The following is a 72089-nucleotide window of genomic DNA, read 5'->3' as shown; positions in this document are numbered from 1 at the left end:
ATTCGCCGGGCGACCAAAGACTATCTCGTATGGGCTAAGTCCCTCACGAGAATGTACTGTCGTTCTTGTGGACAAGAGTGCCAGTGGTAAAGCGTCCGGCCATGCAAGGCCAGAGCTCGCTTGTATCTTGGCCAATTTAAGCTTAAGAGTGCCATTGTAGCATTCAACCAAACCAGCTGACTGGGGGTGATTCGCAGCATGAAATTTCCAATACCAGACCAGCAGACTGTCGGATAGAAACAGCCGCTGCCGCTGTAGCTCTCAAACAACTAGGCAACGCCTTAGCTACCGGATATAAAGTAGCTGAAAAATACGCACATGGGCGTTGCTTGTCTCCAAACTGTTGTGTCAACACTGACAACGCACAACCTTCTCTCTCGTGCACATAAAGTGTAAAAGGCTTACTGTAGTCGGGGGTACCCAACACTGGAGTAGAACACAATGCATCACGCAATTCAGAAAAACTTCTCTGACATTCGTCAGACCAAGGAAGAGGATTTAGTGTATCCTTAAGAGTAAGTGCCAACAAAGGTTTCGCTAGCAAAGAAAAATTCAGAATCCACTGTCTGCAATACGAGGTGATACCCAAGAAAGCACGCACTTCTCTCTGTGTGGATGGCAGAGTCATTTGAGCAATCGCTTGTATACGTTCTGGGGTCAATCGTCTTCCCTCCTTCGACAAGAGATGACCTAAGTAGGTCACTTCTTGTCGGCAATACTGCAACTTCGAAGGTGACACTTTATGATGAAGGTCAGACAAATGCCGTAACAAAGAAAGAGTAGCTTCTTTACAAATCTCTTCATCATCAGCAGCGACCAACAAATCATCCACGTACTGGATAAGAGTCGCACCAGAAGGCAAGACAAAAGTATCAAGCTGAGTTTTCAACACCTGACTATAGATGGAGGGACTTTCACAATAACCTTGAGGAGCGCGCTTGAACCGGAAACTTCGGCCTCCTAAAGGGAAGCAAAAAATATCTTTACTTTCTTCGGCAATTGGAATACTAAAGAAAGCATTCTTCAGATCGATAACAGAAAACCAAGCAGCTGAAGCAGGGATCATAGTCAGTAAGGCAGTGATGTCCGGTACAACAGGATACTGTGGCACAACAATCTTATTGACCTCTCGAAGATCGATCACAAACCGATACACAGGTGGCTGGGAAGAGTCAGTACGCTTAAGGACAGGCAGAAAAGGACTGTTACACACATTACCTCTCGTTTCTTCAACCACACCTTTCTCAACCAAATCATAGATAATCGTTAAAAGAGCTCTTTCGCCATCACTAGAAATTCGGTATTGGGGAATGCGAGGTAGCTTAGCATTCGATTTGAGGGTAACAACATATGGTGGAATCTGCAAAAGGCCAACATCATTTGGAACTGTAGCCCAGAGAGTATCAGGAAGAGAATGCAATTCCAGTGGAAGCCGATCTTTAGACAAATACATCGGAGAAATCACTTTCTTACCCAACATAAGATGTACTCCCGAAGGAGAACAATATAATGTTGCATGCAATCTTTTCAACAAGTCCAAACCCAACAAATTCTCACCACAACCTGTCGTTAGAATAAGAGATGCTTCCAAATCACAAGGCCCAATAGAAAGAGACAAAGGACAAGAAACCTGGTTACGAACTGGAGCGCCAGAAAATCCTACTGAGACATTCGTCAAGCCAGACAAAGGTGCGCCAGGGAGTTTAGAGTGCATGATAGAACTCTTTGCCGCACCAGTATCCAAAAGAAAAGGTTGAGCCACACCTGATGTAATTACTTCAACATAAGGTCCACTATGGTCTACTGGAACTGACACTACTCCCTCTCTTTGTCCTTGGCTGTGCTAGCTATCATTAAAATCAGCCCTCTCACTTTCAACATAGTAATCATCAGTGTAATATTGAGCAGACCGAACAGACGGAACATTCTGTTGATCAAAACAATTCATAGAATTCTGAGGGGGAAAGGAACGTTCATTCTGGGGAAACGCACCACGTCCCCTACCCCTAGGTACTTGCTGGACACCACGACCTCTCAAACCAGACACACCATTCGCACGCTGTAACAGAATCGGGCAAATATTCTTGAAGTGACCTTCCTCTCTATAATAAGCACACTGATTAGGGCCTAACGGGAGTCGCTGAGGAAAAAACTCAGGTTTCTGCAACAATCTCTGAAACTGTGGGGGTTGCTGAAACTGGGAAGGTTGCTGGAACTGACGCTGATTAGGGCGAGGCGGATAAGCCTGCTGTAAAAGAACCTTTGTCTATAATTCTTAAGTCTTCTTCTCTATTTTATCTTTCTCATCTTTATCTCTATTCTCATAATATTGTGCAGTAGCCAATATCTGGCCGAAGAAGACACAGCCCATGAACTCTCAGAGTCTTTTAACTTATTAGAAAGCTCTGGAAGCAAATTAAAGACAAACTTATCGACGAACAACCTTTGGCCACCTTCCGTACTCATATCCTGACCACTATGATCAATGAATGTTTCCTCAAACCAAGTGAAGAAGTCAGACACACTCTCATCTTTCTTTTGTTTGCATGATGATAACTTGTCCCAATTCACTCGCATAGGAGTCATTAAGGTTTTCATTAAATTAATAATCCTACCAGGTAGATTTGCAACTAAAGGCTCAGGTTTGGACCCTCCTACCTGCTGACCATCTGCAGCAACAATATTCGCCCATGTGTCTCCTAACTCTACAGCATGATCCTCGTGACGGATCTTCGCCCACAAAGGTTGAGAGATTACATTACCCAACAACATATCTATATCAGCTAAATTCATAATACACGCATCAACTGTCTGGGACAACTCCTTATAATACCCAGCAGGATTTTTACGGGGATCAGGCAAAATCTGCTTAAGAGCCAGGACCTCTGCTCTCTTCCAAGGAACATGTACCCACACGCGCTGAAAATGAGCCGGTGCAGCAGCAATACCTTGATTAACATCAGCCAAAACTGCTTCTCAGGAGGAACCTCTCTCATCGGGTACTGCTTCACTTTTCTCCTAACAGAAGGATCAGGTTCAAACAACGACTGAGAAGGAAGTCTACACCTAAATGCAAGAAGCGTCTCTACCGCTTTCTCAACATCGGGACCCACTATTGTCCCTTTAGCAAATTCAGACTGAACATTAAGGAGTTCCAATGGAATTGGACCCAAGTCATTATCTTCCCATTCTTCACGGAGGAAAGTACACATAACATCAAAAACATACCTTTGTGTAGGTGCCTCTGAGGTTCCGTGAATTTTTAACCCGTTTTATAAATGTCATGGTTTTGTTACGAATTTGATAGTAGCGAACCTTAACTAGTGAGTTCGGCAAGTACGAGTGATTTTGTCATGTTAGACCGATGGATTCACTATGTATTTGGGGATTTCGTTCCGAACCATGGGTTCCGGTTCTTCACCTCCCACTGTAGGAAGACATCCATAACTGTTCGTAGATTATACTTGGAGGCATTCGAAACCCATCTATGAGCAAGGAGATCTAACACTGTCCGCTCTTCGGAACTAGGGAGCTGACTACGCGTTTGTTTCCCTACAGAAACTGGGGTCCTATTCAGTGACCCAAAGAGAGGAGACAAAAGGCTAGTAACAATCTCAGTCATTCGTTGTTGAGCAGAAGGAGAAGAAGTCGACATGAGGACAGGAGACAAAGTGTTTTGAGGCGACAGAGACATAGGGTTAGTAGAAAAGGAAGTCGAAGGCAAAGGAGAAGAAGGCAAAGAAGTTTGAGGCAGAACTGTTGGCAAAGCTGGCAGCCCGTAAAGGAGGCTGCGCTGGAGGAGAAAGAACCAACTGTGGAAGAACAGGTGGCTGAACAACAGCAGGGGGTTGAACAACTGGGGGTTGCGGAGGTGCCGTAGCACTCTGCACATAAGGGGGTGGTAATCTCAACAAATGCGACATCAAAGGATACTTTTCAGGGTCATTAGTCACATTCGGAAGAAGAGGTGGCAAAGCTGGATAACATTTGTCAATGGCCATGCAATGTTGTCTATCTGACACCTCAATCGCATGATCTTCTTCGTTTTCTTTAAACTGCCTAGCAGCTTGCATTATCGATATATTCTTTTCATTCCTATCTCTCTTAGCTTTCTTAATTTCTCGCTGTTTGGCTTCCTTACGCCAGAGGCGGAAAGAGTCAAACATAGCCGGCCGGGCTTTCTTCTTAAATAGTGCAACTTCTAGATTGTCTAAAATATCTGATTTGAAACTACCATGTTGGGGCCATTGTATGACACCATCTTTCTTCGTATAGCGAATCCATACTTCATTATACGTAACGGGACCCACACCATGCTTTGAATAGAGCTCATAAGTCGGAGTTCCAACTGGAGGTATCGGACACGAGTCCTCCAATCGGGAATCCCTGTTACAACCACAACAAAACCATTTCCTAAATTTGCTAAGACCAGGCATCTTCACTCACTAATCTAGCTTCAAACTTCAAGAGGTTATCAAACACGATATACTCGCAAATATACGAGCCCCTCGGCTTTGGTATTTGCAAAAACCAAATCAAAGAACCCAAGAAACAAAACAAAGTTGTGGGAGCGACCCACTTATACTTAACCAAAATGTCTGTCACGCCACCAGAAGACCGTCTAACGTCTCGCTTTACAAATCATCACAAAAGGGTCCAAGACAGGGCGACAGTCAGAGCAGCAGTCCTTCGTAGCCGTCGGAAAGGGGAAGCCTTGCAGCAAAAACCTTCAGTCCACATTCGACATGCCGGGGTAGATGAAGTGGGGGCGCTCCTCCAGAATTTCCTCACGAAGCTCCTCACAATCTTCGGGCTTGGATCGGTACCGCGGAAGTCGCCCCACGTTGGGCGCTAACTGAAGAACCGGGTTTCTAAACCAAGGGGCACGCCCAAAGTCTTCGGATTCACCTGTCTTGGTATACAGAGACACAGAATACTTCTGGGTGGCGTCAAAGACCAAATTTATTAGCTGCAGCCAGTAACAGTGATCCTAGAAGTACAGCATGGCGTAATTCTCAGGAGACTGCTCAATTTTGTAAAACAAGACTTCTCCTTTTATACACAATATTCACTTTACAACGTACACCCATTGCGCAAAATTCTGAACAATAAGGTACATTCTCAAACAAAGTATCACATGATGAAAACCTCAGTTTGCAATAACCCAACCCAAAGTTAATTATTAGGAATGTCCCAAATCCAATCTCCACAAGCCGGACAAACCCATAATTGAAAGCACAATGCATGTAATAAAGGAGCATAGAAAAGGAAACAATGACAGATAGCGAGCAAGATAAAGCATGTGTAAGGAGACTAAAAGTTAACAATGTCCTGAACATTGATTGGCAATCTCAGACAATGATCAAACCAGGGAAATTGGCTTGGCACGGTCAGTCTCACTTGAAGGAGTCAGGTCCTTACAATTCACCTTAAAGTCAAGAAAGGACCTAGTTAATGTGTACCAGTACGAGAAGGTCAGGTCGCTCGTTCGTTCGACCTCGTTCATCGGCCTAACGTGATGGTAATACAAAATGGAGGCACAGACAAAATAGAACCCATATTCGAGACAAAGTCTCTGAATACGTAATGAACTCGCTAGTTAACGTGACGAATTCACTCCATATTAGCCAAACTCACTAAATACAGTATGACATCACCAAAATCGTGACGGAACCATAACCTCACGGGGCAAGATCAGTTTTCACGGAACCACAAAACTTCATGTGCACTGATACCAGTGTATACCACTCCTCCTGCAGCCAGTAATCCCCCATGGCGATGCCCCAAAGACTCAGCAAGAAAGGAAAAGTAAAACGATAATGGAATATGTTTATTATTTTTTTATTTTTCTGTTCCTGCCGTTTTGAGGCAGCTGGCTGGGGGGGAGTGCGACGCTCCTCCGCCATAGAGGAGGAGCCGCCGCTGGACACCAAGACACCACAAAAGCTTCTGACAGACCTGTGCTAGTTCACTATGCTCAGGTAGGCCTGGCTGAATGGCTCGTCTTACTTTTAGAATATATGCTGATGCCATTCATATGCAGACATTTGTGCTTGGAGATCAGTGGCAGGTCCATAAATATAAAAGTTGTGGGGGAGCACGCTTGCGGATATACACACATCCACAAGCACACACAGGTGCACATACTCACATCCCTCCATTTACAAGTGCAAACACCAACACCCATCCTTTAACAAACACATACACACACCCATTCACAAGCAGACATGCACAAGTACACTTACATTCTTACATATCCACACACACACATAAATTAAATGAAGCACTTGCCTGTGGGCAGTGAAAGGGATAAGCAGGACGGCCCTTAGACGCGTCACGCAGTCAGCCTCAACAGGAAGTTCCCCTAGCCTCCTCTGATTGGCTAACCTAGTCAAACATCAGCCAATGAGAGGAGAATGTTTTCTAACTTGTCACAGTGTGGGGTGGGATCAGTGAGACTTGCTGATACCATCCCACAGTGACGAGTTGGGAAAGGGCGGTGTGAGGCTTCTCGTATTGACAGTCAGCCCTGGGTACTTCAGGGCTGAAGCCTACAGCATTCAAGGCAGATTCTATCACTGATGCTCCACCTCTCATCAGCAGGAGGATCCTCACAGGGCTTTACCAGGCTGATGATATCACTGTCCGCATGGGTGAAGGGATCTTCAGCCTGGCAGACCTTGGCTGCCTGGCACCTATGCATTAGTGCATGTGAAGCAAATGGCTGATTGACTCTAACATGTTGTGTGTCTGTCAGGCTGACCTTTGCTCAGGAGCGGGTAGAGCCTCAACACCCATACTGACGGGTTGCCACTGGCATGCAATGGAGCCATCTTATTGAAGACAGCTGCATGTAGCTTTGGAACATACCCACTGGCCCATGCATTTTATTAATGTGGTGTATTTGCTTCATATTTTTATACTTTTATTCTGATAGAATCAAAATGAATTGTGAAACACTGGTAAAGGAGATTCACAATGGAGATGCTCTGAGTGTCAATTGAGCCAGCAGAACAAATATTGGATTTCTTCCAAAAAATAGCTCAGATTAAGAGCAGTGAAAGCATAAAAAAATTAACATTGACTTCTATTTTCATTTTTAAGATATGCTAGCCATAGGCATCCACTTTATGCTGCTTTGTCCTGCAGCACTAGGCCCCTGAAGGTTTTACCCCCATTCCTTATTATTTAAATTTCAGATGAGGAATCGCAAGGATGCCGTTACACTTTGTTATAGATCTGACTGGCTGGACATCTATCAGGCAGTAGCATCATAAATATATGTTGCGTGGAAGGAAGGAGAACTGGTCATTAGGTTGGGCAGCGAGAGCAACCTGCACAGCAAGTTAGGGAAATAAACGAGCTTGTTTGCTACTCTTGCCCGGTACATTTGGCTGATAATGGTTCAAGCTGCACTTGCACTTGTACTGTAACAGCACTGACTGGCACTTGCGAGATTACTTACGGGAAGCACTTTTACTACTTCTGCCTTTATAATGATAATGAGATGGACTAACAGTTTTAAAGTAAGCCAGTTATACTTAGCTCCTTACCTGGTATTCTTGTTCGGGTCACTTGAGGGCTTATTTACAAGCCCCTTGCGCCGTCTGTACGTCACTTTTTCCCATGTTGAAAGTGACGCACCGGTGGCGCAAGGGGCTGGTAAATAAACCCCATGTTGCTAAAGGTTTAACCTGCACTTGTATCTCAACAGCAGTAAAGGAGGCATTGCGTGATTATTTAAGCGAAACTGGTTATTACATCTGTTCATCTCTTGTGCCTGGTTGAGTAGCACTGACAGCTGCCTTGCATAGCTGCTCAAGGCAGTACGTCTCCACCTTTGGTATTGATTTATTTTATCTCAGGCTTAGTCCAACCTGGTTTTATTCTTACTACCTCCATGTTGATCAAGCCATTGGGAAACAGCCTTTACAATGAGGTTTTTACCACATTGTGCCTTTACCTCGCATTTTTTACCATGCATGTTTTTATGTTTATGCCTTTACAACGCATTCCTTTAACACGCATTTATGTTATGTTATGTTATAAAGTGCTTGTAGCGAGCACAAATACCCTGGATTGTCCTGGCGCAGGAGTTAACTGGGGTGGAGCAAGCAAGAGTCATTTAAAAGAGCTGAGTGAAAGGATGCGTCTTTAAGCGTTTTTTAAAAAGTCGGAAGTCTTGAATGTGCTGTAGATCTGAGGGGAGAGCATTCCAGGCCGCTGCTGTTTTTACAGAAAGAGACTGGCCTCCCAAACGTGATCTGCGGAATCGCGGAATGATCATCTGACGTGGAGAGGCAGACCGCAGAGATCGATTGGGCACATACAGAGCGAAGCGCCTCCTGAGATACACAGGACCTTGGCCGTGAAGTGCCCTGTGCGAAAGGGTAAGGGCTTTAAATTGCACCCGCTGGGCCACAGGCAGCCAGTGCAGATCCCGCAAATGCTGCCAAATACTAGATCTCCTAGAGATGTTGAACAGGAGTCTGGCTATGGCATTCTGAATAATTTGCAGTTTTATCAGCAAATACCCAGGCATGCCAATGAACAGAGCATTGGCATAGTCGAGGCGGGAGAGAATCAAGGCACGGGTTACCGTCTCTTTGGCCTCTCTGGGGAGCAAAGGAAAGAACCTTCAAAAGGCCTTAAGGGTGCCAAAGCAGACACTGGTAAGCTTTTTGACATGATCAGCGAACCGGAGATCCTCACTGAACCACACCCTTAAGTTTTTTGCCAGGCCTCCCTCAGAGTTGGGACAAGGGAATTCTGGAGGCCACAGAGATTGTCTGAAGGCCGGAGGGAATTGGCCATACAAGAGGACCTCTGACTTGTCCTCATTGCACTTCAAATGGGCCTGTGCAAGCCAGGACAATGTTAGTGTCCAGATCCGAGCCCCTCCAGGTAAATAGCAACTGGGTGTCGTCCGCATACGCTATAATTTTTGCTCCTAGCTCCTCTGCCAGATAAATCCAAGGGGTTAAATATTTCTTAAAAAGCAGAGGGCTCAATGTAGAGCCCTGGGGAACCCCCGTAGAGAGTTTTCTGACAGAGTAAGAAAAAGAAGCCATGCAGACCTGCTGCATACGACCATCCAGGAAAGATTTGACCCACTCCCATGCTGGACCGTCAATGCCGATAGCAGATAGCCAGGCAAGGAGCAGCTGGTGTGGCACTGTATCGAAGGCGGCAGAGAGGTCAAGTAAAATCAAGGCCGCCCTGCCGCCCCCATCCAGGCACTCCTTGATCGCTTCCGACATCTCCACCAGAGCAGTCTCCGTGCTATAGGCAGTTCTAAACCCAGATTGGGCCGGGTGTAAAGCACCCGATAATTCCACAAAGGACTCAAGCTGCCGGAAAACCACCTTCTCACACACTTTGGCCAGGGCTGGTAGGAGAGAAATAGGCAGATAATTAGCTGGAACCAACGGGTCCAGCGAAGGTTTCTTGAGAAGGGATAGCAGTTTAGCATGTTTCCATCACACGGGAACCGTGGCGGTCCGAAGGGAGAGATTAGCGATTGCCACTACTTCCAGGCAGACCTCCTCGGCCACCCCAGCTAATACTCGAGCCGGGCAGGGATCAGTGGGAGAGCCCGACTTGAGAGATCTAAGGATAGCCAGAATGTCGGGCTCAGCAGCGGGCATAAATAGTGTGAACCGAGGGGTAGGGGCACTGGAAATGGGGGGAGACACCGCTGGAGAAATCCCTAGATCCCTGAAGTGTGAGCCCACGCTGCCCTGAATCCTTGATATCTTTTCAAGAAAAAAGGAAGACAGCTCCCAGCACCATTGCTGGGAGACAGGAAGAGTCCTTTGTTCCGCACCAGGTGATAAAAAGCTCTTGACAATGGCAAAGATCTCCTTGCTGTTGTTACTAGCCATTGCAATCCTCCCAGCATAGTAATCGCTTTTAGCTTTCCTAATGGCCATGTAGTACTCCCTCTGCGCTATACAGAGGGTCGACTTGATAGAAGTACAATACTTCTGGCGCCAACAGAGCTCCAGTTTTTTACACCCCAATTTCATGTCCTTGAGAGCATTCGAAAACCAAGGCTTTGAGGGTGGAGAGCGCTGTTTACTGCAGTGGGCTGGTATGGAGCAGGAGCTAACCCCCCAACGTATCCAGCAGTCAAAGCTGTCCACCGCCCCTTCAAGATCAGGATCGGGGACCGGGCGTGCCTGAAGAAAAGCCTCCAAGAGTGCCGGTAGATTCATCTTTCCAGGGTGCAGGTCGGATGGCAGAACAGGAGTTTGAAAAAACTTTCCCACAGGCCAAGAGAACCTGATCAAGTAATGATCAGAACATGTAACGGGTTCTGGATCCCCCACCTCAACATCAAAATTAGTACACACCAAATCAATTAGATGACCACCTGAGTGCGATGGCATCTTGACTCATTGAATCAGCTGAGCCAAATTAAGTGAATCCAAAAGATCCCCAGAATCAGGTGCATCGGGAGCATCCAAATGAATATTAAAATCCGCCAGAAGTAGAAACTTAGAATAGCAAAGGGCACGAGGGATAATGACATTGTCAAGCGCCTTCAGAAAGGCTCAAGGAGGACCGGGCGGTCGGTAGACCAACGTGCCACCCAGCATAAAATGAGGGTAAAGGGTAAAAGTGAAATCCAAAGGCTTCACCTCCACCCATTCACCAGAGAACTCGCAGGTAAAAGAACACCAGTCCCTGAACTCCACTGCCGTTCCCCCCCTCTCCCAGTTCTACAGTTGCCACGGGCAATTTTATAGCCCATAGGGATAGCGAGCTCCACTACCGGAGCACAGGACTCCCTCAGCCAAGTCTCCGTTATAAAAAGAACATCCAATTTAGCATCCAACAGAAGCTCATATATGTCAGGTGCATGCTTGGCCATGGAGCGGGCATTAATGAGTGCTGCCAGAATCCTGGGCTCACTCGCAGCTGAAATAGGAGGGCTTAAAATGCTGGTGCGGAAGCAGAATTTACAGGAAGGGCACGTTCTAGATAAACTATGGAGGACTGCCCACTGCTTACCTCCCCTACAATTAGTACCTTCAAGCGCTAACAGTTCCTCGCGGGTGAAGACCCTCTTGCCACTGCGGGCATCAGGCTCAGCCAGGCCAGCATGGCTGGCGCTGGTCGCTTCCGGGACGGGCGCAGACAGGCTGGCCTTTGGCGTGCTTTCGGCGGGCAGGCATGTGCAATTTATGCTGAAACTCCTCCCCCAGCTAGACCGCTGCCTACGGTCCTGCCGGGATCCGGGCCTCGCACCAAGATGGCGCCCTGCCCTCCACTCAAGCAGCACAGAAAGCCGTGGTGGAACGGGGCAGGGGAAGCACACTTCCTCGTTGCTAAGGTACGTGGGCTAAAGTGAGCAGTGCAAAGCAAACAGTAAAACTTTAAAAATCAGGCGATAATATGCGGGGTTCTAAACAGTATTTTAAAAGCGGGGATAAACAGGGATTAATTGGTGCAGCAGTAGAGTAATCACGAAATGGCGAACCAACTCGCAGACTGCCCCAGAACACAAGCGGATTGCGTAGGAGCTGCCACCACCTACACTCGCTGCCAGTAAGTTTGAGGGTCTCCCTCACAAATACATTGTTCATATATATATAGTTGATCAAACGGTAAATGCAAATTTTGCCCCCATTAATGAGGACAATCTATCAGTGGCATCTTATAGTGGGTCAGATGAGAGTCTAACAACCATTGCAGCAGGTCCCCCTGACTTAACCAATTTCACATTGGCGGACAAACTAAATTTTGTCAGCGAGGACCGGAGGTACTCTCTGCGCTCACGGAACAATCCTCAACCAGCAGGCAAAGCGGCAGTCAAAAACGCCGCAGCAGGAGGCGCAGTACCAAAGCGCGGTGGCGGGCGAGGCAACACTCGCAGGAATTGGAACAAATAACCACTACTCAAGACAACACTGTAATTAATCTGACTGATTTGGTTCTTTCAAAGTCAGAGGAACAACTTCTTTCTCTAGGTCTTTCATACTGTCCTCCTAATGATTTTCATATACTCAGTCACGGATTGATGTTTTTAAATTTATTAGAAAAATAAAACTGATGAAGTATTTTCTGATTCATCCTGAAACATCAAATAAAGACACTGAAATGCCCGTTGTAACATCTGAGCAACAGTCATTGCGGGTTAAAAATCCAACAGGCCTTCAAACTTTGATTTCATTAGCTCATGAGGACAGCTCTCAACAATCTCTCACAGTCAGTCAAGTTATTACAGTGAATAAAACATCACCAAGTCCTTTTCGGGGAAAATCCACGTTTCTACCTCTAATGCCTAAGGACGCCCTGGATGTATTCAGTGATAGAGTTATCACTGAATTAAAAACTTTGAACAGAACTGTTTTAGGAAAGAAAAAACAAATGGACTTCAACAATTTACAATATACAATGCTTATTAAGAAAATACAATGTAACACCAATGTGATAGTCAAGAATGCGGACAAGGGGGGAAATACTGTTTTGTGGGCTAAAACTGATTACCTACAAGAGGCAGCTCGCCAGTTAGGAGACCCCCTCTGTTACACCAAAACTACCAAATTTGTCATGTTAAAAACTTTTGATAACACTAGAAAGAACATCAGCCATTGGCAAAGGCAGGGCCTTCTCACTAAAGAAGAAACCACATTTTTAAGTGTAACACATCCCATCACCCCTCTTTTCCATCTTTTACCCAAGATTCACAAATGTATCTTTCCGGTCCCAGGTCGTCCTATTATTTCTGCACAAGGTAGTATTAATGAAAATCTTTCTAAATACGTGGATTTTTTCCTGCAACCTCACATGACTTCACTTCCCTCTTACCTCAAAGACACTACTGATTTTTTAGTTAAAATTAGTCAAGTCACTTGGGGCCCGATGTAGGTGGCCAATACCGGTCGGAAACGGCCGAATTCGGCCGTTTCCGAACGGTATTTGGCCTTTTGAGATGTAGGGGACCATTTTTTGTACGATTCGGTATTTTACCAATTCGGTAAAATTACCGAATTTGAAAAATACAGAGTCGGTAAGTTTACCGAGTTTTAAAATTCGGGATGTAGGTGGGACTACTTTCAGTCCCACAGGCCCTTCAGATTCGGTATTTTAACACCCAATCCAATTGGGTGTTAAAATACCGAATCCAGGTGTGCATGCACATGTGTGCATGCACACCTATGCCATGTGACAGACAGACATGCCCTTAGGGCATGTCTGTGTGCCACATGGCACACAAGCCAGTATTGGGGGTGCTAGAGGGTGTCGAAGTGACACCCCCTGCACCCTTGCTGCAATCGGTAATTACCGAATCGGTAAATACCGATTCGGTAATGCACATTGATTCCTATGGGCTTCAAGGCCCATAGGAATCAATGGGGGATACCGATTCGGTATTTACAGAATCGGTAAATACCGAATCTTACAGATTCGGTATTTACCGATTCGGAAATACCCACATCTCCCCCCCTCCAATTTACCACTTCTTAAATACCAAATTGGTATGATTCGGTATTTAAGAAGTGGTAAATTGGAGTTTACCTACATCGGGCCCTTGGTGTTCTGATTTTTGTTTCCTGGTTATGGACATCGAGTCACTTTATACCAGCATTAATCACCTGCATGGTTTAGAAGCTGTCCAGTATTTCCTTGACACAAGAGAAGCAACTCTGAGGGAACACAATTTTATGTTGCTGGATATGATACGCATTTGTCTATTCAACAACTTTTTCCAATTTGACAGAGACATCTACCACCAAGAGCGTGGTGTTGCCATGGGTTCGTGCTTCTCCCCCAGTTATTCATGTCTTCATGTTGGCTGGTGGGAGGAGCACGTTCTTCGTGGAACCCATGGTCACTGGCTTCAACATCTTGCCTACTATTGGAGGTTCATAGATGATATTTTTATCATCTGGAAGGGAACGCACGAACAGGCAGCACTCTTTGTCAACGACATCAATAACAATAACAGGAACCTTACATTTACTGCCAATATAACATCTAACTCTGCAGATTTCTTAGATGTCCAAGTGTACATTGACCAGGGTCAGATTCACACTAAACTACACAGGAAAAGCACTGCGGGAAATTCCATCCTTCATGCCCGCAGTGCACACCCTCCACATACAATCAACAGTATTCCGCTAGGCGAGTTCATTCGCATTAAAAGAATCTGTAGCAATCCTGACACAATCAATCAATGTCTAGCTGACTCCATGCAAAGATTCTTGCCGCGCGGGTATAAACAAGACCTTTTAAACCGCGCCCTCTCAAAAGCATTAAGACGCCCGAGGGACGAACTTTTGACTCAGAAATCTAACATCATCTCAGACTGCTCTACTGAGGGGTCTGTTCGATTCATCACCACCTTTTGTTCCCAAGTACGCAAATTAAGAAAAATCATCATGACAGAGTGGCCGATTGTGTTAACGGATGTTATCTTAGGCCCCATGTTACCCAAGTCACCGGCCATCAATTTCAGGAGGGCTCCCTCCATGAAAGATGCTCTTGACAAAACACAACCTGAGCTCTCTCCTAAAACTTCCTGGCTTACCAAACCAGGTTTTTTTAGATGCACATCGTGCCGGGCGTGCACTTTTGCTGTTAATGGCACCCAATATACATTCAGCTTTTAGTGAAAGACCAATACAAATAAAAGAACATCTTACTTGTCGCAGTGAATTTTTGATATACCAACTTACCTGCACATGCTCACTTTCGTATATTGGAAGTACCAAGTTGCCAGCTAATCAGCGAATATTGCAGCATATACGGGCAATAGTGAACTCTGACATGAATTACCCGGTGGCTCGCCACTTTAAGGCAGTACATGATAAAAAACTAAAAGATCTGAGGTACACCTTATTGTGCTCAGTCCCCAATCCTGGACGAGGTGGCGACCGAGAAAAACTACTTAGGCAAAAGGAAGCATATTTTATTCTCTTACTCGACACAAGATCACCCAATGGTTTAAATGCTTTTGAAGAATTACACCATTTTCTATAAGTATTTTGATCCACTGAATTATCTGTTTTTTGAGGTTATATTGTCTGTTTCAACATGAATTGAATAATGATTTTGTAATCATGAGGTTACTTTTTGTAATTTAACAAATGCCATGTTATGGGCTCTAAATGGGTTTCCAACCGTCTGAATTTTAACTTATTGTTTATTTATAATATGATTTTTCTTTCACGTTTTTGCACTTGCACTTTATACAACCAGGCATTGATAAATAGGCATGATGTAGATGACCAAGAAAGATTTGAAATTGAATGAGACGGATACATTTCATCACAATCTTTTCATGCACTTGCAATTGATTTGATCACATTACTAACATGTGCAATATTATATGCGTCAGTGATCTAGCACTCTAGCACTTTATTGATAACAATGGTTCAATGCTTTTTTTAGCATTCCCAGGCAACACTATCAATAGATTCTATCACTTTGTTTATGATTGTATAAGATTTTTTTACTCATGTATTCTATAGCACTATGCTATAATTTCTTTTCTAGCGTCATCTCGCCTTTAGACTGATTTGAAATATTCACTTTCATGCTTGGTTTGTTTCATTGTTCACCCGTGCGTCCTGTTTCTTTAAGCGCATGGGCTTTTATTTCTCATAAAATTGCTCTGCCTACTCCTGACGCGTCATGTGACCAAGCTCCGCTTTGCGGAGCGAAACGCGTCAGGGAGGGCACTTGCTCTAACATCAACAGAATAAAACTTCTGCACTGCTGGCACTATAATGGTGTAATGGCGTTTTGATTTATTTGTGGAGAGGAGGTCTGCACCCGCTAATGACCGCAGCAAGAGGCGGTCGGGATTTTTTGTGATATATATAAATATATACATAAGCAATGCGTGGTAAAGGCATACGTTGTAAAAGCATATCCGTTCTAAAAATATGCGCGTAGAAAATGCGATGTAAAGGCATGCAAAGTATTTCCCTGCGTTGTTCCGTCATACAACTAAGCCATTGAGCTGGTCTAACATTCTAAAACTCACTAGCCATATATAGTATTTTACTTGCTCTCGGTGAGACTTTTCCATTATCACCTGTTGGTTTCAACTCTGAACAATCTTTGCACAACACGCTTTATTCATCGTAGCAGATACGCTTTCTTGCACTTTCTACACTAGAGTTGCATTTTTGCTTCAATCCATTTATGCTACTAATTGCTGGTGCGCGCCTCAAGTTTGGAACAGTGGGGTAATGATAGCCCCAGCAGCGCCCGCAGCCCACGCAGTGGAGGGAGGGCACAAGCTGCAGGGGGGCCCTTCTAGTACTGTGCACTGTGCAGGATCAGCAGGCTTTAATGGAACCGGAGCGTGGGGGGGGGGCCCTACATGTAACCTGAAGGGGGGCCCCTTTGTTACGCCATTGGTTTAGAAACGTATCATTTGAATAGCGTAATCTTTGCGTGACAAGTTTTATCATCTTAACAGATGCGCTTTCTTGCACCCTCTGCACTAGAGTTGCATTTTTATTTAAATCCATTTATGCTTTTTACTTGCTATTGCTCGTCTCCTGTTTAGAAACTCTGCATTCTAATAGCGTTATAAGGGAGGACGCCCCTTATACTAAATCTTCAGCTTAACCTTTTATGTTAGTCAGTGTGGACTAATTGCATTCTTATGGGTGTGTGATTTATATGGGCTGCAACCCCTATTCTAGGACCTGGGAGGGAGGCCTCGCGCTATTAAGGGAGCATACCTATGGGGACGCTTTTAAAATGTTGTATTATATGGTGAGTGTATTGTTTTATTGTGCTACGTGCTTTTAGGTAATGCTGTAGTTTGTAAACTTTATGTTCACTGATTGTATATCTTTATTGCAAAGCTGAAACAATAAATAAATATTGAAATATTGTCAGCTGACCCTTTAATCTGAAACACGGGCCAACAGAGCGCTTTCAAACTATCCAGTCAGTTCTAAATATTAACAATATGGTTATTTTCTGTTATTACCTAGACAATTAAATCTCGTTTGGCTTAAGAAACAGGCAATGGAATGTATGGAATACTATCTAGATCTTAGTTTCCTGAGGAAAGTCTTAATTGTATTAAAGACAAGGAGGCAAGTCTTATGTCTATCTTAGCTTGCTTCATTTCAATAGCAGCACTCAATACAAATGAAACAAGCATTGGCATAGCCAATAAGTTTCGATTTTGGGACCTTATAAGTAATTAGTTATGCAGCACAATAGCCTTGGGATGTCAAATTGTAGGCACAGTTAGTACTCGACCTCTGCAATTTTAAAATAAAAAGACATTTGATCAAACCTAAGCGGAGGTTTATACAAGTTTGGGGATATGAAAAAATGCATCCGTTGGTTGAGGGGAGGTGAACATTTAACAGAGTAATGGAGTGGGAATGAGGAATAACTATTATTTTTTTGTACCGCATCTACCTTGTTCTGTGTTTTTTTTTCTTCCCTTCCTGATTATTTTTGGTTTTTAATCTGAGGAGAAGCTGAAAAGAATGAAAGGAGACTAGTATGTGGAATGGACAAAGGAGGAAGTGCTTGCCGATTACTCACAGCCTCTTACTTTTGCATCAATTGCGGCACCGGCGCTTTACTTTTAACATGGTTAAAGGTAAAGCGACGGTGCTGCGATTATAGCAAAAGTAAAGAAATAGATGTTTTTTTCTATTCATTTACTTTTGCTATAATCGTGGCACCGGCGCTTTACCTTTAACCATGTTAAAATAAAGAGCTGGTGCCGCGATTGCTGTAAACCTAAAGAATTAGAAAAAAAAATCTATTTCTTTCCTTTTGCTACAACCACGGCACCGGCACTTTACTTTTAACATGGTTAAAGGTAAAGCGCCGGTGCCGTGATTATAGCAAATGTAAACAAATAGATTTTTTTTTCTAATTCTTTAGTTTTACAGCAATTGCGGCACCAGCACGCATAAAGCTGACAAGGAGAGAGTGGGAGAAGAGAGGGGGTAGGGGAGGGGATTCACTCTAGAAAGCCAGCTGTGCACATCACACATGCTTGTACGCAGCCAGCTGGTGGCCTGAAAAAGCCTGTGGGTGAGAGAAAGCTAGATGCCAGCTGTGCACGTCGCACGCGCTTGTGCGCGTAACAGACAGCTGGTGGCCTGAAAATGTCTGTGGCTGTAGGTAGCACTTTGAAAAGCCGATTACTAAATGTCTCGCCAGAGCAACACATGCGCTGGCTCAGGCGAGACCTAAACACTACTTGTTCCATGAGGCTTAGCAATAAAAGCCAATGGGAAGAGAACTATAGTCCAAGTAAAAGGCCAACCAGGGCAGAAGACCCTCTATAATACCTATCTTGATTGCGAACAGTACTCTTTGTTTTTGCGCAAAGTCATGTAGAAGTATGGAAAATTTAAATTTAGAAACATAAGAGAAACTGCTAAAACAAAAGTTAGCATATCCTGAGTAAAGTCCATTAATCTGGAGCTTGAAGCGAACCTGTCTGAAGAGTTGAATCCATGGTCATGAAGACACCCTGGTAAGGAGAAAGACGGCTCATGGCAGTCGAAGCACACCAATGGAATCTTAAGCTGTTGTACTTGTCATAGAGACAGGCACGGCCGGTTGCCTCCCATATCATTATATGTTGAGGTGGGATGATACTCGCCTCCATGTCTTTAAAAAAAATAAGACTTTCCTTCGTGAAACTAGAAAAATCTAGATTTTACAGCAAGTCATGGAGGCTCTTATGATGCTTGTTTAAAGCATGTTTATCACCACAGAAGAAGCAGTATGAACAGGTTTGCAATAACGAGTGCAAAATGTGTTATCATTTGACCAATCAGATGATCTCAGGATGTCCTCTAAACAGGAACCCACAAATAAGACTTTGGATGCCATGCCCCATCCTGGAGAAGTGAGCTCCAAAAATGGTCTTGTCAATCCCAGCTAAGGACATAACCCACCTAACCCAACGGGCAAGAGCAGGAGATGAAACTGGCTTGTGCGGTTTTTGGAAAGAAATGAGCAGCTGAGTGCCAGAGGATGTTCTGAGATGGTTAGTTTGTTGTTCATAAACTTTTAAACAACTACCCACACATAGCTGAGGATGGTCAGGAAAGAAAGGGTGAAACACCAAAGTTAGGTTTGTCTTTGTGTGTTTCCTAAGGTTAAAAACTCCACCTGAAGGAGTAAAATGACAAGAACAAATGCCCAAAGCTTAGATATCAGGAAGACGTTTGACAGAAATGAGACATAATAACATGAACAATTTTGCTAAGAACATTTTAAGGGAAAAAAGAAGCATTTTTCGGCCAATTTGTGAACATTTATAAAACCAAATTAACAGCCCAATATTGACTGTATTTTGGAAGAGGGAGGTTACAAAACCTAACTCCCTTTAAAAGACGACAAACCAGTGGGTGTTCCCCTACCGGTTTTCTGTTGAGCAGTCAGTGGTTTGCTGATGTTGCAGATCTGTAGACATTGATTGTTCGGTAAGTCTTGCCTCCACTAGCTAGGTAAGCTAACAAGCTGACTATGAGTATGACAGCTCCTGAAAAGAGATTAACAGATCTTCCCACACACCAGCTTGCTTATAGAAACCAGGAGATCTATAAGCCTTGGTATTTCCCAGAGCCTAGGATGTACTGATATATTCTGCAGCTTCTGCCTTAATGCCTGGATTAAGTTGGGGAGTCATGCTACGTTCCATGCAGATAGAAAACACAGTTTTGTTCAGAATGAGGTTGTGCCTGGTGTAGTTAGGGGTTAGAGAAGATTGGGCAAATTCTGAATATTGGATAATCTATTGCCAATTCCAAGAGGGGAGTCTACTATACCTGAGATTGCCAGAAGGGGACTACAAGGACAAGAACAGCGTGTTGTCACCTGACCTGGTTCAGGACTCTTTTGATTATGATGAAGGGAGGAAAAGCATAATTGGTGTTGAGGGACCGATCCTGGAGAAATGCATCTGCTGCCAAGGCTAATGGGTCCGGTCTCCAGCTGCAGAATTGAGGAAGTTGAGAAGTCAGTTTGGAAGCAAATGGTTCTACATAGAGGCAATCCCATTTCAGGTAAAGAAAGTGAAAATTAGTGGGATGCAGTTTACATTCACTGGCATTATAAATATACTGAGAATGCCAATCGGTGATGGAGTTGAGTGTGCCTGGAGGATATTCTGTACATACTAAGAATTTGTGATAGAGGCAGAACTCCCAAAAACTTTTTGCTAGTTCTGCAAGAGGTTTGGATCTTGTACCTCTGAGGTGGTTGATATACCTTACAGCTGTAAGATACTCTGTGTGGAGGAGAATAGAACACTTTAGTTTGTCTTTTGTAAAGCCCTGGATTGTAAAGGAGCTTGCCAGCATCTCTAAACAATTTATGTGCAGCTTTGACTCCATGACCGACCAGGTACCCCTGCTCAAGATTGGACCACACCGGGTGCCCCAGCCTGTCAGGATTGCATCAAATTCTAAGACAAGATCTGGGGCTGAGGCAAAAATCATTTTGCCATTCCAGGCATCTAAATTGTAGATTCACCATTGAAATTCCATGCTTGTCTCATGGTCTAGCTGAACTATATCGGAATAAGAAAGAGCCTGTCGTAGATGATGTACCTTGAGTCTCTGGAGAGTCCAATGATGAAGAGGACTTGGGAAAATGGCTGGAATATACGAGGAAAGAACCTCTACAATCCTGGCAAGAGACCTGAGAGAAATGGAGGATGTCTGAAGAGTATGAAAAATTTTGGATCTTATTGCTTTGAGCTTGGAGATGGGCAGATGAAGGATTGCAAACTCTGAGTTGACTAGAAAACATAAGAACTCCTATCTGCTTGGAAGGACAGATAATCAATGTTTCCTTGTTGATGAGAAAACCTAGTTCTTGTAAAAGAAAGCAGGTTGTATGAAGTTTAGATTGAAGTGTTGTTAGTCTCATTAAGAGAATAACGTCTAGATAATTGATTAAGTGAATACCCTTAGTCCTAAGGAGGGCTACAGCAGGCTTCATGATCTTTGTAAAGCACCAAGGTGCTGAAGACAGACCAAAGGTGAGAGAAGAAAATTGTTAAGTTTTCCCCTGCCATTGGAATTGAAGTTATTTTCTGGATGAGGGATGAATGTGTATAGTTAAGTATGTGTACAGTAGATTCAGATGGACCATCCAGTCATTTTGCAACAAAGAGTCTCTGAGATATACTACATGCATGCTGGTATACTACAAATTGATTGAACACTCTGAGATTTATTATGGGGCTAATTTTAGTTTTTCTTTCAGACAAAAAAGAGGCAACTGAGGCAACACTTAGGGTGAAGGTAAGTTTCTTGAACTGCTTGTTTCTGAAAAAGAGAAAGAATTTCTTCTGTCACCAATGCAGTCATGTCTTGTGAGAATATTAACACATTTTGAATTAGGGTTTGAAAAGGCATGAAATAGAGCTGTATGAATAACCCTGAACAGTGTTTAGCGCGCAGGAATCAGCTGTGATTGACTGCCATTTGTGAAGGAATAACTTTAAGCAACTACCGACTGAAACAGGAACTGAAATAAGATTTACCTCAAGCGATTGTTCCTCGGATGCTCCTTTGACCTATGTTCCAGAATCCCCTGCTCATTTGGGGTTAGAATTAGAGTCTGAATTCCTGGTTACTGTAGCAAATGAAGCCTCTGAAGTTTTGATTTCTGTAACCAAGGCCTGCAAATCGGCTTCTGCCTCTGCCGGCCCTGGAAAGGAACCCAGTGGGCGAAAATTTTCTTTAGTGATTGTTGAGCTTTATCCATTGAAGCAAATGTGGTAACATATTTGCTGAGTTCTTTAATGAATGAATCATTGAAAAGTAGCCCCATAGCTTGAACTCCGGGGTACAAAGTTGCTAGGTTGGTTAATTTTGGGTCAAGTTTCAACAGAAGACCTTTTCTTCTTTCATGAGACAAAAGGTTCTTTGAATCCACATGGATAACTCCTCAGCATCAATTGACATATCTAATCAGGATGTTTCTGTCATATAAAATTTTTGGAATAAAGGACCAACCACATCCAACAATTTGTCTTGGCAGGTTGAGCAAGCATTCTCCACGCCCTTCCTAGGAACTTTCCCAAATTTTGAAAAGAAGGTTAGCATGTTTGGGTCTATAATAGGAGTGGCTGTGATGTTAAGTGGTGAAGAAGGTCTGGGGCACTTTGATTTGAGTTTTTCTCTAGTTTGTTTGACCAATGGTAAACTCAATCTACTAGAGGTATACTCCCTGACATGCTCTGAGGGAAACCATGGGGTGGAGTTAGGGTGGTGGATGAATTTAGGATCAAACATGAGCAGTGCCTTGGAATCCAACATGGGTTGGATTTAAACGGGGCAACTTTGGGAGATAACACTTTTTTTTCTTTTGTTTGGGACCCGGCCAAAACTCAGAATCATCACCCTTATCATTATCATCATTGGTATCAGGATAGTAGGTATCATGATCTGTATCTTGAATATTAGAAATGACAATCTTTGTACTAGTTGTAACATCTTTAGGATTATGTGTCCACTCCTTGAAAGGAGGCCTTGGAGGAACGATGCCCTCAATCTTGTGTGAGGGAACCTCACAGACCAACAAAGCACTTTTTTATGCACTGCCAGGTATTTTTTTCCCTTAAGAAGAAGGCGGCTCCTTGGCAACATTAGATACCTTTACTGACATCCATTTAGGGTTTCTGTTTTCCCATGCAGACTGGGCCAACACACTTTCAGACATAATATTCATTATAGTATTTTCAATATGTTTTGCAATTATACATAGAAGAATCTATTGCCTGTTGAACAGTTGATTGAATAAAGTCATCCACATTCTGGCAAAATTCCTGTCCTTCTCCGACGCTAAAGACGCCAACCTCTGATCACCATTCTCGCAAAAGTCGAGCATGCAGCAAAACAGCAAACAGCACGTCTCCCCCTTAGCCCCACTTGAAGAGTCCTGCGTCGAGCCAGGGCCAGGGCCAAGGGGGAAAAGACCGGGTGTGCAGCAAGCTGTTCTAGCTGGAGGACTTCGGCAGCAGCAGCATCTTTACAACTCTCACTGCCGTGACTTTGGCGCCATGATTATTGGTGGAGCTCAAGTGTGAGCGCGAGGAGCACGGAGCACGGAGGTGAACAGGGGGACTGCGGGGGCAGCTGTCTGTCTCTCGTCGGCGGTCTCTTGGGGGGACTCCACTGCTCTGCCTTGCTTTCTACAAACCCCCGCAACTTAGACTCGGGACTCCGGCTGGTCCGGCAATTCCGTCTTGTTCTGCTCTGCCCACCTGCCCGCTGCCCGCTTGCTTGGTACAGAGGAGGAGGCGGTGCGATGGGGGGAAAAGAGCAGATGTGTACTGGGGGCCTTCCTACTTGTCACCCCTGCGCATCACCATCGACCGTCGACCAGCGACCATCAGCAAGGTACAAGGCACAAGGTCTTTTCGGGGGAAGGCGAGTTTACATGTGGCTACACCAGTGGCTATCATACCAGCAACCTTATCTGGTAGGGAGTCTCAGGTGCTGGAGCTCCCTCACGGGTCCTATAGCCTTTGTTGCATCGTGCTAGCGCTCAACCTAGCGCTCAACCTAACGGTTGCCAGCCCACGCTTTCAGGAGAGGAGAGAGAGGAGACAGCTGCTCTACAGAAAGAGCGGGTGGGACAGCCCCTTCAACCCTAAGACACAAAATAAGAGAGCCTACTATCATCGCTACTAACGACATGAGGTCAGGAAAGGTCAGGGGACCCCTGGAAGCTAAACCAAAGCCCATAGCAAAAATGGACGCAAAACTGGGAAACGGGAAAGGGCAAAAGAAAAAGAAAAAGAAAAGGAAAACGAACGCAAATTCGAGCACCAGCACGGAGCCGAATCTCTCTACATCAGAGCAGGATCTGGGGCAGAGTCATATTATAACAGAGCAGGGATCTCTAATGGCCTTGATACCAGAGACCGTAGCAAGCGCTCAACAAACTGTTAAAAAACTCTATCAGCCTAAAATATACTCAAAGTTTGAATTCCTAAAGGACGTGGGCGCAGCTATATTTTCGAGCAACGGTCACCTGCCCGGACTTCAAACACCACTGCTTCCCGCTGCCTTGGGACCAGCTTGCTCTTTGCCACCTCTGCACACATCCGCAAGTCCGTTGCGCCTGGGGGGCCTCACGTCGGATTTGGCGCAGAGCTGTATCTCGAGGAATGGGAGCACGAGCATTCCTCTGGAGGCCTCAAGTGCAAAAGGGAAATCTTTTAACACCACTGTTTTTAACCAGAACCCTCTACGTGCACCTCCACTGGAAGACCTTAAAACTAACGTGAACGAGGAACTCATCTTAGCGCAAAAACCAGCTGATATACCATATAGCTGCCCAATTGAAAGGGTTTCTGGGGCAGGCCTAGAGACATCAACACCGGCTTTAATAAAAGAACTAGCACCCAGTCCGGCGCCGGACTAGCAACCTATGAGCCACATCTACAGCACACCCATCAAGTCTCATCTAACGGATGAATGCACTCCACCATCTATAGACCAGGAAACCCTTGACTTACCAAGAAGCGTCTCAGGCAGGGAGGCAGTAAGTCCCCACGATTCTAGTAGCAGCAAAACCGAAGCAAGGGCATTAATGTCCTACCTTAACACACAAGAATGGGAAGACATGTTAGCCACTTACACATCTGATCAAAAAGAGACCCATGTCCCCGAAGTACCTTCGGTAGCTAAAAACATAAACATGCCCGCCAACGACTCTAAAGAGAATGAGCGGAGAAAGGAACAAAACATCGGAACGTGGAACTCTCTGCTAAACACAATCCAATTAGCAGTAGATACCCTGCAATTCCAATCAGAGAAACTGGAGCTTCAACTTAATCTTCTCAACACATTGGCAGTCTTCACAGCTGGCATTGACGACAAGTTAGGCAACCTAAACAACCTGGTACTGAGGGCACAATCAAACACCTATCTGAGCTGCAACTGCAGCCAGGCTCTAGCCAAAGTAGCCACATTGCATTCAATGCTAACAGAACTAATAGGAGAAATAAAGACTCTACACAGAGGATACGCAACTAAAGACATGGGCTCTACCAACTCTGAAGAAGGAGACATCAGGAGCGAAGTATCCGGAAATATAGCAGAGCCAACTGGCCATCTTGTATCCACAAATGAAGAGACAAGCCACACGGGACAGGAATATTTGCAAAAACTTAACGCCAAACAACGGCGTCAACAAAAAAGAAAAGGGCGTAAGCAAAAATCTGCAACATCTACATCTAAATACTTCCCCATCTTCTACGACATAAAGGAGAATTTTTTGGATGACACTAACAATGCTAATCTAACAGACAGTGAAAACCACTCGCCCTTAGGATCAAACTTGCAGCAGCACAAAATAAACAGCAGCCAGCAGAACCAAGAAGTGCAAGGGCCCCAAGGATCACAGGCAACAGACCGAATGGAACAAACAGACGGAGACAGAGAGGCGGCAGCAAAGCTCATACATACTACACTGCCAAACGGTGCCAAGAACAAGATTGTAAGGGCCTCTGAGGATCAAGCGGGTGACTCAATGCTGCAAAACAAGGAGCCCCCTAATGGAAAGGGTAACGTCAGAACCAACTACAAACCAAGATATACCATCGATAGATGCAGGTGACTATCCACCCAGGTCAAACTATGAGGCAGGGAACAGGACTAGAAAACCTGGCTTAATACCAAGCCAAACTCATGAAGCCCATGCTTCTGATATATTGGACTTTACTATCCACCCTGTCTCTAGTCAATCTGAGCGTCCCCAAGCTAAACGGCCATTTGAATCATGATCCACATCAAAGCAAACACCCACTCTTACAGCATCATCACTTATCGCCAATAAGCCAGGTGAAGGCTCTATCCCGGCATCTCATAAAACTCTCACAGGTCATGGCTCGCCAGCTCAAGTACATCACCTATCAAAAAAATATAATGAGGCAGGAAGTACTAAACAATCAACAGAGATGCTGGTTTTTCTTCCAGAATACAAGTCACAAGGGCAGCATGACACGCTGAATCGTGGCAATATTCTCAAACTAATGGAACATATTCCCAGCCTGGAGGGGATAAGCACTAAGGACTTAATCTCGGTTGAATTTCTGCCTGCCGCCAACCCAAACAGCCCGGAGGGGACCAAGACCACCTGGTCTTCTAATAAGGTTGCAGATTCTATTGCAGCAGAAGCTGAGCAATGCATGATCTTGGACATTAAGCTTGCCCCCATATCAAAACCAGCTTACCCCTCTCCTCTACAGAGGAGGACAATCTCAAAATCAGAGGCCAGGCAGGCAAACACCTTCAGCGTTCTCAAAGGTGCCTTGGGAAGTTCGCCCAAAAAGAGAGAGATTATACCCTGGCAACGTCCGGAAGACAGGCTGAGGGCGGCAGCTGGTTTCGAATCAGCGCCCACAATAAGCAGGAGAAGCCCAGCGCCAAAGGACCATCAGACCCTCACGCTTACCACTAGCAAGCCCCTGAAAGGAAGTCCGCCAAATAAAATCATACGCAGTCCCCGGGGATGGACGGAAGCGAGTACAAGGGGGCCGCCACATCAAAATCGAGCATCAACAAGAGAAACTCTCTCGAGAACGATTTTCATACACCCTGAAGAGGACTGATGCCATCAACAAATGAGAGACGATACAAAGGGTAGGGAGCCAACCATAGGCATTTGCTCTTGGAATATAAAGGGCCTAACTTCAAAAATGGACGACCCAGATTTTCAGCAGTACATCTCTCAATTTGACATAGTAATGCTGCAGGAAACCTGGCTCACTTCCACACAACATATCACAGGTTTTACCTGCTATTCAACAGCAGCACTCAGAACCAACAGATTCGGCCACCAGTCAGGAGGCTTAGCTACATACATATCCAATACAACAATATCCTCGGCAGATCTCATGAACTCCTCCACATCCTCAACCTTAACAGTAAAAATAAAAATAAAACTCTGCAACAAAGAAGAAGAGATATGCCTTGTCAATGCATATGTCCATCCTAAACACAGAGATAACAACTCCAAAATAATTACCAAACAACTTGAGGAGTATATGTCTCAGATGGAAAAGCCACTCTTCCTCCTATCAGGGGATTTCAACCAAAACCTGCTTGGTTCATCACCAGAAGAAGAGGTCCTGGCTCTAAACATAATTTATACGATACCATCGCAAAGCTGCCCGCAACACAGGAGAAAGCATCCATATAATGCCCTACTTAATGACTTAGAACACCTAAATCTTCGGGCATTAAACGGAAGATTCACGACAGATCAACCTCCAGTAGAAACATTCTACTCTCAAACAGCTAGCTCCATCTTGGACTATACATTCGTCAGTCTGGCACTTTTCCCCCACATCTTGGAATTTAGAATGGGGAATAAAGGCGAAAGCGACCACCGCCCCCAAGAATGCAATCTGACAACAAAGTCGCCTATTGCAATCAGGCCAGACAAAACGTTAGGGGCGTTCTATTCCATCAATCAAAAAAGGATCAAATGCACGCCAACCAACCTAACAACTTTGGCTGACATTGCCCTCCAACGATATAACACACAAAAAATAAATGCAGCTGGGCACATCCTCCATTGGGAGCAATACACAGGATCTTTGCTAAAAGAACTGGCAACTAAGATCCCCCAAAAAATTAACTTGCATAAAGAAATTAGTGAAACCAACTTAAAAAAGGACCAAAAGCAGAATTAAGGCAGCACAAAAGATTAGTAAATTTGACGCTACGACAGCTAAGATCAGCCCCCGATAACGTACAGCTTCGGACAGTGCTGAAGAAACAAAGAACTGAGCTCAAATGCATAAAATGGAACATAAAAAAAATGCTGAAAATGAGACATGGGCAAAATTGTTACATGACATTAAAAGTAGTAATAGCTCACGCTTCTGGCAATCAGTAAATAGGATCCTACGACCACAGCATAAAGATCTAGGCTCGCATATTGTGGAAGAGTTATGGATTAATTACCTCTCTACCCACTTCAATGACTTACCAGAATATGCAGGAGAGCAAATAATGAACATCACAGAGCCCAACTCCATAATGCTTACGCTGAAGACCCTGACCAAGAGAGAGCAAGGTCTACCCAAAAACATACCGGACATAACAGCTGGCCAGCAAATAGCATTAATAAAAAAGCAGATTCGTAAGGGCAGGAAGGAAGGTGCTCCGGGACCGAATGGCATTCCGCCAGCCCTATTCAAGGAAAAGATCACAGAATGGGCTATCAACATGCAACCGCTATTTTCGGAAGTCAGACTCTTAAATAAAATCCCAGAATCCTGGAGAGGGTCAACGATTGTCCCTATATTTAAAAAAGGTGACAAAATGGACCCTAACAACTACCGACTAGTAGCCCTCCTTGACAATGATGCAAAATACTTTGCGGGAACCCTCTTAGAGGAGATCGTGCTTTGGGCGGATTCAAATCAGATCATACCAATGAACCAGACCGGATTCCGAAAAAATACCGGAACAGCTAACAATATTCTGGCCATCTCTCTAATGATCAATGCAGCAAAAATAAAAAAACTGCCGCTGCACATGTGCTACATCGATTTTAGTGCAGCGTTTGATAACATTGAGAGAGGCAGACTTTGGGGGAAACTGGCTCAATGGGGATTACCGCAGCCGGGAGGCGGCACACATCTGTCATCTAAAGTAGTCCGCACCACCAAAGGCCTCAAGCAAGGATGCGTGCTTGCCCCGATATTGTTCAATCTGTTTATGGCGGATCTATCAGGTTTACTCAACACATGCAACTCGCACTCCCCGAGGTTGGGAGGGAAAATCTTGAGCAACCTGTTGTATGCGGATGACGTCGTGTTACTCAGCCACACTTACATCGGCCTCCAGCATCTTCTGACCCAAATGAACAGCTACGCTAAGGAAAATAAACTTAAAATAAATTTGAGCAAGACACGCACCATGTCGATCAACACCAAGAAGAAGATTCAGAAATCATGGGCCCTAGGCGGCCAAAAAATAGAGTCTGCACTCGTTTACAAATACCTGGGAGTCCTCTTTGATAGAGATGGCACTTTTGCACAACAAAAGCAGGAAGCGAAAAGGAGAGGGGCGTGCATTGCCGTCACACTAAAATACATAGCCAATCAATTGACGGGGCCAATTCTAACCCCCTATCTGAGAGCTATTCAGGCTAAGCTACTCCCTTCTATCTGCTATGGCAGCGAGGCGCTTCGTGGGAGAGACTCCAAGAACCTGGACATAATCCAGACAAAAGCTTATAGAATAATGTTTTCGCTCCCGTCCTATACATCGCCGGCCCAACTCAGGCTGGAATTTGGTTTGCAAAAGCAAGTTGTTGCCAGACAGGGAGCATACATCATCTGCTGCCACAAACTACGCTCAGCTACCACCAACACTCTAAACTCGCTGCTATGGCAAGATATTCAAAACAGGGACTCATCTCAGGCAAGATCCTACCTGCAGGAAGCCCTGGGGGCAACCAATCTAACTGCGATCTGGGACATGCAACTTGGGCATAACCAATTCAAAAAACTAGTCTGGAAAACAGTCAAAACTCTATCCTTACTAGAGGATAAGGCCACATTCGCCAAAAGAAAACACGCTTGGATGACATTAAATTCGTATAAATCGTTGTCATCACAACCATACTTCAGTCAGTGCTATCCTAAGACCACAAAACTGAAGTTCTTGAAATACAGACTAGGGGTCTTGCCAAGCAGCGAGCATCTACCACCATGGCTCAGGAGCAATGGCCACGAGGTTTGTCCGCTGTGTAACATAGACAAGGGAGACATATTCCATCTGACCTGTCTTTGTGAAGAGTTACAGCCAGCCCGTCAACAGCTTTTAAAGGGCCAGTTCAAGCAGCTAGGGATTCGCACGAGAAGGCAAGCAGTGCTAGCCTGCCTGAACCCTTTAAACACGAAACCGAATTGTAGATATGTTATGTTCCTTGCAATGATCGAGCAAAAACTGCCAAAAACAAAAACTTTCGATCATTGATATAGGCAACAAGCAGGCGGCCTACAGGATGTAAGGGAACACGCTGCCCCGCCATAAGATAAATAATTTGCTCAATCAGACTTGGTTTTGTAGTGGAAGCTCATTATTTAAGGGAACATGTTGCCCCGCCATAAGACAAATACTTTCCGTCATTCAGACTGGGTTTAGTGCAAGCTCATTATTGATGATTACAATGTACATATTTTATGATATTTTAAAGTCTTTTTCTACTGTTTTGTATAATGTTTTTGCACTGGTTTTAATTAACTATGCATAATAATAATAAACTAAAAAAATAAACTGTCCTTCTCCGTCATCTTGAGCATAAAATGCAAAAGAACCACTTGTTTCTAATTATAAAACAGCACTTTAATATTTGGTAATGAAAAATGTATGCTAGTAATGGGAATGGCTGAAGAGAAAGTGTTAATGTTGCAGAGTTGAGAGAAAACCCTTCCCGTCAGGTGGAGTCTTGCCAAAAGAAAGTGGCTAAAAGCTAGTCAACGCCCTGTGGCGTCGACAAAGCTCCGAGCCCAAAGGGAGGAGCAAGCAATGAACATAGCTGTCGCCGAACGTGGCACAACCAGGGGAGAAAAAGCCCCAGAAAACAAAGCGGGCACAACAGCGAAATGCGGCAGAAGAGCGCAAAAGCAAGTGCGCCACACGAGGAGCGGTTGGGTCAAACCAAATGATGGCAGTAGGTAAGGTCTCCATCGCGGGCGCATGCAGGGAAATTACCGTTGTTAATATCACAGAATCCCTAATACCACACACATAAGGTTGAGAAACCACATATGGTAAACAGTACAGTATAAAACAATTGATATTGTAAAGAGAAGTAAATGTACTTTTCTTGACCTTGAGCAGCAAGAAAAGAGGACTGTTCACAGTCAAGATAGGTAATATGGGGGACTTCTGCCCTGATTGGTCTTTTACTTGGGCTAAAGTTCTGTTCCCATTGGCTTTTGTTTGTAAGCCTCATGGGGCTAGTAGTTTTTCCATTTCTCTTGACTGCTGCTATTAAAATAAAGCAAGTTAAGAAAGGCATATTAAGAGGCTAACCAGAGATAATACGCTGAAATGTACACAGCACTCCCCACCTGTGATATCACAAACAGCCAATGAACTGTAAGAAACTCTAGTTGTCTGTGACTCCACAAAAAGACAGTGGTATGTATGAATAACAATCTATGTAAGATGTGAGTTGTTTTTCTGGTAAACAAAATGTTACAGCTTTACAGAGTTCTTTAAAACTAACTTAGGGGTATTTGTAAACAAACAGATAACAGGGTTTGCATTACGCTGCCTTCTTGTGATGTCACAGATAGGGACCTTCAATCATACATGCAACTGCCTCTTTGTGATGTCACAAACATTGGACTTTCTCAAGTTATTCTCACAAATAGGAAGAGAATTACTTAAAAAAAATATTAATTAGTAACACTGTTGTAATGTTATAGATAATCTCATTAATTATTATAATGATTAGTTTTAGTTTGATGGTTAACTCACAGTTCATCTATAAGATAAGTCCTGTGCATACTTGGTAGTAACAAATAGATGTTACATTTTAAACGTGTTACAGGAGCTTTTCTAATCAATCTTTTTTAATTCTAGCATTCAATGATTTTTACTTAAAGGCCTCTTGGTACCCAAATAGCCTTCAAGTTATTATCAAACTGCCGGATATCTCATTACAGGTTTTGGCACTGAATATTTTTTAAATGCTGAGCTGATCGGATGTGTAGTACCTAGCCAGTGCCTAATCTGGTGCTGAGATTTTAAGTAAATTGAAAGTTCATCCAGGTATACATGAATAACCTTTCTGTCCCATTTCGGCCTCAAAACCCTGACTGGTAAAGAACCGACAGCAATAGGTTTCTAACAAGTCCTGCAGAGGCGAAAACAATATTTGCATTCTTTTTTACACTTTAGTTGTGATTGGCAAGTTGATATTGCGAGTAAGTCTTCCCAATGTTGTGGGGGTTACATCTACTTTCTGATCCCCTTATTTGTCACTAACCAACCAATGTTGCACCCCCTTGGAATTGTATTCGCTATATATGGGTCCCAAATTCATACAGCAACCAGAATCCTAAATGAGCATTTTAAGAAACAGCTATTCACTGCACTTATATCACAGCGGGGGACAAAGTGTATACTCCACAGCTATGAGGTAATACTGCTCACACCAAGAGCTAGAGCCTGCCTCATTCAAACCATATTTATTTCTGTGTTTAAAGTTCTACAATCTGAAAAGTCTGTTCACAATCTTTGAATGAATGAGAACCCAGGCACAGCATGCAAATATAGATGGGAGACAGTACATAAAGGGTTACTTATTCACACTGCAGACAACTTAAGCTTCACTCTCATGGTCTATTTCAAGAAGGTCAGAGCTAGGCATGGGTGAGAATTGAAGTAAGTCTGTGAAATTTGCATCATTTCAGAGTTTCACATTATGCTTGTTAATCAAAATTCTTACAGTTACAGTTACTCTAGGGCAAGATCCCATGGGTGCACAACTTTCAGCTGCACATGGCTGAAGGAAGTGTGCTGCGTGGGTTTGGACGCAGCGCCTATCGACGCACATGCTCTGGAGTTGGCTTTGCCAAAGGGTTTGGCCCGCGGTCAGGCCCTGTGCCCAACCCTTGTGAGTGTCCATCCTCCCACAGGAGCACACAGCTATGTCATGCAACAATATAAAAGATGTCAATCCTACTGGTTTGTCAAAGGACCTAGGGCTAGATGTAGGTAATTCCCATTTACAAACTCTTAAATTCCGATTTTTACCGAATCAGTATTTAAGAGTCTGTAAATGGGAAGGGGGCAGATTTAGGTCATTCCGAATTTAGGAATACCGAATCTGTAAGATTCGGTATTTAACGATTCGGTAAATACCGAATCGGTATTGCCCATTGATTCCTATGGGCCTTGAAGCCCATAGGAATCAATGGGAAATACCGATTCGGTATTTACTGAATCGGTAAATACCGAATCCTGCAAGGGTGCAGGGGGTGTCACTTTGACACCCTCTAGCACCCCAAGTACAGGCTTGTGTGACATGTGGCACACATACATGCCCTAAGGGCATGTCTGTGTGTCACATGGCACAGGTGTGCATGCATAGATGTGCATGCACACCTGAATTCGGTATTTTACCACACAATAGGATTGTGTGGTAAAATACCGACTCTTAAGGGCCTGTGGCACTCTTAGGAGTGTCAGCTACATATGGATTTACCGATTCGGTAAATATACCGATTCGGTATTTTACCGAATCGGTATATTTACCGAATTGGTAAAAATACCGATTCGGTAATATTACCGATTCGGTAGGCCCCCTACATCAGAAAAGCCTAATACCTGTCGGAAACGGTCGAAATCGTCCGTTTCCGACCGGTATTAGGGGTCCTACATCTGGCCCCAGAATACCAAAATATAAAAAAAGAACAGTGAGCCTATTGGCTTTATCAATGGGTCAGCAGGTCTACTGGCTTTGTCAAACAAGCATTGCCAAAGCCAAATAGGTCTTGGCAATCAAAGACCTATTGGCATTGTCAATGTTAATGTCTTTTAGCCATGCTGAACAGCACTATGGCTGCCTTTAACAAGCATTTGCAATGCAATAGGTTTCGCATTTGAGAGAGTTAGAGCTGGTGGCATTGTAAATGGCAATGTCTTTTATCTTGGTATTTTGCTTTGGAGTGCAGTGGATGTACGTGGTTTCGAGTGGAATTATGTGGTCTGAATTGGAATTGTTAGATTGTGGAGTTTATGGGTGAATTGTGTGGAGTGGAGTGTATTTGTGTAGGGTAATCATGTGATACGGGGAAGAGTTAGGGTGAGAGCTGGACAGAATAGATGTAAAGGAGATAGAGTGTGATAGGTAGTTTCTGCACAAAGTGGTGAATGAACTCTAGGTGGAGGAGCAGAACGAGCATGTGAGGAAGAGAGAAAGAAGGGGACAGCAGACCACATACGCATAAAGAGGTAGCACCTGTGTACGCAGAAGAGACCCTAAGAAGAGGAGGAGATCGTGGGTTTGAGGAACAGAAATGTTGAAAAAGCACAGGAAAGTAATTGTGCTTTACGACTTAAAGTGAACTAATATGGCATTGGCAGGAAGAGTACCTGAGGCTGTGAGAGGGTACGAGCGAGAAAGAGACAAGTAGGAGGTGCACCCAGAGGGCGGGGAAGCGAAAGGTGGACTTTTGCACACGGCAAGGTGGTAATGGAAGGGAGCAAGTGTGAGCAGGCAGTATAGAGAGGAGACAGAGTGTGAGGGAGAGATGAGAGTGGGTAGTAGAATTGCGATATAAGAGCGGTAGTTGCAGTGTGAGGGAGAGATTAGGGGGCCAGTGGGTGTGTGAAGGAGAGATGACAGTGTTGGTGGAAGTGCGAGTTAGAGATATGTAGTTCTGGAATTGATTGTTGTTCAATTGTGTGGTGTGGGTTTGTTACAGCAGAGGCAATAGAGGACTTAAGGATTAGGTGGACTGCGTGTCGTGGCTAGTCATTTTCTCTGGCCAAAGTCCTTTGTATTATCCATTAGATGGCCCATGTGAGCTTCCAGTCCTTTGATGAAGCATTTGAAACTTTTGAATAAGTTGTCAATTCTTTCAGAATTGGCTCCTGCTTCACTCCACCACAAACGAGACACAAACTTCTGCATTCTTTCTTAGCAGTGTTCCTATTAATGCCATGCATCTTCCAGCCAAAAGAAAGAACAGTTTATTAGAGGTTTTACTTTTTCATCACAAACCTCAGGACTTTCGGTCTTGCTTAGCAATAGGAATTTGAAGATATATCATTGCCATCAAAGGAACACATCCAATCATCTTTTTTGAACTGTTTGAAAATCTGGTAAATCTTCAACTTATCTCTTGTCATCCATTTGATTGCTATCTACACTTCGATATCCAAGAATTAAAAGAGAATATTATGTAGCCTTCACTCAGAAAGAAAAAATGAAATGTTCCCTTAATGAGTTTGAATGACGTTCCCTTTTAGGCATCCAGTTTAGGGTGAAAGGCCTATATGAGCCCTAAATAGAGATGCATTCATGTACACAAGATTTTGTACAAACAAACTCAGAAAAGTGGTGGTGTCCCTGAGTGATGTGGTGGTGTCCCTGAGTGATGTGGTGGTGCCCCGGAGTGGTGCCCCTGAGTGATGTGGTGGTGCCACTGAGTGATGTGGTGGTGTCCCCGAGTGATGTGGTGGTGTCCCTGAGTGAGGTTGTGGTGGTGTCCCCGAGTGATGTGGTGGTGTCCCCGAGTGATGTGGTGGTGTCCCGGAGTGTTGTGGTGGTGTCCCTGAGTAATGTGGTGGTGTTCCTGAGTGATGTGGTGGTGTTCCTGAGTGATGTGGTGGTGCCCCTGAGTGATATGGTGGTGTCCCTGAGTGATGTGGTGGTGTCCCAGAGTGATGTGGTGGTGTTCCCGAGTGATGTAGTGGTGTCCCTGAGTGATGTGGTGGTGTCCCCAAGTGTTGTGGTGGTGTCCCTGAGTGATGTGGTGGTGTCCCTGAGTGATGTTGTGGTGTTCCTGAGTGATGTGGGGTGTCCCTGAGTGATGTGGTGGTGTCCCTGAGTGATGTGGCGGTGTCCCTGTGTGGTGCCCCTGAGTTATGTGGTGGTGTCCCTGAGTGATGTGATGGTGTTCCTGAGTGATGTGATGGTGTTCCTGAGTGATGTGGTGGTGTCCCTGAGTGATGTGGTGGTGTCCCTGAGTGATGTGGTGGTGCCCCTGAGTGTTATTATGTTATGTTATACGTTTATTTTTATAGCGCACGGCTACTCCAGAGGAGTGTCCCGGCGCTTTATCGAGGCAGCTCAGAATAAAAAACATAACACCATACAGCGAACAACTGAAAAAGAACAACAGAGGTACTAAAGATTAAAAAGCCAAGTCTTCAGGCTTTTCCTGAAGTGAAACAGATTAGCAGAGGACCTTAGGGCCAGAGGAAGGGTGTTCCACAACTGAGGGGCCTTCAGACTAAAGGAACGCCCTCCGGTGCGTGCCTTCCTAATACGGGGAACCACAGCCAAGAACAAAGATTCAGATCGTAAAGATCTGGCAGGGCGGTAGAAGGCAAGCCTGCGTTGGAGGTATTTCGCGCTCACGCCAAAAAGCGCTTTATGCGCCAGCGTCAGAACTTTAAACATGATCCGCTTCCGGATGGGCAACCAATGTAACGACTGCAACAAACCAGAAGCTCCAACTCGCCTACGGAGGCCAGAAATAGCGCGCGCTGCAGCGTTCTGCACAGCCTGCAGCCGCTGAACAAGATAGTCCGGGAGACCACTGTACAGGACATTAGCGTAATCCAATTTGGAACCAACCAAGGCCTGCACAGTGATCTTTCTATGCTCCTCCGAGAGCAATGGCAGAAACTTCCGGAGCATCTTGAGTAGCCCAAAGCAAATGCCCGTAAGACCACGAACATGTTGCACCAGTGTCAAGCTGTTATCCATCTTCACACCCAGATTCTTTGCCACCAGTGATGCCAGGGCAGGGGGACACATATCCGCCGGCCACCAGGCCCGCCAATCAGGGTCGAGGGAGCAGCCAAAAAACAACACCTCCGATTTATCAGAGTTGGCCTTAAGGCCGTTCGACTGGAACCAGCTGAAGACCGACTCCAGGCAGCCCCGGATGTTCTTCCCATCGAAAGCCTGTTCCTTCCCACACGTGAAAAGCAGCTGCGTGTCATCGGCGTAGGAAACGATCTGGGCCCCAAAAGACTCCACCAGTGCCGCCAAAGGTGTCATAAAGATGTTGAAGAGAGTCGGGCTCAACACAGATCCCTGCGGAACACCGACTCCCAATGACGGCATCTCGGCGGAGCACGGAGAGACCCACCCCATTTGTCGGCGGCCCTTCAGGAAGGATGAAAACCAATCCATCACCGTCCCCCTCAGACCGATGTCATAAAGTCTGGCGAGAAGCAACTCGTGGGGGACGGTGTCAAAGGCCGCCGAGAGATCGAGCATGACAAGCATAGCGCGACCTCCAGAGTCCAGCGTCTCCCTAATGATCTCCTACAAAAATCAACAAATGTGTTAGAAACCAAATGTGAAGTCTTGTAAGGGGAAACCACTCAACATGAAAGAGTTCCCATCAGTCCACCATCGAGACCGCCCTTCATCATCTGGGTACTCTCAAACATCAAGAGTACTGATACCCACAACAGACCGGCAGATGCTATAAACCTAATCTGGGGTGTATCAGTAAAACAAGGCTCAGATGTGAAGAAACTGTGTCTATGAGGGAACTGAATAGCAGTGCTGACTAAAGTGAAAGTGATTTAGTGAAAAAAAGAAGAAATGCTCCAAAATTGGATAATTATGGGGGGAAAACCTTTTAATATGCACCCTTTCACTCCCAAATCAATAAAAACAGTGCAAATAGTAGTGTAACAAATGACTACCAATGAGAATCTTAGGTCGACATGTTTCTGCAGTCATATGGAGCCATATGGTCTCCTGCTGCTTCTTCAGGACCATTAATGCTACTGCTATACATATAAAAAGAAGAAAGATATCACCTGAGACGTGCGATATGTATTCATCCTTCTGACTTTAAACCACAATATTCAGCAGGAGAAATTCCAGATACATAAAAAGAAAGACCAAGAAAGCACAGTCAGTAACTCTAACAATGTGCATGGATCCTGAAATAATTATGTCGTGAACAGCATGCTAGCTCATAAATGCTAGCCACCTATGGACAGTAGAGTCTGCCATATGTTCTGAATGTTCGTGCTCACTCACCTATTAGGTAGAAGGGAACAGCCCCACCTCACCTGGCGCCAGCTCAGGTACTGGGAGCACCGCTCTAGTAGAAGGAAAAAGATACACTTAGCTATGGGGGGAATTATCCCTCAAACAATAATGATTCACTGGTTCCTCACGTGCCCTATCCGGCGCTAAATTCTCTCACACATAAGGTCATGTAGATATTGTCAACAATTGCTTGCCATAGTAGTTGCGTATTGTTGACTTCGTTGGTATGCCACTGGTCTGAGCATAACACCATTTAGACTAGCTCCGTTATTGAACACCCTCGAGTAATAAGCAAGTGTTCAAATGCGCTAGTGCACCTTTCACACAACCATTTTGGAATGATTAGCAACCGTCTGTCATCGTAATTGCATATATTTTGATTAAATGCCGCTGGTCTGAGCATGCCCATTTCAATTGTATGCCACTGGTCTGAATAAATCACCGTTTATCCTATTAGCCCCGGGCCGCTATTGAACAACCTCTCGTAGTAGGGGGTATAGCCCTGGTCTACTGTTAAACTGCCACAAGTGGTAAGCGATCTCCACCAGAAGCTTGCACAACACTCTGCGCGCTGGCTTTTCTAAAGAACGCTCTTACCGCTTACAACGCGCTGAAATCATCTTACCTATCTTTCTTTTGTTTATAAATCAAGTCGTACAGTTTTTAGGAGAAACCCCAACAGACGCACCTTCTCTTGGTGGGAGGAAGTTTCCCCTTCTTATATTTGCCGATGATACGCTGATACTGGCAAAAACTCAAGCGGGGTTACAGACTGCAATCAATACATTTGTGGATTTTTGTAATATTAATGATCTAGAGATCAATGTGTCCAAAACCAAATACATGGTCTTAACAAAAAATAACCCTAAACAGAGTGATGTTAGTTTGAATGGTGTCAGACTAGAACAAGTTGGAGTCATGACCTACCTAGGGGTGGTCATAGATTATCGAATAAGATGGAAGGCTCAGATAGAGGCTCTCTGTTTAAAATTTGCTAGACTATCGGGGTGTTTAATAAAGGATCAACGCTGTTCGCAAACAAAAAGAGTCTTGCCAGCTTTGAAAATTTATAATGCTAAAATAAGCTCCGCCATCCTCTATAGTGCAGATTTATGGGGTTACGTAGACCTTGCACCCATGGTAAAAATCCAAAACAAGTTTTTGCGCAGTCTGATTGGTCTACCACAATCGACCCCTACCTTACCCCTCTTACTAGATATGGGATGTATTCCATTAGAGATTTAGCACGATTTAGGATGGTTGCCCAGTGGAGACGCATATGGTCCACACCGGAATTGGCTCTCTTTGCAAACGAAATTATGGATCTAAGATCAATTATTGGGTCAGGAAACCTCCCCTGGTTTCGTGAAATTAGGGCCATACTGTTAAATATGGGTTTAAATTCACAGTGGGTAGATCCAGAGAACAATGTTCTTCCGTCAAAAAAAGAATTTAAATCATTATTCTGGGCGACGGTGAAAGAACAACGTATCTCGACTTCCCATCCTACAAATCTGACTGGTCTCTTTTTACTCCATAAGACATAGGTCCATGTTGAGTCATATTGGGATAGCATGTATCTGGAATTTCTCCTGCTGAATATTGTGGTTTAAAGTCAGGAGGATGAATACATATCGCACTTCTCAGGTGATATCTTTCTTCTTTTTATATGTATAGCAGTAGCATTAATGGTCCTGAAGAAGCAGCAGGAGACCATATGGCTCCGAGTGACTGCAGAAACATGTCGACCTAAGATTCTCATTGGTAGTTATTTGTTACACTACTATTTGCACTGTTTTTATTGATTTGGGAGTGAAGGGGTGCATATTAAAAGGTTTTTTTCCCCCATCATTATCCAATTTTAGAGCATTTCCTCTTTTTTTCACTAAATCACTTTCACTTTAGTCAGCACTGCTATTCAGTTCCCTCATAGACACAGTTTCTTCACATCTGAGCCTTGTTTTACTGATACACCCCAGATTAGGTTTATAGCATCTGCCGGTCTGTTGTGGGTATCAGTACTCTTGATGTTTGAGAGTACCCAGATGATGATGGGCGGTCTCGATGGTGGACTGATGGGAACTCTTTCATGTTGAGTGGTTTCCCCTTACAAGACTTCACATTTGGTTTCTAACACATTTGTTGATTTTTGTAGGATACATAATTTAGTTAGTCCCCTGACCCACTACTACTTTTTGTTGGTGCAAATGTTTAGTTAGCGGGCATAGCAGTTCTGGTCGTTAAACCTCCCCTAGGACCCTCTATCTCTGGTGTTTAGTTGTATTTGTGCAGCCTCGGCTGCAGGTCCTCTTTTTAATCCGCTGTAGAAAGGAAAGCAGATTAGGACTCCAGGATTTGCTGGCTTACTGCGGGCACGTCTAGTGTGCTGACATAATTTTCTCACAATTTTGGCCACCATTTTAGGGTTGGCGTTCGATGAGGCTGAGGTTCAATCGATTTTGGCTGACAATCCCAGTGTATTACATACAATGCCATCTGCCCAGGTTACGAATGATGACGGATGGGCTAAGATCTTAGTACTGAAAAAGAATCAGGCTAGAGTATGCGTTCAAGGAATTTCGATGGCCGAATATCTAAGGGGCAGTTGTGCCCCAAGTGGCCTTATTGTAACCAACGCTCCTCGCCTGTTTTTAGATGACAAAGATTTTCTCAGGGACTGGTATCTAATAGCATGGAAATGCACCCGCGATTGGTTGGTGCTAATCATTAAGACCGCTAAGAAGACGGCTGACAAAATACTTGTCGAGATACAGACCCTAGAACGTCAGATTAGGACCACAATATCAGGGAAAGCATTCGCAAAAGGACAGGAAGAAGGTAATAAAACCAGCAAAAAGTTCAGAGACTCCATCTTGTTTGGCAAACTTGAAAAGTTCAAGAAGGATCTTGCCAAATTCTCTGCTGAGAAGGTGTATCCGTACACTAGCGATACTTATGTACCAGCGCCATTTAATAAGAATGGACACAAAGGGGGATCAACGTACGGAACATCAAGCTCAGACGAAGGATCCACTGACTCGGATTCCTCGAACCGAGGGAACACACCGAGTGGTAACAGAGGAAGGGGAAGCAATAGGAGAAACTGGAGGGGCTACAATCAATACTTTGGCCATCCACATATCCCGCCATGGTGGCAATCAACACCTTGGGGTCCACCATCCTTTCCTCCCCCCGGGGTTCCCTTTGGTCCACAACAATTTTACCCTGAATACAACCAACAGCCTTTTTTAGGACAGGGCCAAGGACGGTCAAGAGGACGACGGAGGGCCCAACAACAGGGTCAGGTCCGCTGGAATCTCCCTCCCGTAACAATGGATCTGAGGAATGGGAAGAAAATCCCTCAGGAACAACCGGGGACATCAGTAGGGCAAGCCTCGTAATAAACCTCAGTAAACATGTTCTAACTAAAACTGAAGAACTGGTCCTTAACAAGGGACTGGGGGTTGTCACCACTAACAGAGGTGACCCGTTCATAGCTCAAATTGAGATGGGAAAGTTCTTCCGCAAAATCAGGTTGCATTACCTTTTTGCAAACAAACAGAGTTTTAACTCAGATGGTGCTGATGGTGTAGAGAATACTGGACTTAAGAGACCGTCTACTTTCAACCCCACAAGTGTTGGTCCTCCAGCCAAAGTCCTAGCCTTTGAAGAGGTGGTAGACCATGATATAAGAAAACTCTATCAACAACAATGCAGCTCCTTTGTCAATCTGTCTAGAAAAGAACAAGAGGCAGTAAAAACAATGGCTAATAATGAGTCGGTGGTAATGAAGCCAGCGGACAAAGGGGGTGCAATTGTCCTTATGGATTCCGACTCGTATCGAGACAATGCTTACGCCAACTGAGCAACACCAGGACCTATCGCAAACTGACTAGTGATCCTACAGGCAGACTCAGCACGGGTATTGGCCATATAGTGGAGGAAGCTCTAGCTGAAGGATGGGTCACTCAAAAAGAAGCTCAATATGTCTGTACAGTGGACCCCATAATGCCGTACTTTTATGTACTGCCAAAAGTACATAAGGCTCAACGGCCGCCGCCTGGTAGGCCGATTATATCGGGCATCGGTTCACTGCTTGAAACCCTTTCGACCTTTGTAGACTTCTTTTTGAAACCAATAGTGAGGGAATGCCTACCTTTCTCAAAGATACAAAGGATGTTCTCAGAATTCTCCCTGACATCGAGTACAATGAAGATCTAGACATCCTAGTGGCTTTCGATGTTGAAAGTCTTTATACATCTATCCCACAGATGGAAACGCTGGAGGTGATTGAAGAACTTTTAACTAACAGAGACCTTAACTCCATCACACCGGCAAGAATAATCATGACTATGGCCACTTTGGCCATGATTGAGAATTTTTTTCAGTTTGAGAAGTCGATCTATCTACAGGTTAGCGGGACTAGTATGGGCAGCGTCTTTGCTCCTAGTCTCACTAACCTGTATGTCCACTAATTTGAACAGGACCTCATCTTCGCAGACACCAATCCACATCAGCAGTGTCTGCGAGTGTGGAAGAGATATATAGACGACATCCTGGTAGTGTGGCGCGGAACGGTTGCGGAGCTCCAGCAGTTTCATCTTTGGTTGAATGAAAGGAATCAATTCCTCAAATTCACGATTGAATTTGACAAACATCAACTAGCTTTTTTGGATCTGCTAATTACATCTTTAGTGATGGGGCTACAATCCGAATTATATCGGAAGCCCATGGCGAGGAATTCCCTATTGAGCTATGAAAGCTGTCACCCGAAGGCTCTGAGGGACAACCTGCCCTTTGGGCAGTTCCTCCGTATTCAGAGGAACTGCTCCACGAAGTCCGCATTTGAAGCCCATTCTAAGACACTGGCAAAGAATTTGGCCGTTAAGAACTACCCTAAACGCCTGATTCGGAACGCAAAGAAAAGGGCCTCTAATAATAACAGAGAGAGCCTTTTGGAGCTGGCGCCTCCTAAACCAAAACAGGACAGGATCACCTGTGTAAATACTTTCTGCACATATTCCAACAAAGTTCAAAAAATCGTAAAGAAACATTGGAAGATTTTAAATGCTGGCACTGGTGTGTTGTCATCTCCTATGTTTGCCTTTAAAAGAGGACATAGTCTGAGAGACCAACTAGTGCATACCAGACCCAAAACAACAATTCCTCGAGCGGTAGGGACTTTGTGGGATCTGCCCGCTATTATGGGACATCATCCCTGCGGTAATTGTGCTGCTTGTCCGCAGACAACCAGGACATATAGTATTGATATTGGCACTGACCGACCCTGGCAGCTCAGAAGATTCACGAACTGTAACAGCACCAACTTTATTTATATGAGTACTGGTCCCTGCAAAAAGAACTATGTAGGGATGACTACCAGAAAAGTTAAGGTACGAATCTCTGAACACAAAAGCTCCATCAGGTGTTCCAAACAGGCGACGAGACTGACCAATCACTTTTTAGAGGTGGGACATCTGCCTACTGATTTAAACTGGACAGTACTGGATCAACCTTTGATTCTTGCAGAGGTTACAGACATTTCTAATTTTTTATTCAGACGGGAACAAAAATGGGTTTTCAGACTTAAGACAGACAAGACTGGGTTAAATGAAGAAATTCCCTGGATGTCACTCTGAGAACCTAAACCTCTGATTAATAGATGGGGATGTGCGTTACATTAACCTCCCCTTCCCTTGGATAATCACAGAGTTCTATTTCTGAAACCCTTCCTTCTGAACACATAGACGGGGTTTTTTGGACTGAGTACCTACCCTAAGAGCAGTGAACTCCCCCTGGCTCTCCTAGTATGACCATTGTTCCTGTAATAGATCTAGGTGGGGTTCTATGTGTAAGCACTTGTGGTGCCACACTTAAGTATGAGCAACTTGCTCTCAAGCGGGGTTAAAGCTCTGTCAAGCAGCTTTATAGTTTGCGTTAATATCTTTTACTTACCCGCTAATTTGAATACCACTTAGAACCATGACTGATATTGGCATAATAATGCGCCGACTTCTTTGTCTCACAATTATTGTTTGAGCTTGATAAATCTGTGATTACAATTACCCTGGCCAATACGGACAAGACACTAAGCTTAATAAATTAATTAGTTGTAAGTTTGCTTGATATTTGAGCTGATGAGCAAGCGCAGCTCGAGATGGGGGAACTATATTTCCCAAGCATCGTGACATGGTACGCCATGATGACGTCACATGCACGCCCAACGCTGAAGCCGGAAATGATTTAGTCACCGCCGGTACACCGTGTCGATACCTCCCCATGATACAGCCCAGAGGGACAACCGGTGTACCGACGGATAGGTAAGATGATTTTCGCGTGTTGTAAACGGTAAGAGCGTTCTTTAGAAAAGCCAGCGCACAGAGTGTTGTGCAAGCTTCTGGTGGAGATCGCTTACCACTTGTGGCAGTTTAACAATAGACCAGGGCTATACCCCCTACTACGAGAGGTTGTTCAATAACGGCCCGGGGCTAATAGGGTAAACAGTGATTTATTCAGACCAGTGGCATACAATTGAAACGGGCATGCTCAGACCAGCTGCATTTAATCAAAATATATGCAATTACGATGACAGACGTTTGCTAATCATTCCAAAACGGTTGCGTGAAAGGTGCACTAGCGCATTTGAACACTTGCCTATTACTCGACGGTGTTCAATAACGGAGCTAGTCTAAATGGTGTTATGCTCAGACCAGTGGCATACCAACGAAGTCAACAATACGCAACTACTATGGCAGGCATTTGTTGACAATATCTACATGACCTTATGTGTGAGAGAATTTAATCAAATATTTTTTTTTATTGAACCAGAACAGTACATTGGATACACATCATTTCAAAAAAATCAACAACAAATCAACAAAAAAGATCTGTTGGTGTGATTCCACCAACACACAAAATGACATAAGCAGGGAAAGCCAATAGCAGTATGACAGAACATAAAAAGTGAGGAAATATAAATTTTATGGTCAAGTTGTGTTCCCTAGCGCGTACCCCACCGTCTCCATGTACCAGCTTAAAGTGCATGTAACTTCCCTCCTGTGCCAGCTATGAAGACGCAAATACATTTGCGTCCAACGTTAACATGTCCTCTTTCAGACCCACCTTGAATGGATTAATTAGTCCGTTCCTAAGTATGCTATGCCAACGTCTTTTTGTAATGTACTTTACACGTTTTTCAGCTCTGGCAAAGTAGGCCCTGAATTTCTGCCATCGAGCCATCTTTTCTGGCTTCTGACTCTGAAAGCCTCAGCCCAGGCTGCCTCTGTATCCGTGAACTCTGACTTACTTCCAGCACGGCCCACCGCGCTCAGCTCAGCCTGCTGCCTGCCAAGACTGACTATAGCCTTCGAGTTATCTGTTACGCTCCTCGAAAATACATTCCTGCTTACTAGCTTCAGTAAACATCCCCCTCAGCTACAGGGCCAAAGGGCCGACCTGTCTCCGTGCAAGTAATTCACAGCCTCTGTTACCATGCTCCCATGGAAGGCCCCATGCTTCTCATGCAGACACTTAGGCGCTTAAACACGCACTCACAGTCAGTATAGAATAGCTTCTGCCCCAGAGACCTTTCCGTCCAGATAATATGGTTCCTAAACATCAGATATCAGATATGATAGAAGTACAAGTTGATCTGACATGCCAGACTTCTGTCTCTTTCCGTCAGTGTAAATGTCAAGTCTCCTGCACCCCTCCAGTTTCACGTCAATCACACGTCATGCAGCTGCGCGCGCATCCAAGCTTCCGATTTCTGCTGACATTGCAACATTTCTGTTTTGTGCCACCCCCTAGTGACACCTATCTGTGACGTTCCTAGCACACACCTCCAGTTCACGCCTAGTCCACGCCTTCTGATTACGTACTAGTAACACGTGTATACTGTTATCTTGTCTTCTCTCAGCTGTTACGCCTACTGTACTGTTTTCTATGACATGAATTAAGTATATAAGCTATGTACTGTCAATAAAATGTAGCGCGCTCTATCCCTTCTTCCACCCCTGCGGTGGGAAAAACATGATATTCTGGTCTTGACCATTCCTTTTTTGGAATAAAAACCCCTAAGAACTCTAACACCACGGACTCTGGTTCTTTCTTTCCGACTTGAGTTATTATTGATTAAGTACCTACCTGCATAGAAATTTCGACGGTAAATCATATATTTACATCATTTTGGCGCCCGAATAGGGACCCCTCCCCCACCTCACGCACCGGTTGGTGCGTTGCAAGCTCTGTCCCCTGCCATCAGTTAGAAGGAAACTACGCGTACCGGCAGGATTTCCTGCATTTCCCTCTGGCCCACGGAGGTGACGAAGACTGCGATCAGTACCCAGACGAGGCGGTGAGGAGTGCGGAGGATCCCGACCAGAGCCTAGCCGAAAGAAGCAAGGTCCGAGGTGTCAAGAGGCCCACCAGTTTTCCGAAGTTTTCCGAAGTTTTCCGAAGTCGAGCCGAGTCGAGTCCAGTCCAGTCGAGTTTTCCGAAGCCTTCTGTTTCCGTGCTTCCCGGTGAGTACCATTGCTGGGACGTATCAAGACGGGTTTGGGTACACAAGTCCGGTCTGCACTGTTTTTAGACAGTGTATCTGTACTGTTTAGCAGTATATCTAGTATTCTGAAGTTCTGCACTGTTTACCAGTGTATCTGTACTGTTTAGCAGTACATCCAGTATAGGGGGTAGTCATATATGTTTCAGAAATGTCTTCTCGTATGGTTAATGTCGTGGTATGAATGTGACCGTTCTTAAATGTGCATTATTGTGTTCTTGTATAGCTAGTTGTATTCAGTATTAAGTAGTAAGGATTGAGTATTCAGTATTAAGTAAACAAGATGCCGTTTTTCGAAAAATTAAAGCAGATAGGAACTAGGAAAGGGATACTAGAGGAAGCAATTCCTATCCCCCCTAGGGACACTCCAGGAAACTTCATGTACCACAAGCATGGCATAGATGCCATATTATTTCTAGAGTTATGGGCCGACTATACTAAGCACCTAGACAAAAGACACAGATGGCCTGTTAACGGAACATGGGATGCTGAGTGCATCATGAAGGTGGAGGAAGTACTATGGAAAAAGAAAGCCAGACAATCTCAGAAAGACGCCATAGAGTTTTGGCGTAAGGAATCGCATAAGCGTGCTGAAAAAGCACTACGTAGAGAAGACAGACTTAAAGAATCAGAAAAGGCCCAAGAAAACGAGTTAGTTACCGAGGGGATTTGAGTAAAAACAGAACAAGTAGACCGCGCACGAAATAACCTCGTGAACGGTATGTATCTCGCGGCTGAGGGTTCGCCTGAGGCCATTTCTGAAATACCGAAAAACCTACCGCCACCATTAGTTCCAACTAAAGTAATGCATAAGACTACTAAAGACATATTCCTGAATTCCTATCTAGAGGATGTAGCACCCGCTTACACCAATCTGCCTGTCCGCGCCCTGCCTAACGACAGGGACGGGGGTGGTAACCCGCCCCAAGATCAAATTCCGCCCGTACAACAACAGAAACCTCCTGTTCCACCACCTCCACCACTTCCCGCACTTAAAATTGATCTACCGAAACCACTTCTACCTGATCCTACTAAAAGACAAGTTCAAGTTCAGATACAGACTCCGCCGAGAGATGATGCCCAAGTTTCCGCCTCAGGGGGTGCGGAAGGGGGTCTACACACCCCGCCATTGACACGCAGGTTACAGCTCAGGGACTTTCGGAGTCCTTTTACGTTCAAGTCTCCCAGCCTTGATGTATTCAAGGAAAACCTTTCAGTTTGCAGATATGATCCAGTACCCGGTAAAGACAATGTAATGATGATGGCATCACTACGGTTAAGATCTGCTACTGATTTCCTGCTATGCTATGCAGGAATGAGGGAGCGCCTAGATAGAATATATGAGTTTGTTCAGACAGGGAAAGACCCTGACAGTATTCAGGAGGCCATGGAGCGACAGAAAGTTGACGTTCAAGCACAGATACTACGTTTTTTCATAAATTGCCTAATAAGAGAACGAGACAGGCCTGGGACAGATCGGAGTGAACTAGATGCACTAAACAAGTGGGGTCAAAATATAGCTGACGGAAAACACGATAGAGGAACTTGCATAGCCAGTATGTACAAGAAAATTAGAAAGGCAGTAATAGAGGTACACCAAAAAGAGAAAGAAAAGGCTTCCTCCGAGGAGGAAGAAGAGCTTGAAGAACCAGAAAAGACTACAGATACTATAGCATATGTAGGTAAGGGAACTTACCTTAGGAAAGGTATCCGTCCAGAAAGCAAGAGAGTTTTTCTCTCTGCCTTAACAAACCCGAATTCTGCGGAACATCAGTACCAGGAGACTGATAAAAGACTCCGAGACCGAGTGGGGTACCACATACTCAATTCGATGGATGAACAAGAACTAGCCCGGTCAGCCATATTATGGGCTGAAAATCCGGATATGTATAATGATGATACATTAGCGCAGACATTTCTGAACCTCTCCCCAGACGAACAGAAACTAGCAGGGGTATACATGATTCAGCACCTCCTCACGAAATACAGAAACCAACATTCTGATCCCGGTCCCTTACACGAAACATTAGAAGCACTACTCATGGATAGATGGAGAGGTTTAAGTACCAAGTTAATACAAATAATTCTAGAACAACGACATAGATATAACACTTTCATAAGCTCTGAATATGTTCCTGCTCCGCCCCCAGAAAGGAAAACGTATCACATGCAATGCCTGAGTGGCATTGAAAGTCAGAACCCCTTACGAGAAGTACACCCAGTTATGGGTGAGGATCATCTCTTGAAACGTGTATATGTACACACGCCACTGACTAAGTTAGAACTGTTAGAAATGAAGAAACTAGTCCCGAGCCATGATAAAGACCCTGCAGGTTTTCACAGAGAGCTTAAAGACATGTTACTGATGGGGGATTACACATATGATGATATCATGAAAATGTTAAAGGTACTGCTGCCCACGGGCATCTACGAGAAACTAAAGGAAAAGGAATGGGAGGTGGGAGAGAAAAAGATTGTATGGGCAGAAATAGAAGACAAAGAGAATAAACGAGTCCCAGGGGTAGGCCTTGGGGACAAAACTAAAGCATTACCAGGTTTAATAGTACAGGTTCTGCCAAGATTATTGGCAACTAGAAAAGAAGACTGGGATGCAATCTCAGCATGTAAACAGAAGCCCGACGAAGATACTAGTGACTTTTATTCAAGATTCGAGAAATGTTTTATTATTAATAGTGGTCTTAAACCAAGTAGCGAATCGTACCCGCATCTTTTTGTATCAAAGTTAGTTGAGAATTCCCTGTTAGCAGTCAAAAATCGTGTATACAAGGTTGAGAGTACATGGCAAGCAAATACGCCATCCCAGATGTTACAAATGTTACAATACCATCAGAATAGAATTAGAGAAGAACAGGATCAAGAACAGAAACGTATGAAAGACACGAAAATGAAAATGTTAGTAGCACAGTCGGTCCACACGGACGGAAACAGAAAGGGTACGAACCAGACAGGTCACGTCGCAGGTCCCGTTAAAGGGACGTGCAATTATTGCAAGCAGCCAGGTCACTACGTACATGAATGTCCAGTTCTGAAACATAACATAGCGACAGGTAAAACTAAAGAGAGACCGCATCCACCTAGACAAGACCAGGTTCAGCAACAGACTTCACAGAATGTACCGCCCATGCAGAACACACAGCCTGCTTCATCTCATACAGCGCAGACAGTAGCAGTACCACAGCCCACTGCCACGACTCAACAAGTTTCCCAACAGATGTACCAGTATGCCCAATCTGCTTACCCTGAGTATCAACGATACACATGAAACAGCCTAGAGAGGGAATTTGGCTTGCCTCTTATTGAAATTCCTGTAGATCAAGAAGGTCCTTATGTACACAGTCAAGTATTGGGAAAAGACAGAAAGTTTTTAATTGACACAGGGGCAAGCCGCACCACAATCAGCCATAATGAAGTCCCAGGGGCACCCCTCTCAGGCTCACAGAATGTTTCCCTTGGTTTTTCAGGACAGCCCATTGTAAATGAAGTATCGGAACCAGTACCCTTGGCTGTGGGTCCATTATCACGAGTTACAGACTTGTTACTTACGAACTCATGCCCAGAAAATCTGTTAGGAATTAAAACATTGAAGGCTCTAGGAGCTATAATCTGCTGTTCCCCGGAGGGAGTTAGACTCTTTCTACGGGATTTCAAGGGTCATTATGTGTTGCGAGAATTCGATGTCAGATTGAGAAATGTACCAGATCACCTGTGGGCAAAAGGCCCAACTGATGTAGGTTGTATGCATATCACACCATACCGTGTTACACTCAAGACAGGAGTTGTACTACCACGAATCAGACAATACAAGTTACCACCCGATGCTGTAGTGGCTTTACTGGAAATCATTGAAGAGCTTATAGCACAAGGAGTGGTCGTAGAGACTGACTCCAATATCTGTAATTCACCTATCATTCCAATTCTTAAACGTACCGACCCCAATGCACCGCCAGTATATCGGCTGGTGATTGATCTTCGAGAACTAAACAAATGTATTGTACCACAGTACCCTGTGGTCCCCGATATCTCTTCCCTATTGACTGCTATTGATTCAGAAGCAACGTTCTTTACTGTAATTGATCTCAAGAACGCTTTCTTCAGTGTACCTATTGATCCGGAGAGCCAATATCTCTTCGGATTCAGTTTAAATGGACGAAGCTTCAAATTTTCCCGCGCACCTCAAGGATTCACAGAAAGCCCCAGCATCTATAGTCAAGCCCTGAAAAGACAACTAGATTGTATTCAAATGCCAGTTAACACAGCTTTACTGCAATACGTCGATGATCTGCTGATCACCGCACGAAGTGAGCCCGAATGTGAACAAGCATCACTGACAGTTTTACATTTCCTGGCAGACAAGGGACACAAGGTGTCCCCTTCGAAGTTACAATTCTGTGTTCAGCAAGTTGTGTACTTGGGTCACTTGCTGTCCAAAGTGGGGAGACAGCTCACTCCCGATCGCATTCAGTTAATTGTAAATATGCCACGACCCCAGACACAAAAGGAAGTGCGAGCCTTTATAGGCCTCACCTCGTACTGCAGACAATGGATTCCTCAATATGCATTTCTAGCTAAACCACTCATCCAGTTAACGACGCAGGAGGCAGCAACTTCGACTGTCCTCCCTTGGACGCAGGAACATACACAAGCCTTTGAGGAATTAAAGAAAGCATTATGTCAAGCACCAGTTTTAGCAACACCATGTTACAGCAAACCGTTTACACTTTTTGTTACAGAACGTGATGGTACAGCATTATCTGTCCTCACTCAAGATCAAGCAGGCTCACATAAGCCTTGCGCTTATTTTTCTAGTACATTGGATTCAGTAGCCCAGGCACTCCCTGCGTGCTTAAAGTCAGTAGCAGCAACAGCGTTAGCAATAAGACAGAGCGACTCAATTGTTTTAGGCCATCAGTTAACAGTACAAGTTCCACATTCTGTAGAGGTTCTGTTAAATAGAACCCAGACTCAGCACTTAACTATAGCACGACTGACAGGTTACGAATTAACGCTATTCCAGCCACACATAGAGATCAGACGCTGCAGCATTCTGAACCCCGCAACACTGTTACCTATAATTATGACAGATCCAGCCCCGCATGATTGCATAGAGATCATTAATGCAGTAACAAAGCCCCGACGAGACTTAACAGTTGTTCCATTGACAAATCCAGACCTGACACTTTATGTGGATGGTTCATGTATGCGAACAAATACAGGAGAATTAGTGGCCGCGTATGCAGTGACCACTGAAACCGAAGTTAAAGAAACACATCGTATCGACACACTGTCCGCTCAAGCGGCAGAGCTTATTGCTCTGACCCGAGCCTGTATTCTAGCCAAGAACAGAAATGTCAACATATACACTGATTCCCGTTATGCGTTCGGAGTTGTACACGACTTCGGTATGTTATGGCAAGAACGAGGTTTCCTGACCTCTCACGGTGCCAAGATCCAACATGGTCCCCTCATTCAAGCACTGTTAGAAGCAATACATCTGCCTTCAGGCATATCCGTCATGAAGTGTAAAGCACATATTAAAGTTACAGATTCTGTTTCCCAGGGTAACGACCTGGCAGACCAGACAGCAAAACATACAGCATTGACTCACACTCAGACAACTGACATGACAAAGACAATAGGACCGACACATTGTATGACAGTCAGGGATCCCACACTAGATGTTATCGATATTCAGGCACATGCTACCCCAGAAGAAATAAAGAAATGGATTGAACTAGGAGGGATTCAAACAGAACAAGGTTGGGTGACGAAGGGAAAATCTACATGGTTTCTCCCTGACTCTATGGTTCAAGTCATGATTAACACAGCACATAGTCCAGCACATCTAGGAGAAAAAGCGATGCTAGACAGTCTACAAAATCTTTGGAACAATAAGCACCTACGAGCAGCAGCAAAACAGAAAGTGCGTACTTGCATGATCTGTTGTCAGTTCAATCCAGGAAAAAGCGTCCCTGTAGAGCAAGGTGGATTTCATCCTCCCGATCACCCTTTTGAAGTCCTCCAGATGGATTATATCCAGATGGACCGTTGTCGAGGTTTTAAATATGTTCTCGTAATTGTTTGTGCTCTGTCCCGTTGGACTGAAGCATACCCAGTCCCAGATTACACTGCTCTGACCACTGCCAGGCAGTTGGTTCGTGAATTCTTCCCACGGTACGGCTTGCCTCGTGTCGTGTACTCAGATAACGGTCAGCCATTCTCATCCGAATTAATGAAAGAAGTTTCTTTATTGCTAGGATACCAGTGGAAATTCCATTGTGTCCGACATCCCGAAGCCGCAGGCCTTGTAGAGAGGCATAATCAGACATTAAAGACACGACTTGCTAAAATATGTAAAGAGAAAGGGGTCGACTGGATAGTCGCCCTGCCAGTGGCACTGTTCTATATGAGGATGGTTGCCCATTCGAGATCAGGACTATCCCCGTACGAAGTGGTCTTTGGGAGACCACCGAATATGTGGGGGACGCCCATTCCGAAGAAAATTACTGATGTTGATTGCAATATGTTGACAGATTACCTTGCCTCCTTGATGTCTGCACTCCAATCATGTCGTTCACAGGTTGCCGCAGCTTTCCCTGACAACACTGATGTAAAGCCACATGATGTCCGTCCAGGGGATCTGATTCTGATAAGAAACTTCGACCGGAAAAGTCCGTTGGAGCCCCGCTGGAAGTCGCCGAAGACAGTTCTACTTACTACGAGGACAGCGGTGAAGGTTGAGGGCAGGAAGGGGTGGGTCCACATGAGCCATGTTAAACTGTGTAATGAACTGAAATCCGACCCAGGCTCATCCACCCCTTCCAAAGACTGTAACAAGCCCAGTGACTTTAAAACTTCCGAACGAGAAAAAACTCCCCAAGAGGAATACAGACTCAAGCTCCGATCTAGCAAGTCAGACAGTTTAATTGTTTAAGTCCTCCCCTAGGTGAATCGGTTAAATAGTTTCTGACATGTATCCCCTAGATCGAGATAGAGAGAGAGAGAGAGAATACAAGAAACGTACATACTGTAAATCACTGCGTAGTCACTGTATAGTGACATTGTTAATAATGTTTTTTCTAAGTCTTCTGATAATAGTTGCAAGTATACTTCTCCCTATCTACTACCCTATTTTCAAGCGTGAACAATGTGCTTACAATGCCTCTGCTGAACACACTTTTAGCGAGTTACCTCCACATGAACTCTCCTACAGACTTGCGCTGCGCAACAACACGTTCATTAGTATGTTACACCATTCCCATCAAACTAACAATGCTACAGACTGCTGGATATGTGGCCGACTCCCTCCCTACCAGAATTACAAGGGAGCTCTGCCCCTCTTTCCGTACCCGTTCACTCACAATGGCTCCTGTGGTGCATGGTTTAAAATAATTAATTCCTTAGATCCTGACATTGCTGTTTTCGATGGGGGCTGGGTTTGGGGAAACTTGAACTTGGTCCTGCTCGACGTCTGTTACCCTGATAAGGAGGGACTCCCCACTAGAATAGGAACTGATCTAGAAAATGAAGTGTATGGATTAGGTAATTACACAATTAGCCTTATGATTCTTACTGTTGAATCCGAAGCCGCACCTGTTATACCCACTATGTCAGTATTACCCGTCACTGGTGAATTATGTGTCAGGAAGAAAGGTTCCGTACACCTAGGTCATAGTAAATGCACTACTGTGGTCGAATTCAGTGATCATGGAAAATCGTCCTTTAAAGCTATCAGTCATTCCTATTTTGTTTGTGGTCATACCGCATACATACGCCTACCTCCAGATTGGGATGGTACCTGTTACATTGCATTCCTTCTGCCACCTGTTTTCCTAGCTCCTCCTGATTACCACAGAAATACAAATCTAGTAAAGAATAGACCCAGAAGAGATATCACACTTGTCGACTACACAGAAACGGCATGGGAACAGTACACCGATTTTAATAAAGGATTCTTTTTCTTTTTAGGACCTGTTCAAAATAGTAAACTAATACGCAGATTAACTAGAACACTTGAAGCAGTAGTGAATGAAACTGCCTCCGCCCTAGGTAACTTAACAGAAGAGCAATCCGCCATGCGGGTTGTTGTCCTTCAGAATCGTCTTGTTATTGACGTCATCTTGGCAGATAGAGGCGGAGCCTGTAAGGTCATCGGGTCAAGTTGCTGTGTTTTCATTCCACAAAACGCACCATCTGTATATCAAGCTATTACACGTCTCCATAAAATTGCAAATCAGATACATCAGAATCCAGGCACCTGGACATGGTCCGGTTGGTTCTGGACAACGTTAACCGCTTGGGGATGGAAGATCCTATCCTTCCTAGGCATTGGCCTAGTCCTAGTATTCAGTTGCTGCCTATGCCTGCAGTGCGGGCCAGCGATTTGTGGACTGTGTGCCACATCTTGTATTGAGCATTCCAGTTTTCTCTCAAAGCGTAAAAGAAAGAAAGAAGAGCAAATGATGTTACAAGAACAAACTGATCGATTCATGAGGATCGATATATCATGAAGGGTCGGTAGGGAACAAGGAGGGAATGAGGAAATATAAATTTTATGGTCAAGTTGTGTTCCCTAGCGCGTACCCCACCGTCTCCATGTACCAGCTTAAAGTGCATGTAACTTCCCTCCTGTGCCAGCTATGAAGACGCAAATACATTTGCGTCCAACGTTAACATGTCCTCTTTCAGACCCACCTTGAATGGATTAATTAGTCCGTTCCTAAGTATGCTATGCCAACGTCTTTTTGTAATGTACTTTACACGTTTTTCAGCTCTGGCAAAGTAGGCCCTGAATTTCTGCCATCGAGCCATCTTTTCTGGCTTCTGACTCTGAAAGCCTCAGCCCAGGCTGCCTCTGTATCCGTGAACTCTGACTTACTTCCAGCACGGCCCACCGCGCTCAGCTCAGCCTGCTGCCTGCCAAGACTGACTATAACCTTCGAGTTATCTGTTACGCTCCTCGAAAATACATTCCTGCTTACTAGCTTCAGTAAACATCCCCCTCAGCTACAGGGCCAAAGGGCCGACCTGTCTCCGTGCAAGTAATTCACAGCCTCTGTTACCATGCTCCCATGGAAGGCCCCATGCTTCTCATGCAGACACTTAGGCGCTTAAACACGCACTCACAGTCAGTATAGAATAGCTTCTGCCCAAGAGACCTTTCCGTCCAGATAATATGGTTCCTAAACATCAGATATCAGATATGATAGAAGTACAAGTTGATCTGACATGCCAGACTTCTGTCTCTTTCCGTCAGTGTAAATGTCAAGTCTCCTGCACCCCTCCAGTTTCACGTCAATCACACGTCATGCAGCTGCGCGCGCATCCAAGCTTCCGATTTCTGCTGACATTGCAACATTTCTGTTTTGTGCCACCCCCTAGTGACACCTATCTGTGACGTTCCTAGCACACACCTCCAGTTCACGCCTAGTCCACGCCTTCTGATTACGTACTAGTAACACGTGTATACTGTTATCTTGTCTTCTCTCAGCTGTTACGCCTACTGTACTGTTTTCTATGACATGAATTAAGTATATAAGCTATGTACTGTCAATAAAATGTAGCGCGCTCTATCCCTTCTTCCACCCCTGCGGTGGGAAGAACATGATATTCTGGTCTTGACCATTCCTTTTTTGGAATAAAAACCCCTAAGAACTCTAACACCACGGACTCTGGTTCTTTCTTTCCGACTTGAGTTATTATTGATTAAGTACCTACCTGCATAGAAATTTCGACGGTAAATCATATATTTACATCAAAAGACATTAATCCACAAGAAAAAGAAACATTACTGACTACCACTTAAAGTAGGATTTATTTTATACCTTCCCACCAGCGTAGTACAGGACTCCAAATAACCTCGCCCAATTTCCTAGCCTTCAATCCCCTGGTAGCATAAATCGATGTCTCATAATTACAAACCGCTAGGAGGCGAGCTAGCCACATTTGGAAGCTAGGGGGGACAGAGTATTTCCAACAGACAGATATAATTATTCTTAGTATAGCCGTACCAATAAAAACAAGTCTTTTTTCGCTTCTGGTAAACGTTAGGGACCCATCAAGACCCATTAAATATAAGCAGTCAGATTCGGGTAATCTGTGGCCGAATATTGCCATCCAATAGTCTGCAATCATACTTTTTATTAAATCGAGCTTACAACAGCTACTAAACATATGGATACTATCTGCAGGTCCCATTGCACATCTAGGACAAAGATCATTTTCTCTTTTCCCCCAGGTGTATAATTTAGCAGGGGTATAATACAAGCTAAACACAGTTTTATATAGCTGGGCTTAAAGATTGCTAGACATGAGCAGGCAATTTGATAATTCAATGCATTTATACAAATCAACATCGGGATTCTCAAAATTCACTACCCATTTTGCTTCTGTTTTCTCAAGATCGTCCCGGATTTCACACATAAGGGTATCATAAAGGGTGCCGATTCTTCTATTGGATCTATTCACTAACTCCAATAGTTCAAAATTTGAGAGGTCTACAGTTGATATATTAGCTTTAAGTTTAGCAATCAGTTGAGCATACTTAAGAAAATCTCCATCGAGCAGATTATATTTTGTTTTTAATTCACAAAAGGAAGTTTAAAAACCTTTAAACAAGAAGTCTTGAACCGTTAAAATACCCAGGAGTTTCCATTTTCTAGCTGTAGAATCAAAACCGATATTAGAGGTGAGAGACGAATGCCACAAAGGTGTATATCTGGTAATCTTGCTAATATGCATATGTTTGTGAATCTTTTTCCAGACTTTAAGGGCATTAGTTGTAGTTGTATATTGTCGATAGTTTCTATAGTAAGAGGTGTCTGTGTAACGAAGGAACAAGCCGTCAGCATTGCTCCCCAAAATAAGCTCATAAATAGATGGAATTGAGGTAATTACGCTGTAGTCAGTTACGCTTTTAGTTTTGATCAGAGGAGCAAAGATCTGCATAAAGGCGGCCCAATGATACAAAGTAGTGTTGGGGATAGCTAAACCTCCTCTATCTAAAGGTAAAGACAGCAATTTGTGTGGCCTGACCTCCTGATCTTACTGTTTTGCCAAATGAACTTGGACATAAGTGAATTTTGTGTTTTTAAGATCTTATCATCAATGGCTAAAGGAATAGCCCGGAACAAATAAAGAAACCTTGGTAGGACGTTCATTTTTAAAAAGTTGGCTCTACCTATAATTGTAAGATATAAGCTATTCACTCGATCAAGATCATTTTTAATTCTACCTAGGAGAGGGTCAAAATTTATTTTAATAATACTTTTAATATCTGGGCTGATCACGATTCCCAAATATGTAGCATTATTCGCCACCCTAGGATCGATGCAAACTATGTTGTTAGTGCATATAATTAAAGGTTTCCCCTTATTAAGAGAATACCCTGAGAATTTACCATATTCGGTAGTGAGGTTTTCAATAGTAATTAAAGCCTCAGAAGGATCAGGAGTGACAATGGCTATGTCGTCTGCGTAAGCTAATACTTTTGTTTGGTATTGACCGCAGACCACAGGCTTAATTAAGTGTGTCTCTGAGAGTTTTAAAATTAAAGGATTGATATACAATGCAAATAATAAGGGTGAACAAGGACACCCCTGTCTAGTGCCCCTGGATATACTGATGTAACTGGAAACAGACCCTGGTACCTGAATCTTAGCTTTGGGCGAGTGATACATGGTTTTAATTGATTTTATAAATTTGGGGCCGAAATTAAGGCGCGACATAACCGTCCATTAGAAAGACCAAGAGACGCGGTCAAAGGCTTTTTCGGCATCCAGCAGGATCATTGACATCCGGCCACCCGTAGCAGACATGGAGTCAAACAAAGTAATAACTCTATTAATATGGTTGGTAGTCCCTTTCCCTGGGATGAAACCATGTTGCCACGGGGAGACCAGATGTTCAATGACCCTACTCAGCCTGACAGCCATCACCTTAGCGTATAATTTGGAGTCCGAATTAATTAATGAAATTGGACGGTAGGAGGTAACCAGTTCTGGGGGTTTACCTTTCTTTGGGAAAACAACAATATTAGCTTCATTCCAGGATTCGGGAGGTATCCCGTTGTATTGAATACCTAGAAATAAATCATGGAGAAGCGGCCCTAGCTGGTGGGTTAGTATTTTATATAAATCAATTGGAATTTTATCAGGGCCCGCAGCCTTACCGGAAGACATTACTGATAAAGCAGCGAGCACCTCTTCTATTGTAATTTTTTTTTCTAAGTCTCTTCGAGAAACATCGTCAAGGCGTTTTTCATCATCTGGGGAATTAAGTAAGTTATGTAGGTACGTAACGGAATCCCTTTCGGTATACACGGCATCCTCAGAATATAATTTCTGGTAGTATTGTTGAAATTGCTTAACAATATCTTCAGTTTGGGTATACACCTGTCCACTATTATGAATAGAAGTGATATTTTTGGAAGTGGTCTTCTGTCGTGTGCGTAGTGCTAATTGTCTGCCGACTTTTTCTCCACTCTCATAAACATCCTTTCTATGTACTCTGTAAGTTTGGGCCGCGTTCTGACTAAGATTGTGATTAAGGTCTGTTTTTAGAGCTATGACCTGATACATCTCATGTCATGCTGTCCCAAACTGTATTCCTCGACGCACTAAAGCGATTGGCCTCAAAGAAATGTGTTGTCCAGTGTATTATATGAGAAATATATTGGGTATTCGCCAGCAGTTTACAGTCAAATGTCCAGGACCTACGTTGACTGATGGGGTCGGGTGTATTTGTTAAAAAGATGAGAGGATTATGGTCCGAGATAATCTTTGGCTGTTTACTAATTGAAGAGTGTGCTAGAAATTCATGTGATACAAAAAAATAATCAATCCTGACGTGTTTCTGATGAGGGTGCGAGAAATACGTATACCCAGGGTCATCTTTGTTTGAGTAATTCCAAAAATCGACTAAACCTAAACTATTGGACAATCTGACAAGTGCTTTGAAAACCTTAGGTTTACAACCCGTGTATTTCTGCTGAAGTGGAATTACAACAGGTTGTACTTTAAGAGAGATGTTGAAATCCCCACAGATGATGAGTGGGCCTTGCCAGGTTGGAAGCTCTGTTTCTAAAAATTCAAAAACAGCTGGTTCATCTTGATTAGAACCGTAGATAGTGCAGATTGAAATTCCCAGGGCCAGTTTAGCCACCGCCCACCTGCCATGCGGGTCTGACATATGCCGAACTGCTGTCCCAAGATGAGTTTTTGCCAGAATCGCTACACCCCTTATATTTGAAGTTTGTGTTGAGCTTGTTAATAAATTGTATCCCCTTAATTTCAACAAGGATCTTTTCTCAAAGGGTATATGCGTCTCCTGGAGACATAGAACATCGACAGGGTTTAAGCGGACTAATTCAGCCAGAAGCAATCGTTTATTAGTAGTCAGTAGCCCCCCTACATTTATTGTTTGAATCGTTAGCTTACCCGTTATCAAAGCTGTATGTTTGCCGACGTATAATACCTGAGCATATTTGATTATAGATAATGTGCATTGGCATCTCCTTCTGCTTAGAAATTATTGTATTATAGTTCATACAAGCTGTGTATCCTTTTATCTGGCCTGGTTCTTTTATTTTTGTTTTTGATGCAACCCCCCTCTCCACCCCCCCCTTCCCTACCACCCTTGCCCGACCCTCCCCCCACGACCCCTCCCCACAACAAGAGGCATTCAGACTCTACCAGAGTCTGGGTGATGAGGAGCAGAGCAAAACCTGAGCTACAAACCTAAATTTATAGAATATATAATATCCCAACAGGGTCACCTACAAAGGGAGCAAGCCTAGTGTGACGTGAGAGAATAACAACAAAAAGGAGATTCAGGCCTTAATATTATAACTCAATGGTCTGATTACTGAATCTCATCTAAATAAGCTTTGGCTTTAATCTCTGAGGTGAAAGAAGAAGTCTGTCCTGCACGTACAACTTTTAATTTAGCAGGATTATTCAAATAGGCTTGAGCTCCTTTATCCTGAAATGGCTTGATCAATGAGCGTAGACGCCATCGCCGCTCTACAGTTGCATGACAGAAGTCAGGTCTTGTGAAAAAAGAGCAGTCTTTGAACTTCAATTTACGATCGGGTCTGGCTTTCTCTGCGACTATCTGCCGCAACAAAAAGTTCCCAAAATAAACTAAGATGGCACGTGGGTATACACCAGGTTTAGCAGGTATTTTAAAAGGGACTCGATGTGCACGTTCTATTTCCAAGTCTAGGTTCCAATCATTTAGTTCAGGCATTGAGTCTCTAAACATTTGCACTACAAATGTGCGGATGTTCTCGCCCTCAATTTTTTCTGGAATTCCCAAAATACGTAAATTGCTGCGGCGTTGTCGATTCTCAAAATCCTCGAGCTTCCATTTCATATCTGTTAATTCAGCGTCTTGTAGCTTAATTTTTTCAGTATTAACCATCACTTCGTTCTCATTGAGGAGCACCCTTGACTCGATCTCGGTCACTCTCTCTCCAAATGCAGTGCAGGACTTAGTAAGCTTTCTGACTACCCCCTGAACTTTTCGTAATGCAGCTCTAGATTTTTTACTTTCTAGGGTAGTCTCTTCCCTATGGGCTGCGATAGCTTGCAAAATGGTCTCTACTGCTGCTGAAGAGAACTCGCTAGGATTAAGGTGGTAAGAGTCATGAGCAGGGGAGAGAGACAGCTTCGGAGGAGGATAATCCCCCTCAGTGCCACTATGCAGCGGTCTGGAACTTGCCCCTGGTTTAGTGCGAACAGTATTGGTTTTAGAGTGATCTTCATTGGTGCCTTCAGAGGAACTGCATATATACTCTGAGTCCTGTCCCTCCTCTAAGTCGGATGAAAGCTCTGGGTCTGATTCAGTCTCAAGTTCTATGGAGCCATCCGTTTCAATCTCTATCCCCGCTTCGTCAGAAGATGGATAAAATTCAGAAGGTTCTTTATCCCCGTCTGCAATTATGCGTATTTCCTGCGCTATGGTTGCTGGTATCTCAAGTTCAGGGATAGCAGGGATAGCAGGGGGTAAGGAGGGTTCTAGGGCTGTATTTAGCAAGCTGGCAGTAGTTAGTTCAGAGCTCGTCTTGGCGTTAATCGGTGTTTGCTCCGGCATAGAGATATTTATATCCTCCGGATGAGTCAAGTCTTGACCCTCAGCTTGAACCTCTAGCTCATCTAGATGCTCAACTCCCAATATGTTTGCACTTTCACCTGAGAAAGACATACAGAGCTCTGCAGTATCAAGTTCATTTTGCTCATTCAGCTCTATATTTTGAGTAGAATTAGAAGAACCCCCGACTCATTCCTGGCAGTATTAGTCTCACTCATCACTGTCAAAGACCCAGACCCAGTACTCACAGTTTGTAACGTCAGTTGTGGTGGTGAAGTGGAGAGCTCAACTGCCGTTAAATTCTGAAAGGGCTGACTGTTGTTCAAGAGCTCAGTCTCGTTCGGTGTGGTAGACTGATTCCTGTTGAGGGCACCTTGTTTGCGCCTTAGTAAATCAATTACTGAGCCATCTGGAGAGGGCTGAGCTAGGGGGGTCAGTTTCCTTCTGACAGCGAGAGCCTCGTGCCTTGGAGAGCATTCCGTTAGTAAAAGTTTCTTGGCTTTTCCCCTATGCCGCCCTGTCAAAGTAGGAGCACTGTCAGATCCGGCTCCATCTTTCCGAATCCGTTCCGACTCTTCCCTGACTGTACGAGCTGCTTTTGCGAGTCTCGCACGAACAGCAGCCGAGGAAACCGCCGAGGCCGTCTTTGGGGGCATATCGGAAAATTCCTGTGAGCAATTGATTGCAGAAGTCGAATATTGCAGTGCCTTCCCGCAAGCTGCCGAGTCTGACTGGGCTGCAACTGACGAGTCGCGGGTAAAGGAGAATTTCTCCGGCTGAGCGGTCACACCCTGAACCGATGAGCAGGAAACAAGCTGAGCCCAGAGTGAGCTCGTAGGTAGAACGGCACAGAGAGACCTTAGAACGGCGTGATTGAGGCAGGTGAACACAGATCGCTGCTGTGCTCCTGCAGCGCAAAACACGCAGATTGGTAAGTCTTTCACGGGGTCACTTAGCATTTTTATTTTTAAATTAATTTGTTTGAAGTCGACCCCCTTGCTGGAAACTGTGTTTGAAAATCGAAGCACTAACTCGTACTTGAAAAAATTAGTCCATTGTCGTATAAGCCGCCGTATTCACGGGTGGAGATCCCTGTTATCCAAACGGCTTCTGGAGCTCAGGTAAGCTGCTGCTTTGCGGTTTGAATCAAACCGCCATCTTGCCTCCAAAAACTATTTCAAGACGTGCAGTATGTGTGAGAGAATTTAGCGCCGGATATGGCACGTGAGGAACCAGTGAATCATTGTTGTTTGAGGGATAATTCCCCCCATAGCTAAGTGTATCTTTTTCCTTCTACTAGAGCGGTGCTCCCAGTACCTGAGCTGGCGCCAGGTGAGGTGGGGCTGTTCCCTTCTACCTAATAGGTGAGTGAGCACGAACATTCAGAACATATGGCAGACTCTACTGTCCATAGGTGGCTAGCATTTATGAGCTAGCATGCTGTGCAAGACATAATTATTTCGTGATCCATGCACATTGTTAGACTTACTGACTGTGCTTTCTTGGTCTTTCTTTTTATGTATCTGGAATTTCTCCTGATGAATATTGTGGTTTAAAGTCAGGAGGATGAATACATATCGCACTTCTCAGGTGATATCTTTCTTCTTTTTATATGTATAGCAGTAGCATTAATGGTCCTGAAGAAGCAGCAGGAGACCATATGGCTCCGAGTGACTGCAGAAACATGTCGACCTAAGATTCTCATTGGTAGTTATTTGTTACACTACTATTTGCACTGTTTTTATTGATTTGGGAGTGAAGGGGTGCATATTAAAAGGTTTTTTCCCCCATCATTATCCAATTTTAGAGCATTTCCTCTTTTTTTCACTAAATCACTTTCACTTTAGTCAGCACTGCTATTCAGTTCCCTCATAGACACAGTTTCTTCACATCTGAGCCTTGTTTTACTGATACACCCCAGATTAGGTTTATAGCATCTGCCGGTCTGTTGTGGGTATCAGTACTCTTGATGTTTGAGAGTACCCAGATGATGAAGGGCGGTCTCGATGGTGGACTGATGGGAACTCTTTCATGTTGAGTGGTTTCCCCTTACAAGACTTCACATTTGGTTTCTAACACATTTGTTGATTTTTGTAGGATACATAATTTAGTTAGTCCCTTGACCAACTGATATTTCTTGTTGGTGTAAATGTTTAGTTAGGGGGCATAGCAGTTCTGGTCATTAAACCTCCCCTAGGACCCTCTATCTCTGGTGTTTAGTTGTATTTGTGCAGCCTCGGCTGCGGGTCCTCTTTTTAATCCGCTGTAGAAAGGAAAGCAGATTAGGACTCCAGGATTTGATGGCTTACTGCGGGCACATCTAGTGTGCTGACATAATTTTCTCACAATTATGGCCACCATTTTAGGGTTGGCGTTCGATGAGGCTGAGGTTCAATCGATTTTGGCTGACAATCCCAGTGTATTAGATACAATGCCATCTGCCCAGGTTACGAATGATGACGGATGGGCTAAGATCTTAGTACTGAAAAAGAATTAGGCTAGAGTATGCGTTCAAGGAATTTCGATGGCCGAATATCTAAGGGGCAATTGTGCCCCAAGTGGCCTTATTGTAACCAACGCTCCTCGCCTGTTTCTAGATGACAAAGATTTTCTCAGGAACTGGTATCTAATAGCATGGAAATGCACCCGCGATTGATTGGTGCTAATCATTAAGACCGCTAAGAAGATGGCTGACAAAATACTTGTCGAGATACAGACCCTAGAAGGTCAGATTAGGACCACAATATCAGGGAAAGCATTCGCAAAAGGACAGGAAGAAGGTAATAAAACCATCAAAGAGTTCAGAGACTCCATCTTGTTTGGTAAACTTGAAAAATTCAAGAAGGATCTTGCCAAATTCTCTGCTGAGAAGGTGTATCCGTACACTAGCGATACTTCTCTAGATGCTCACTCCCAGCACCTAGTAGATTGGGTCTCCCTTACCCTACTTTCACTACAAGAAATTATAACAACTATTAAATCAGGTTCACCCCTCGACCCTTTCCCCCCTCAAATCCTCCGTTCACTCGACACTCATTCCCTTACGCTCATCTTAGAACTTCTTAACACTTCCTTGAGAGAGGCTGAAGTCCCTAAAGAATGGAAACATGCTATGGTCTCACCTCTTCTTAAAAAAGCCAATGCTGATCCAAACGACCCTTCCAACTTCCGCCCAATCTCGCTGTTACCTTTATTTTCCAAAATCCTTGAGAAACATATTGTTTCTCAACTCACCCATTTCACAGAATCCAATCACCTCCTTCACACATCCCAATCCGGTTTTAGGGCAGGCTTTTCAACTGAATCTACCCTACTCGGGGTCTCTGAAACCATACGCCGGCAAGTTGATGATGGGGAGACCGTGGCACTTATATTACTCGACCTTAGTGCCGCGTTTGACACGGTCTCCCACACCATCCTCCTCAACACCTTGCGGACCTATGGCATCACGGGACCGGCCCTGGCATGGCTTAAAAGTTTTCTCTCTGAGAGAACTTTTCAAGTCTTCTCTGCTATATCCTCCTCCAAACCCCACCACCAACCCTATGGAGTTCCCCAGGGCTCAATACTCAGCCCCTTATTATTCAATCTATATGTCAGTCCCCTTGCCAGCTTAGCCGAACAATCTGGGTTGTCGATCTACTCTTATGCTGACGACACCCAGATTGTTTATTCACTCTCGGCAAATGTAAATTACAACCCGTCCTCCCTCTACTCTGGCCTTAACAACATTGCCAACTGGATGTCTGAGAATAAGTTAAAACTCAACGGAGGAAAAACGGAACTCCTGCTGTTTGGAAAACAAACCTCCTTGTGGGGCCCACAACATTGGCCATCCCAGATGGGACCCACACCCACCCCTTCTAAATCCGCTCGCAATCTGGGCATAATTTTTGATGAAAACCTGTCCATGAAACAACAAGCTGTTAGAGTGGCCGCCACGTGTTTTACCATACTCAAGTGGCTTAAGAAAATCAGGTGGATGCTCCCACAAAACACACTAAAAACCGTAGTCCAAGCATTAATTACATCTAGGCTGGACTACGGCAACATATTATACCTGGGAGCATGCAAGGATGTTACAAAGAAACTGCAAACAGTACAAAATGAAGCTGCGAGACTGATATGTATGTTACCAAAAAGATCCCCTATGTCATCTTGTCTCCGGAGTCTCCATTGGCTCCGTATTGAACAACGAGCAAAATTTAAAGCTCTATGCTTTATGCATAGAATCAAGGCTGGTAAGGCTCCTGCCTATTTGAGCTCTATGGTCCTGCAATACACCCCCCCTAGAACCCTACGTTCCTCGACCCAACATAAGTTCCAGGTACCTAGGATAAATCGAGTCAGACAGGGAGGTCGCTCCTTCTCCTATCTGGCCCCCACATTGTGGAACTCCCTTCCAATTCATCTCCGCACAAATGAATGCTATTTGCAATTCTGTAAGAATCTGAAAACATGGTTGTTCAACCAATAACTCGATTTTCAATACCTCACTATCCCTCCTTATTACTTGTTTCAGTTTCATTTTAGCGCCGGGAAACCTTAGGGTAGCTGTTGCGCTCTACAAAAATAAATATAATAAAAATAATTATGTACCAGCGCCATTTAATAAGAATGGACGCAAAGGTGGATCAACGTACGGAACATCAAGCTCAGACGAAGGATCCACTGACTCGGATTCCTCGAACCGAGGGAACACACCGAGTGGTAACAGAGGAAGGGGAAGCAATAGGAGAAACTGGAGGGGCTACAATCAATACTTTGGCCATCCTCATATCCCGCCATGGTGGCAATCAACACCTTGGGGTCCACCATCTTTTCCTCCCCCCGGGGGTCCCTTTGGTCCACAACAATTTTACCCTGAATACAACCAACAGCCTTTTTTAGACAGGGCCAAGGACGGTCGAGAGGACGACGGAGGGCCCAACAACAGGGTCAGGTCCGCTGGAATCTCCCTTCCGCAACAATGGATCTGGGGAATGGGAAGAAAATCCCTCAGGAACAACCAGGGGCATCAGTAGGGCAAGCTTCGTAATAAATCTCAGTAAACATGTTCTAACTGAAACTGAAGAACTGGTCCTTAACAAGGGACTGGGGTTTGTCACCACTAACAGAGGTGACCTGTTCATAGCTCAAATTGTGATGGGAAAGTTCTTCCGCAAAATCAGGTTACATTACCTTTTTGCAAACAAACAGAGTTTTAACTCAGATGGTGCTGATGGTGTAGAGAATACTGGACTTAAGAGACCGTCTACTTTCAACCCAACAAGTGTTGGTCTTCCAGCCAAAGTCCTAGCCTTTGAAGAGGCGGTAGACCATGATATAAGAAAATTCTATCAACAACAATGCAGCCCTTTCGTCAATCTGTCTAGAAAAGAACAAGAGGCAGTAAAAACAATGGCTAATAATGAGTCGGTGGTAATGAAGCCAGCGGATAAAGGGGGCGCAATTGTCCTTATGAATTCAGACTCGTATCGAGACAATGCTTACGCCAACTGAGCAACACCAGGGCGTATCGCAAACTGACTAGCGATCCTACAGGCAGACTCACCACGGTTATTGGCCATATAGTGGAGGAAGCTCTAGCTGAAGGATGGGTCACTCAAAAAGAAGTTCAATATCTCTGTACAGTGGACCCCAGAATGCCGTACTTTTATGTACTGCCAAAAGTACATAAGGCTCAACGGCCGCCGCCTGGTAGGCCGATTATATCGGGCATCGGTTCACTGCTTGAACCCCTTTCGACCTTTGTAGACTTCTTTTTGAAACCGATAGTGAGGGAAATGCCTACTTTCATCAAAGATATAAAGGATGTTCTCAGAATTCTCCCTGACATCGAGTACAATGAAGATCTAGACATCCTAGTGTCTTTCGATGTTGAAAGTCTTTATACATCTATCCCACAGACGGAAACGCTGGAGGTGATTGAAGAACTTTTACCTAACAGAGACCTTAACTCCATCACACCGGCAAGACTAATCATGACTATGGCCACTTTGGCCATGACTGAGAATTTTTTTAGTTTGAGGAGTCGATCTAGCTACAGGTTAGCGGGACAAGTATGGGCAGCGTCTTTCCTCCTAGTCTCGCTAACCTGTATATCCACAAATTTGAACAGGACCTCATCTTCGCAGACACCAATCCACATCAGCAGTGTCTGCGAGTGTGGAAGAGATATATAGACGACATCCTGGTAGTGTGGCGCGGAACGATTGCGGAGCTCCAGCAGTTTCATCTTTGGTTGAATGAAAGGAATCAATTCCTCAAATCACGATTGAATTTGACAAACATCAACTAGCTTTTTTGGATCTGCTAATTACATCTTCAGTGATGGGGCTACAATCCGAATTATATCGGAAGCCCATGGCGAGGAATTCCCTATTGAGCTATGAAAGCTGTCACCCGAAGGCTCTGAGGGACAACCTGCCCTTTGGGCAGTTCCTCCGTATTCAGAGGAACTGCTCCATGAAGTCCGCATTTGAAGCCCACTCTAAGACACTGGCAAAGAATTTGGCTGTTAAGAACTACCCTAAACGCCTGATTCGGAACGCAAAGAAAAGGGCCTCTAATAATAACAGAGAGAGCTTTTTGGAGCTGGCGCCTCCTAAACCAAAACAGGACAGGATCACCTGTGTAAATACTTTCTGCACATATTCCAACAAAGTTCAAAAAATCGTAAAGAAACATTGGAAGATTTTAAATACTGGCACTGGTGTGGTGTCACCTCCTCTGTTTGCCTTTAAAAGAGGACAGAGTCGGGGGCGTGGCCAAGATGGCGGAGTAGGAGGATGTGTTCTCCCGGAGCTCCCGAACCCGTCCAGGCCCTAAGCCCTTAAAACAGCCTGTTCTCCACCCTCTAACTCTCGAAAGTGCCGGGAGGGTGTGGGAAGCCACCGGATTGATCCCAGACCGAGATCCGACCCTGCCGATATCCGGAACGCCGTGTACCGAGGGCAGGGAGGACGGAGCTCCGAGACGGGGAAGCTGCAGTGGCCGGCGGCCGAGGCACGGCCAGGAGTGACGCTGTCCCCGGAGCCTGGGGAAGCTTGCAGCTGAGCTGTGTGGTAGAGCGGCCAGGGCGTCGCAGCGGAGGCTGGATGCACTCGGCGTGAAGCCGGACTGCCCTCCGAGAAACCCTAGAAACCCTGCCCCTGGAGGTCGGCTGCGCCATAACTCGAGGCTGCGGCTGCGGCCTAGACCGGAAGGGGCCGGAGGAACTGGAGCAGCAGGGAGGAGGTGCTGGAGACGGAGGCAGAATCGGGGGACGCAGCAACGAGTCCCGGCGCCGGTGCAGTCCTGGGAACCGCTCCGGATACAATGTGCGGCGTGCCCCGAGGCCGGGTGGAGGAGACTCGGGACCGTGAAGAGGCCGAGAGTAGCGAGTGGGCCGGTGGCGGTGCGGATCCCACCCAGAGACGCCACAAGAGGTGAGGAGGAGGCCTGCGAGACTAGGGGGCACACCGGCACCCCAGGGGATGCGGTGAGGATCTACGAGACGCACCATTTGGAGGGCCGGGCAGCAAATTGCACTGAGGTGGCGGCTGCGGCCTACAGCGAGTGAGCCCCGGTGGGGGAGCGGAGGCCTGCCGGTGTGGGATTGGACGCACGGCCCGAGAGATAGAGATTGGGGTCCCATCTGAGAGCCACAGCAAAGCCGGAGCAGGACACTGACTTCGGGGCAGAGGGAGGCATTATCCGGAGCCTCTGGGTCCGGCAAGAGGGAACACCAGACTCAGACCACAGGAGAAGTTGCCGCACAGGGATCCCCAGTACCCGGGTGCCCGCCTGCAGTCGCTCTAGCAGTGCAGGTCGAGAGCAGCCAGGGGGATTGAGACTGATTCGGTTGAGGAGGGGATAGGTGCGGCGAATCAGCGTAGGAGCCCACACTGACCGCATGGAGGACTAGGCCCAGTAACATTGCACATGGGCTCGCCCGGACGCTCAACAGTAGTGGGGCCCCCTCTCAGGTGTGGCGGAGGTGGCAACAAGATATTCAGCGCCCCCCCCCCCACGCCCAGGGCTCACAGCACAGAAGGTTGGACACTGCTGGAGCACCGGCCACTCATATGGGACTAAGGCACGGACAGCGGAACAAAAGTAGTCACTGCCTGGCTGGGTAAGGAACTCCTCAGGTTGGAACGCACGCCCCCGCCGGGAAGTAGAGGCCAGAGCTGGTGCCGTGCGCATTGGTCCGACGAGTGGTCCGTGAGCAGAGTGGTGGGCCCGTCGACGAAATGGCGGGACAGAAGGGCAGTAAGAGGAATGATCGTACACTCCCTGAGATGCTCGGCAGGACCCAGGCCAGGGGGACAGGAATCTACCTTCGCCGGGCTCGGCAGGAGGCTCACAGTCAGCAGGAGTCGAGGAACCCCCGGTCACTAGGTCCTTTCTCGAATCCCTTTTCGGCACGTTACGAGACGACTTCCAGGCCCTGAAACAGGAGGTAACGGGAGAGGTACGTGAAGTGCGTAGAGAAGTGGATGGCTTGGGTGAGAGAGTAGCCACAGTGCAAAGCTATACGCAGCGGCAGGAGGAGGAAATTGTACAAATACAGCAGGAAGTGCTGCGCCTCAGAGATCAACAACTGGACTGTTGGACAGGCCTCGTGAAGGGGCCGCTCCCTCCCCGCATCATAAGGACCGAACACCGGCTCCCCCGGTGTCACCAGAAGAACCACCCCGGCAACCCACAGAAGCAACCCGCAACCCGTCCCCAACGGGACGCCGGCTCCCGAACACCCCGACACCGGCCGGCCCGGGCCGTCATCAGCAGCGTTGCCCCGGCCCAGCCGCCATCTTGGACACTCGACCCCAACCCTGGGCCTGGCCAGGCCCCGACATCGAGGCACCACCATCCACCCAGGAGGTGAACGGACCACTTGGCAGGTTAATGGGAGAGAGGAGTGTCGATGGCTCTCCCCCGCCAGGTGCCGATCGCCCCCAGCCTCCCCGGGCGCTGGCTCCACCCCCCTGCTGGGTGTCTGGACTCCCTCATCCCGGACCTCCCGACCTCCAAGTGCGAGGATCCGGACATCAAAGGAGGCCAGACCTATAACTGGGGCAGCTCCAGAGCAGGAAGGCAGTTGTATCCTGGAGTCGAGAGACACCTTGAAGAACTCATCCTTGACGGACTGCTGGCGCTGCCGCAGCCCTGCCTTGTGAATCATCGTTCCTGCCTGCTGGCGCTGCCACGGCCCTCTGCAACCTACACCTTCGTCGGGACCTGCTGGCGCTGCCGCGGCCCATCCTCGTGAACCATCGTTCCTGCCTGCTGGCGCTGCCGCGGCCCTCTGCAACCTACACCTTCGTCGGGACCTGCTGGCGCTGCCGCGGCCCATCCTTGTGCGAACATCGTTCCTGCCTGCTGGCGCTGCCGCGGCCCTCTGCAACCTACATCTTCGTCGGGACCTGCTGGCGCTGCCGCGGCCCATCCTTGTGTGAACCATCGCCTTTGCCTGCTGGCGCTGCCGCGGCCCTTCTCAAGTGAGACTTATCATCCTAGCCTGCTGGCGCTGCCGCGGCCCGACCTTCCAGAACTCCGAGCTCGAGGATTGTGAGCTACCCATCTTGCCACCCGTACCAGACCGGTACCAAGACTATCCCGCTACCCTTTTCCCTTCAGAGACTAGAATTAAGAGGACCCTCGTGTCCTGACCTCACTGTATCGCTGATAACCTTGCTTCAAGAATCGTGTATAAAGAGTGTTGACCTCATCCTTGTGTGGTGTCCATCTGTGGGGGGGAAGTTACTCGTCTGTACGATCGCAGGAGACGGCCCTCACCGGAGGCCTCTCCCCCTGTCCTCGACCGACCCTTCGGGTCTCCGTCTAACATGGACCTTCAATCGCATAATGAGGATTTGGAAAATAGGTCTTGACGGAACAACATAAGGGTCCGAGGAATACCATCCACGGAAGAGGGCACGGATGTGGCCGGTTATTTGCTGGAGCTCTTCAGAGACATATTGGGAGAGGCCACGGACTTTCCCATACGGATAGACAGGGCGCACAGAGTGGGACCCCAGCGGCGCACTGCTGCCCCGCCACCGGACATACTGGCCTTCCTCCCCGACTTCCCGCTGAAGGAACGGATCATGGCTGAGGCATGAAAGAAGCATTTGTTGGCTTTCCGTGGTCACCCTGTGGCTTTATATCAGGACCTGTCCGCGATCACACTACAAAAGCGTAAAGCGCTCAAAATAGCGACAGACTTTCTACGGCAGCACGAGACGCCCTACTCGTGGGGCCACCGGTTCCGCTTCATCTTCAAATAGAATGGCGAGACGCATCAGCTGCGGTCTCTGCAAGACACGTGAGAAGTATTGGGGATCACAGCGGAAGAAGAGGAATCGACCACGCCACGAAGGAGACGCACTACTGACGACGGTTGGCGAAGGGTCTCAAGGCGCAGAACATCGACCATGTCACGGAGGCCGGGCTCACCCACCATCAGGGCAGAGATGGCGAGCGCCATCCAAACCGTATCCAGAGACTCAGCTGTTGGTGGAGGTGTCGCGTTGACAGCGTAAGACAGCTCCGGGGGGGAGAACGACATAGCATTGCTGTTATTGCAGGCTTGGGGGCATGAAGAGGGGGAGGGAGCGGGAGGGAGGATGCGTGTGGCTGGACGTCCACTAAGGTATCATACCACAGA

Source organism: Lissotriton vulgaris, chromosome 9 (assembly GCF_964263255.1).
Source record: "Lissotriton vulgaris chromosome 9, aLisVul1.2, whole genome shotgun sequence".
NCBI lineage: Eukaryota > Metazoa > Chordata > Amphibia > Caudata > Salamandridae > Lissotriton > Lissotriton vulgaris.
Note: the sequence above shows the minus strand (reverse complement) of the source record.